This window comes from Ahaetulla prasina, chromosome 1, assembly GCF_028640845.1.
Source record: "Ahaetulla prasina isolate Xishuangbanna chromosome 1, ASM2864084v1, whole genome shotgun sequence".
In the NCBI taxonomy this organism is placed as follows: domain Eukaryota; kingdom Metazoa; phylum Chordata; class Lepidosauria; order Squamata; family Colubridae; genus Ahaetulla; species Ahaetulla prasina.
In genome coordinates, this window is record NC_080539.1 from 113,912,362 (window position 1) to 113,984,450 (window position 72,089).

The 72,089-nt window shown below is 40.3% G+C and overlaps 3 protein-coding genes across 4 annotated transcripts in view; all 3 read left to right on the plus strand.

Moving 5' to 3' along the window:
- Nucleotides 1-828: 828 nt before the first annotated feature.
- LOC131193288 (amine sulfotransferase-like) lies at nucleotides 829-25,519 on the plus strand. 2 transcript variants are annotated; one of them, XM_058173318.1, is made up of 8 exons: nucleotides 829-1,085; nucleotides 2,294-2,344; nucleotides 15,968-16,199; nucleotides 16,550-16,758; nucleotides 21,760-21,886; nucleotides 22,963-23,057; nucleotides 24,395-24,575; nucleotides 25,197-25,519. In XM_058173318.1, the coding sequence occupies exons 3-8, from the start codon at nucleotides 16,061-16,063 to the stop codon at nucleotides 25,355-25,357; spliced, it is 912 nt and encodes a 303-aa protein (XP_058029301.1). In that variant the 5' UTR covers nucleotides 829-1,085; nucleotides 2,294-2,344; nucleotides 15,968-16,060; the 3' UTR covers nucleotides 25,358-25,519. The 2 variants fall into 2 exon arrangements, with proteins under 2 accessions (XP_058029301.1, XP_058029293.1); XM_058173310.1 differs by lacking the exon at nucleotides 2,294-2,344 and having other exon boundaries at nucleotides 830-1,085.
- Nucleotides 25,520-32,726: 7,207 nt separating this feature from the next.
- Nucleotides 32,727-50,137, plus strand: LOC131193300 (amine sulfotransferase-like). The gene is made up of 6 exons (XM_058173328.1): nucleotides 32,727-33,403; nucleotides 39,809-40,017; nucleotides 42,698-42,824; nucleotides 45,236-45,330; nucleotides 48,089-48,269; nucleotides 49,949-50,137. The coding sequence occupies exons 1-6, from the start codon at nucleotides 33,259-33,261 to the stop codon at nucleotides 50,125-50,127; spliced, it is 936 nt and encodes a 311-aa protein (XP_058029311.1). The 5' UTR covers nucleotides 32,727-33,258; the 3' UTR covers nucleotides 50,128-50,137.
- A 17,660-nt stretch (nucleotides 50,138-67,797) lies between these two features.
- LOC131193312 (amine sulfotransferase-like) overlaps nucleotides 67,798-72,089 on the plus strand; it is a 15,594-nt gene continuing 11,302 nt past the window's right edge. Inside the window, exons 1-3 of the mRNA XM_058173354.1 lie at nucleotides 67,798-67,939; nucleotides 70,414-70,622; nucleotides 71,333-71,459. Coding sequence (XP_058029337.1) covers nucleotides 67,798-67,939; nucleotides 70,414-70,622; nucleotides 71,333-71,459 — 478 coding nt within the window. The remainder of the gene's footprint in view (nucleotides 67,940-70,413; nucleotides 70,623-71,332; nucleotides 71,460-72,089) is intronic.

The window sequence follows — 72,089 nt, forward strand, 5'->3', positions numbered from 1 at the left end:
CGAAACGAAGGTTGGAGACTGGACGATAATTACCTAAAACAGCTGGGTCCAGGGAAGGCTTCTTGAGGAGGGGCCTCACCACCGCCTCTTTCAAGGCGGCCGGAAAGACCCCCTCCACCAAAGAAGCATTCGTAATCTCCTGGAGCCAGCCTCGTGTCACCTCCTGAGTGGCCAACACCAACCAGGAGGGGCACGGGTCCAGTAAACACGTGGTGGCGTTCAACCTACCCAGCAACCTGTCCATGTCCTCAGGAGCCACAGGGTCAAACAAAAATTGTATATTTTTGTATACTTTTGTTTTATCTTGGCTGTACACCGCCCTGAGTCCTTCGGGAGAAGGGCGGTATAAAAACTGAATAAATAATAATAATAATAATAATAATAATAATAATAATAATAATAATAATAATAATAATAATAATAATAATAATAATAATAATAATAATAATAATAATAATAATAATAATAATAAAAAAAATGAGCAGTTCAGAGAATGGGCAAATACTACCTCTGGCTGGCCCCCGAGTGGGGTGGGAATGGAGATTTTTCAATATCCTTCCCCCAGAAGTAGGGTGGGAATGGGGATTTTGCAGTATCCTTCGCCTGGAGTAGGGTGGGAATGGAGACTTCCCCTGCCAGGCCCACCAAGCCAGGCCCACAGAACCAGTAGTAAAAATTTTTGAATTTCACCAAATTGAATTCTGATATGTCTGGATCTGCCCTGGGCATGCCTTTCACAAACATGAACCTGCATGTATCCATAAGCCTCATGGTGCTTTTCCCAACATTAGCAGTTCCTGGTTGTGCTTGGAAGGGGCGGAGTAAAAATTTGTAAAGGAAGGGGGGGGCTGAGAGAATGAAGAAAGCAAAGAAAAATCTTCCGGGGGTTGTTTGTTTGGAGAGCTGAACGGAGAAACTGCCAAAACACATGTAGCAAACAGCCGTGCCAAAAACTGGGTCATAAAAAGAAAAAAACTTTCTAAAGTTTTGTTGTTATTGTTCCGCTCCCCCCCTCCCTTCCATTTAAACTAAATCCCTGGAAGATTCTTTTCTTCTACTCTTCAGCCTGCCAGTCGCTCATCAAGGTAAGTCACTTCACAGATTTTGTCACCCTCTTTCTAGGTGCACATGGTAAATTTAGCAAATTGAGTTTGTTCAAGGAGACGGAGATTGGAGGGCACAGGCGAAGAGTTTAGCTTCATTTTGCCAAAGCACCGGTGGGGGGAAGGGGGACAGGAAGAGAAAGATCAACAAGTTTGTCCCTTCCAGCATTTTTTATATTGCTTTCTTGTGGGGGGGGGAGTGGGTTTGTGCAAGGAGGGTGAGGTTAAAACAAGGGGAAAGTTTTGGAAAGCTTGTCTGGCAGTTGCCACCTTTGCATGCAGGGAATTCAGTTTCCCGAAACATAAGAAGAGCTAGGGGAGGCCTGCAGTCTCCTTACTGCCAGCTAGCCCACAAGCAAGGTTCAAAACATTAGGGCTTCTCACGGCCAACTATGTAGGCTTGTTTGGGAGCCTCTTCAGGATCAGAAGGGGATGCTTAGGCTCTAATCCAGCTAAGCACTTCCCTCCTGCAGAGCTGGTTTTGGCTTTACAAAGCTTGGTGCTGCTTGTCCTGTTTGGACCCAACTGGATGGGCCTCTACCTCCCAGAGCCTCCTTAGGCCAGTTTGTGCTCTATTTAACCACCCTCATGTTTATTTAATGATTATTGTTTAATAACACCTGAGAAAGACAGATGTAGTCGAGTTAAATCAGGTGGTGACTCAATGTATAACTCAATGACTTTTGACCATAATTCCAAGCTCAATTGTGATTGTATATTGAGGACTACCTGTATACATTCTTATTATTGGCCATTTGTGCAATACTTTTACAACTTTCTTATACTGATCTGTGGGTTAGTGTGAGCAGGAGTGTGGTTGTATAAAATTTCTCAAATGGGATTATCATTCGTCTTATAGAGCAAGGAGAAAGGGTTGTGGTTGTTGTTTTTACTTACTATTTGTTTTATATGGCCACCCATCTCAAACATATGTCTCCGGCCAGCTAGCAATACTTAAAAAGAGTATAACAAAATTAAAGATAATTATATAGCAGCCAGGGCCTCTGGTGGCTCAGACTGTTAAGACAGTCTGTTATTACCTTGATGAACGTATCTTTTCTTTTATGTACACTGAGAGCATATGCACCAAGACAAATTCCTTGTGTGTCCAATCACACTTGGCCAATAAAAATTCTATTCTATTCTATTCTATTCTATTCTATTAACACAGCTGCTTGCAATTACTGCAGGTTCAAGTCCCACCAGGCCTAAGGTTGACTCAGCCTTCCATCCTTTATAAGGTAGGTAAAATGAGGACCCAGATTGTTGGGGGCAATAAGTTGACTTTGTATATAATATACAAATGGATGAAGACTATTGCTTAACATAGTGTAAGCAGCCCTGAGTCTTTGGAGAAGGGCGGATATAAATGCAAATAATAAAAAAAAAATCATCCAGCAGCAATAAACACAGCCGTGATAGAGACTCAGATCAGGGTCCATGCCCAACTACAAAATCAAGTTTTCAAGGATTCACAAAAGGCCAGCAAGATCAGGGCAAACTGATATCTGGGGGAATGACGCTTCAGAGTATTGAGACAGAAAAACCTTTCCTCTTGGGCCCTGCCACATAACACCCCCTAATGGTCAGGATCTAAAAAAATGCATCTCCTGCCAGATCTAGTAGGACAGGGAGAGATGACTAGGGAGAGATAGTCCTGCAAATAACTTTGTCCCCAAGCCATGAATGGTTTTAAAAGTAACCATTAGATCCTTGAATTGAAACCAGAAGCACATTGGCAACCAGTGCAGTTTACGTATACGTATACGCCAAGTGACAGGCATTCATAAACTATAAATGTCTATGGAGGTTCTCAGTCATCCAGGTCATGGCTGTCCCAAAGGTTTTTCAAAAGGCAACCAGACATTCTTTGTTTTTCATTGAAGATATTTCGCTTCTCATCCAAGAAGCTCTTCCAAAAGTGAAGAAGCTTCTTGGATAAGAAGCGAAATGTCTTCAAGGCAAAATAAAGTCCAGTTGCCTTTTGAAAAAGCACCTTTGAGACAGCTATAAACCATAACTTTCACTGATGAGGCTCCTGCAGCTAAAATATACACAAATCTGGTTAAGATTTAACAGCAATTCTGAAGGGATAAAATGTATAGTAGCCTATGGGCTCTAAGTAATCTGAAGTCAAAAAGCAGATAAAGTTGAAATCAACTTGGCTGCCTAAGAAGGAAATTGTTCCAGGCCAAGATTAACAGAGTTGGAAGGGACCTTGTAGGTAATCTAGTCCACACACCCCATCAAGCAGGAGAACCTACATCATTTCTGACAGATGGCAGTTCAGTCTCTTCTTGAAATTCTCCAGTGATGAAGCTCCCATAACTTCTGAAGGCAAGCTGTTCCATTGGTTGATTGTTCTCACTTCAGAAAATTTCTCCTTATTTCCAGGTTAAATCTCTCATTTGGTTTCATTACTGGTCTCATTATTCCTTGTCTGGCTTCAAGTGCTTTGGAAAATAGTTTGACCCCTTCCTCTCTGTAGCAGCCCCTCAAATATTGGAACACTGCTATCATGTCTCACCTGGTCCTTCTCTTCATTAGACTTGCCATGCCCAATTTCTGCAATCATTCATTGTATGTTTTAGCCTCCAGTCTCTGCACTTTTTCTAGAATCTCAACATCTTTTTTGTGTAGTGACCAAAACTGGATGCAGTATTCTAGGTGTGGTCTTACTAAGGCTTTAAAGAGTGGTATTAGTAGCTCACGTGATCTTGATTGTATCCCTCTATTAATGCAATTTAGGATTGCATTGGCTTTTTTAGCTGCCGCTGCACCCTGTTGGCTCATATTTAATTGGTTGTCCACTAAGACTCCAAGATCCCTCTCACAGGTTTTACCCAGTCTATAAGTGTACTTTTGGTTTTTCTTGCCTAAGTGTTGCAACAGATGCTGCAACAGAGAAGGCTGTTTCCCACATTCTTACATAATTCTTCTCCCAGCCTTGTGTCATTGACACCAAGCAAACTTTGTTCCATTTTATCACGATGAACGAAAATAAAAAAGGTATTTTTCAAGAAAGGCATATCCTCAAATAATAGCTGTCTAAAAATTTTAAGGTTTTAAATGTTATTTCCCAACCTTAAGTCTCATTTAAGTTCCTTTACAAGGATCTTTTGGTTGAGTTTTGATGCCATGTTTTGAATTTTCTGTAATTTCTGTAATAATTTCATCATTAAGTGCAGACTCATGCAAAGAACATTGCTGTATTTCTAATGAGAGGTTGTTACAACACAGCTACCAGAGAAGGCCCAGTCAGACATCCCAGGGAACATAACAGTAACAGAGTTGGAAGGGACCTTGGAGGTCATCTAGTCCAACCCCCTGCTCATGCAGGAGACCTGTACTAGGGATTTTAACCGCTGAACTGCCAACCTTTCTGATCAACAAGCTCAGTGTCTTAGCCACTGAGCCATCTAGAGATGAATCTATACCATGGGGTGGCGGGGGAGGCACTGATATCAACCCAAGAACCCAAGATCTACTCAGTTCCTAGATCTGTGAGTTAATCTATAATTCCTTGATCTTGAGAAGATCCGTGAAGCTGATCTACTGCAACCGTTTCGAGTCTCTTTCTCAAGAAGTGTGTGTCTGTGCAGTAGGATTGTATTTCATCAAGTCTCTTCTCATCCAGGGATGTTCTCATGTGCTGTTCCAAGGGGTAATGCTGTAAAATGATTTTGGAAGAGTCAAATCAAACAACTCCTGGATACTACGAGAACTATTGATAAAACCTCTGATACTGAAAACACACACAGTAGTGAAGACTCCCTCAAGTTATTCTGTAGATATACCCATGAAGCCACGATATGGAAATAATGTGTCATCATTTTATGAACTCTTAAATTGTCTAACACAGTCAGAATGTTTGGGCAATCATTTTATCTGAACTGATGAAACTTGCAGTGAAATGCAAATATTTCCCAATATCTATTTGAATAAGTGAGCAATTGAGTAACTTTGCATAAAATTAGGATTTACAATATTCCTAAAGCTTGACAATTAACTGAGTGTAGATAATTTACCTGCAGAAAACAATTAGACAACTTGGGGATAGCCAAGCTGTCATCAGTATCTACAGAAATGAAAATCATGTAATTCAAAGACTACGATGGTACATTTCACCGTTAAATTATTCCTTGTATAATATTTTTTCTCACTCAATTACATACTACATATTATACCTTTCCAAAACCAACAGCTTTCATTTTCTGTGCATGCATAAATGTCTGTATAAAACTGAATCTTCCTTTGAAAAATGTATAGAATATTGCCTTAATACCTTGAGGATCTGAGGGGTCTAGCAGCATTAGCCTGTTAATTTATCAAATTAGTAGAGGCTTTTGCAAGTGAGCCTTGGATTTGCTTCAGTCGGAGCTACTCCATGTTAATTACTCTGTGCCTTTGCTGAAATTAGTCATTTAGCAGTGGCTTTACTATCTGTTAGCAAAGAGCTAAGGGGGCTGACCACAAATGCTTCTTATGTAATAAGTGTCAGTCTAGCTGGCATGACGTGGCTGAAGAATTTTATAAGTGGGCCTCTTACTAAAACAAGGAAAGTTGGCATTTAGCTTAAGCTGCTGTCAAGAGGCAAAATCCAGAGGTAGAAAGTTAATCATTAGCATGTTACCTAATTAAACGTTTATTTTCATTCATTCATTCATTCATTCATTCAGAGTTTCATTCTTCTGCGCATGCGCGTTATGGCGGCTTCCTGAAAATCTCGTGGAGCTGGCGGCTGGAAATCCTTGGCACGATGCCGTTCAGCCGCTCGCCCAGCTGCCTGGCTTCGGGCTCCGGTCTTACCATCTTCTCGGCCACCGGGAGCGAGGTCCTTGGGCCTCTTTGAACTCCCGGTTGCCGAGTACGGAGTTTGTTTTCCGGCAGCGAAAGGCGGCGGCGGCGGCCATGTTGGGGGGGGCTGAACAGCGGCTGGAAGTCCTCGGCTACGATATCCTTTAGCCGCTCGCCCAGCTGCTTGTCTTCGGGCCCCGGTCTTGTCATTCTCTCGGCTACCGAGTGAGGTCTCTGAGCCTCATTGAACTCTCGGCTGCGAGCACGGAGCCGAGTTTGCCCTTAGGCAGCGACGGCGGCGGCCATGTTGGGGGCCTGCGGAGACGCCCGGCATGAATCAGCAGTTTTCGGGCCGTTGTGGCCACAGATATCAACTGGACACCAACAAAGGACACAAACAATGGCTGAGGCGCCCGAACACCGACGGAGGACGTTAATGGTGGTATGCTGGACACCGGGTGCTCGGGTTGCTATTAAGTTTTGGTGCTGGACGGGACTCGTATGGGCATGAACAACGCCCCCTCCCCCCCCCTCCGCCCCCCCCCCATGGGCATGGACTGGAACATCGTTTTCTCCCCTACTCTGACTTTTGCTATGCCCTGCCAACATTCCGCAATCGTCATCAGCGGTTCACCTCTCTTTGAGCTATTTTATTCCATCAGTGTCGGAGAGGTGGTTGGCTTGGACAAATTGGACAATTTGTTACAGCAGCAGAGCGGCATGTGGGGCCATTTTGGGTCCAGAGGATAATCTGCCGACGTAGGGGTGGAGACATGGACGGCGTACATCTTGACGGCTAAGGATGGACATTTTGCCACGATTTTTGGGCCTATTTCTCCATGAGATATTCATTTGCCGATCTACTACGACTGCGAGGTTCCCCGCCTCATAGGAATGGCCTCAAGCTATCGAGGCTTACCTTAACGAAGGTCTTGGGACCCAGAGAGGTGGCATCTGACTAAGAAGAATTTGTGGGGTTTTAAATAGTTTTTAAATAAGGGTTTTTAAGGGGAGGTTTCGACGGGTGGGGGAGGACCCGTCGGGAGGATCCAGCCCCTGTGCTAGTTCGCGACATTCGCCATCTTGTCTGAAGGCAGGGGAGGGCGTTCCAGGTTTAGAGGCTGTTCGATCTGTACGGTAAGTGGGAGAGGCAGATATGGCGGGGAGGGGCCGTGTCGAGTTATGGGGCACGTGCTCAAGTTTGAGAGCGATCACGTGCTCCGGCCTCAGTCCCTACCCGTTCCTCGGGTGGCCATGATCCTCAGAGCTTGGACCTTGGCTGATGTTATGTAATGCCCGGTCCGTGGTTAATAAGGCTCCCTGATTTGTGACCTTATTCAGGGAGGTCCGCGGACCTCATGGGCATTACGGAGACCTGGTTGGGCCCTGAGGGGGTCCCCTTGTTGAGATGTGCCTCCAGGCTTCCGAGCATTTCATCAGCCGAGAGTCCAAGGTAGGGGTGGGGGTGGCGGTTGTTATTAAGGAAGATCTAGAGCCGAGGAGACCACTGTTCCTCAGATTGCTGGCTGCGAATCCTCTGTGTGCGCTGGGGCTATAGGAATCAGTTGGGCTTGGTGATCGCGTACCTGGCTCCTTGCTGCGTGACCACAGCCCTGCCCGAGCTGTTGGAGGTACTGGCTGCTGTGGCGGTTGAGACCCCAAACTTATAGTTATGGGGATTTCAACTGCCATCGGTTGGCCTGTCATCAACGGCAGCTCGGGAGTTCCAGGCTTCCATGACGGCCTTGGACCTGATTCGAGTAAATGATGGCCCTACGCACACAGGGGGAGGCATGCTAGATATGATTTTTATCTCTGGACAGTGGTTAAATGATCTGGTATTAGATGATTTAGTAACAGAACCAATGTCATGGTCGGATCATTTTCTCCTTCGCCTAGACTTCCGAACCGCTATTCACCACCGCAGGGAGACGGAACCTATACGGTGGTTCCGTCCCAGGCGCCTGATGGACCCTGAGAGGTTCCAGACGGAGCTTGGGCCATTTCCTGAGGATCTGGCCCACGGCACGACTGAGGAACTGGTCGTGGCCTGGGAGCAGGCCGGGGCCCTGGACCGTGTCGCGCCTTTGCGGCCTCTGACCCGGCGTAGGTCTCGTCCGGCCCCTTGGTTCTCCGAGGGGCTGAGGGAGATGAAACGCCGGAGAAGACGCCTAGAGAGCACCTGGAGGTCTAGTCGCTCCGAAGCTGATCGGACACTAGTTAGGACCTATACTAGGACCTACCTAGTGGCAATGAGGGAAGCGAGGCGCTCCTACGCCTCTACCCTCATTGCGTCGGCAGATAACCGCCCGGCCGCCCTGTTTCGGGTGACCCGCTCTCTCCTACATCAGGAGGTGCGGGATGACCCTTTGCAGGGACGAGCTGAGGAGTTTAGTGGTTATCTATACGATAAAATCGTTCAGCTGAGGGACGGTCTAGACCGAATTTGGGATGATCCAAGCGAGGGAGAGGAGGCACGTCTTGTTGAGCACATTTGGGATGAGTTTGACCCTGTGGCTCCGAGGACGTGGACAGGTTGTTGGGGAGGCTCCACGGCACGACATGTTTACTGGACCCGTGCCCTTCCTGGCTGGTACTGGCCACTCAGGCGGTGACACGAGGCTGGCTCCAGAGGATTATCAACGCTTCTTTGTTGGATGGGGTTTTCCCTGCCGCCTTGAAAGAGGCGGTGGTGAGACCCCTCCTTAAGAAGCCCTCCCTGTACCCAGCTATTTTGGGTAATTATCGTCCAGTCTCCAACCTTTGCTTTGTTGCGAAGGTTGTAGAGAGTGCCGTGGCGCGACAGCTGCCCCAACACCTGGATGAAGATGTCTATCTAGACCTGTTCCAGTCCGGCTTCCGACCCGGATACAGCACGGAGACAGCTTTGGTCGCATTGGTGGATGATCTCTGGAGGGCCAGGGACAGGGATATTCCTCTGCCCTGGTCCTATTAGACCTCTCAGCGGCGTTCGATACCATCGATCATGGTATCCTGCTGCGCGGTTGGAGGATTGGGAGTGGGAGGCACCGTATATCGGTGGTTCTCCTCCTATCTCTCCGACCGTCGCAGACGGTGTTGACAGGGGGCAGAGGTCGACCGCGAGGGCCTCACTTGTGGGGTCCTCAGGGGTCGATTCTCTCGCCTGCTGTTCAACATCTACATGAAGCCGCTGGGTGAGATCATCAGTGGTTTCGGGGTGAGATACCATCAGTACGCTGATGACACTCAGCTGTACCTTTCCACCCCGGACCACCCCAATGAAGCTGTTGAAGTGCTGTCCCGGTGTTTGGAGGCTGTACGGGTCTGGATGGGGAGAAACAGGCTCAAACTTAATCCTCCAAGACGGAGTGGCTGTGGATGCCGGCACCCGATTCAGTCAGCTGCAGCCGCGCTGGCTGTTGGTGGCGAGTTACTGGCCCCAAAGGATAGGGTGCGCAACTTGGGTGTCCTCCTGGATGATCGGCTGTCGTTTGAAGATCATTTGACGGCCGTCTCAGGAGGGCCTTCCACCAGGTTCGCCTGGTCCGCAGTTGCGCCTTCCTTGATCGGGATGCCTTATGCACGGTCACTCATGCGCTCGTTACCTCTCGCTTGGATTACTGTAATGCTCTCTACATGGGGCTCCCCTGAAGTGCGCTCGGAGGCTTCAGTTAGTCAGAATGCAGCTGCGCGGGTGATAGAGGAGCTACACGTAGCTCCCATGTAACACCGCTCCTCGCAGACTGCACTGGCTGCCTGTGGCCTTCCGGGTGCACTTTAAGGTGTTGGTTACGACCTTTAAAGCGCTCCATGGCTTAGGACCTGGGTACTTACGGGACCGCCTGCTGTTACCATATGCCTCCCACCGACCCACGCTCCCACAGAGAGGACTTCTCAGGTGCCGTCCGCCAAACAATGTCGGCTGGCGGCCCCAGGAAGGGCCTTCTCTGTGGGGCTCCACACTCTGGAACGAAGCTTCCCCGGCTTACGCCAAATTCCTGACCTTGGACATTTCGCGAACTCAAGACTCACCTTTTTATCCGCGCGGGGCTGGCTTAAATTGGGATTTTAAATTTTAAATTTATTAATTTTAAATGGGGTTTTAGTAGAGTAAATTTTAATCATTGGGCTAATTTAAATAAGTTTTTTTTTTTTTTTTTTTTTTAATTGAAAGAGTTTTAAAAAAAACAAAAACATTTTCCCCCTTTTTTCCCCCTCCCTCCCAAAAAAAAAAACAAAACAAAACACCCCCCTCCCTCCCCCACCCCCGGCTTCCCGGGTCAATCACAAGGTAAAGTCCAATCCAAATAACCACATCCAAAGCTTTTCATCTCCCAACCCCTCCCATTACATAAAATAACTTTCTAATTATTCAAAGGCAATCTGATATTTCTTAATCTGATATCTGTTTTGTAGATAATCAATCCATTTTTCCATTCAATTAAATATCTTTCCTGCGTATTGTCTTTTAAAACGCTGAGATTTTAGCCATCTCAGCCAAATTAATAACTTTCAATATCCATTCTTCTATTGTAGGTATCTCTTCTTTCTTCCAGTATTGTCCAATCAACAGTCTTGCTGCTGTTATTAAGTTCAAAATCAGTTTAGTCTCAATCCCTGTACAATCCATTATAATTCCCAAAAGGAAAAATTGTGGCAGGAACTTTATCTTCTTCTTCAGTACATTTTGAATAATCCACCAAATTCTTATCCAAAAGACCTTAATTTTCTTGCAAGTCCACCAAATATGAAAATATGTAGCATCATCACAATCACACCTCCAACATTTCGCTTGGATATTAGGATACATACATGATAATTTTTTGGGATCTAAATGCCATCTATAAAACATCTTATAAAAATTTTCCCTTAAATTCTGTGCTTGTGTAAACTTAACATTTCTAACCCAAATTTTCTCCCATGTTTCCAACATTATTGGTTCCTGAATATTCTGTGCCCATTTTATCATACAATCCTTTACCAAATCCTTTTCGAATCTATTTCAAGCAACACATTATACAATCTCTTTATATGCTCCTGGGTCTGATTTCTAATTTGCTTTATTAAATTTTCCTCCTTTGCATTATACCAATTTTTTGATCTTCTTTCCATCTAGCACTTATTTGCCCATATTGAAACCAAGTATAATTCCTCCCTTCTTCATTTAATACCTGTAATGATTTTAATTGCAATCTACCTCCTTCAGCATACAAAAGTTCTTTATATGTAATCATTTCCTGTTTCTGTTCTATATTTATATTCTCTATTGCATGTCTAGGGCTCGCCCATATAGGAATCTTATAATCTAATTTATAGGAATATTTATTCCAGACCAAAAGAGCACTTCTCAACACATGATTCTTAAAAGCCCTATCCACTTTTTTCCATAAAATAAGTACGCATGCCATCCATATAACAAGTCATAACCTTCTATATTCAAAATTCTTTCCTCTGTTAAGTTAAACCAGTCACTTATTACTGAGAGGTTACTGCTTCATAATATAGTTTAAAATTAGGCATTCTTAAACCACCTCTTTCCCGTGAATCCTGTATTATTTTCATTTTAACCTCGCCTTTTACCCTGCCATATAAATTTATTAATCCCACTCTGCCAATCTTCCAAATTTTTATCCTTTTTAATTATAGGTATCATCTGGAACAGAAACAAAATCTAGGTAACACATTCATTTTAATAGCATAATCCTTCCCAATAGGGATAACTGCAATTTCTTCCAGCCATTCATATCATTCTGAACTTTTGCCATAGCAAGTCATAATTATTCTTATAAAGTTTCTTGTTCGATGAGCTAATATAGACCCTAAATATTTAACCTTTTTACTACCTCAAATCCTGTCATTTCCTCTAGTTTTTGTTTCTGTTGTATAGACATATTTTTAATTATCACTTTTGTTTTTTCTGATTTATTTTAAATCCTGATACCTTTCCATATTTATCAATTACTTCCAACAAAATCTACTTGAATTTATAGGATTCATTAACGTAACCACTACATCATCTGCAAAAGCTCTAACTTTGTACTCATATTGTCTAATCTTAATTCCTCTATTTTCATTAATTCTCGTATTTTATCTAATAATGGTTCCAGAGTCAAAACAAACAATAATGGTGATAAGGGACATCCCTGTCTTGTTCCTTTCGCAATCTTAATAACTTCTGTCAAACTACCATTTACTATAATCTGTGCTGTTTGCTCTCCATAAATCGCTTTAATTATTCTAATAAAACAGTCTCCAAATTGCATTTTCTCTATTAATTTAAATAAAAAATCCCAATGCAATCGATCAAAGGCTTTCTCTGCATCCAAAAAAATAAGTGCCGCTGAAGTATTCTTCTTTTCCAAATATTCCAATATATTAATAATCTGTCTAACATTATTCCTCATCTGCCTCCCTTTTATAAAACCAGATTGATCAGTATGAATTCTTTGTTGTAAAACTAACATTAATCTATTTGCTATTATTTTTACAAAAATCTTATAATCATTATTTAAAAGTGAAATCGGCCTATAGTTACCAGGTTTAGAGCAGTCTTGCTCCTCTTTGTATCAGTGAAATAAAAGATGTTTTCCATGACGGGGTATTCCACTCCTAATTGTATCTGATTAAATAATTCTTTAAGTGGGCCTAATATTTCATCCTGTGTTTTTATAATAAGTTGCTGTAAGACCATCTGTACCAGGGTTTTCCCATTTTAATTGTTTAATTGCCTCCACTATTTCTCCAGTAGCTATCGGCGGTTCAGCTCCTCCTCTGTTCTAATGTTAGAATATTAACCTTATAATCTTTCAAATAATCATAAATGTCCCTATTCAATATTTTGTCTTTTGCATATAGTGCAATATAAAATTCTGAGAATGCCTTTTTAATTTTATCCTATTGATATATCTCTTTACCTTTATATTCTATTTTTTGTATGACACGTGCTTTCTGTTTCTTCCTTAAGTTATATGCCAACCATCTCCCAGGTTTATTTGCATTACAAAAGGTATTATGTTTAGCATATTGTATATTCGTTGCCACCTGGTCTGCCATTAACATATTAAATTGACTCTGTAATATTTTTATAGCCTCTTTAAGTTTGTGATCTTGTGGGTTTTGAATTAATAACTGTTGCTTCCTTTGAATTTCTTCTTCCAAATATCTCGCTGCTTTTGTTTATTATTCCTTTGCCTGTTGTCCAAATAAATCAATATCCTCTAATAAACGCTTTGCTCGCTTCCCACACAGTTCCTATAGGTGTCCCTTTGTACATATTAAAATCAAAAAATTCTTTTAACTGTTTCTTACAATAAGTTACATTATCCTCATATCTAAACAGATTTTCATTCAACCTCCATGTTCTACCACCTTTTTTCCCTTGTAATAATTCCATCCATACTGGGCTATGGTCAGTTAAACACCTCGAAAATATCTTCGCTTTCTTCACTCTAGAAAGCAAGTCATTAGAAATTAAAATAAAATCAATGCGTGAAAAAGATTGATGCCTATCAGAAAAAAAAGTAAAATCTCTCTCATCTGGATTCCGTAACCTCCATATATCTCTAAACTCAAAGTCTTCCATCATTTCAAAAAAAGATTTTGGTAATTTTGCATGTATAGGTATCTTCTTGGAGGAGGTGCTCTTATCCTTCTTGTATCAATTACTCCATTCCAATCTCCTAATAATATAAACGTACTATAATCCCAGAGGGTCAACCTCTCATGTAACATTTTGTAATACTTTTCTTGTTGCTGATTAGCTGCATAAATTCCTATCAACAAATAGTTTTTTGCATCTATCACCAGTTCAATAGCAATAAATCTTCCTTGAATATCTGCCTCAATTAGTTTAGCTGGTATATCCTTCCTGATATATACAACAATTCCATGCTTCTTTTCCAAAGCTGATGCAACAAAATGGTTACCCAATTTTGAATTAATTAAATATTTTTGGTCTGATAATTTTATATGTGTCTCTTGCAAACAAATCACATCATTTTTAAATTGTTTCAAGTAGTGAAATATTTTCCTTCTTTTCTGAGCTGAATTCAAGCCATTAACATTCCATGACAAGATTCTATTTGCCATTACTGGCCTCCTGAAGCTTTGAAGCAGACAACGGAAGCTCCTCCTCCGGTATCTTCCGTCTAGCTCCTCCCACAGCTTCCATAATGGGATCCTGACTTTTACTTTGAGACTGTTGCTCTTCTTTACGCTTAAGGGCTCCTCTTGTCACCCTTTGCTCTTGTGGTTCCTCTAATACTGGCAGCAATAAAGGCTCTTGGGTCACCACGCCTTCTTGAGTCTCTTGAAGTTTTTCTATCACTTCTATTTCGACTTTCAAAACTGTAGAAAGAAAATCCTTTGCCTTTAAAACAGTGTCAATTCTATATCTCCTTCCTTGATAGAATAGTGTCAGTCCAACTGGCACCTCCCATCTGAATTGAATCTGATGTTTTTTAAGTTCTTGTGTAAAAAAAGCAAATTGCTTCCTGTCTCTTAACATCTTTGAAGGAATCTCTTTCAACACCTTCAACTCCTGTTCTCCAATTTTTAAAGTTGTCTGATATGAAACTTGCAGAATTTGATTTCTCATAGTCCTTTTCACAAAATAAACCACAATGTCCCGAGGAAGCTTTCTCTGTCTTGCAATCCAAGAATTAACTCTATATATTTTATCAATTTGGTAAGCTACCTCTTGGGGGTCCGCTTCAATAAATTCAGCCAATGCTTCTGATATAATTTTTCTTAAGTCTTCTCCACGCTCTTCTCGCATACCACGAATTCTAAGAGCTCCTTCCATAAGTTTATATTGTAATATCACAACCTGATCTTCATTTTGATCCACTTTTTTCTGAACACCTTTCATTTCATCTTCTAAATACTTATTTGACTGAGAGATCTGTTGCATTTCCACTTCCAATCCTTCAATTTTTTTACTCAGTCCTTGAACTGCCATAAGAATATCTTCTCTTATTTTTGCATTAAAATTCTCCATCATCTCTTTTTGCCTATCTTCAGAAAGTTTTAATTGTTCTTTCAATATTTCCTCAAGACTTGGTTCAGATCCTTCTTCCAGAAGGCTTTAAAGGTTTAGCTGCCATTCTGTCTTCAAAAGAATCAGGAATTCAAACTTAATAACTCTCCTTCCCTCCTTTCAGTATAAAAACTCCGTTTGTAACAATCCACAAGTAACGCTGCTTCATCGTACTAAAAAATTTTACTTTCACTTTTAGACGCCATTTTAAAAGTCAATTAATCAAAGACAAAGAAAGGTTTCAAATTTCAAAAAGGGAGTCGGTACTTGCCGTGCTGATTCTACATCAAAGTTCGAACGCTTGTGAAATTCCCGTCTGCTTGGAATATCAATCAATTTAATAAGTTCTCTAGAGCAGAAGCAACATTCCTCTCCTTTTCCCTGATAAAAACAGGGGCGTGCTGAAGTTGGAAGGAGTGGAATTCGGTGGGGTCATAAATCCAGGAAAATTCGCTCTTAAGAGCAAACCCCCTGTCAGACCTGCCACTCTTCCACAATTCTGATAATCTCTTTCACCCAGAGATTATGCTAAGCTCAGTGAACTTAAAAAATAAGTTTTTTAAATGGGATTTTAAATTTGTATATTGTATTGCTGGTTTTTATTATGCCTGTACACCGCCCTGAGTCCTTCGGGAGAAGGGCGGTATAAAAATTAAATAAAATAAATAAAATAAATAAATAAATAAATAAATTTTGAGATGGATTTAGCAACATATGTTAAATATTGAAAAGTCACTCAACCCAATTTTTAAATGCAATGGTAAAGTTTGACCACATAGAATAATACTGCTCAAGTTTTTTAATTATACTTAAAGAGTTCCCATTGATACATAGAATAGAAACTATTAATCTAACTATTAGATTAATCTAAATTGTAGTCCAGCTATGAACAATAAGATTTGCATTTCATACTTGGTAAGTCCATAATCCTTCATAGACTGCTTGTGGGAATGTAAGGACTCCAGACTTATTCCCCTCTTGACTCTGTCCCCAGGTTCTGCCTCTTCTACAGAAACTGATATATTTTGTTTTTCTTTTTTCTTTTCAGGAAGCATGATTTTTAAAAAGAATTAATACATGCTTGACCATAAACGTGAGAACAATTGTCAATTGCTCTATTATTATATGAACAGGTCATATAATGGAACAAATAAATAAGTTCCTGTATAAACACAAAGGATGCTATTTTACAGAAGGGGTGTCACCTGAAAGTATAGATTCACTGGAAAGTTTTGAAATCCGAGATGATGATATATTTATAATCACATATCCTAAATCTGGTAAGTTTAGAGATGTCTTCCGAGGAAAACTTAATCTTGTATTCGGTTATAATATTTTGGTTGCTGCAACTTTGCTATGCTGTAACCAGATTTTAACATTTGGCATTTTTTAGAAGTTGTAGGAAATGTAGAAAATAAAGCTGCTAAATATTCATTTTGACCATTTTTATTTTATTTTACTTTGCAGAGCTAGCTTTCTCTCATATATCTATGAAATATTTTAGAAGAAGTTTTTATATTTCTCTGAAATGTTTACTATCCTTTATGATAGGAAAGTATACTTTGCATAATTTCAGCATTGTCCAAGTAATAATCAATCTGCATGAATCACTTTAGTTGTTTATTTCCAGGCACAATATGGACTCAAAATATTGTGAGCTTGATTCTTCATGAAGGTCATCGAGATGGAACTGAAAATACTACCCTGCTTGACAGAGCTCCATGGCTAGAGTGTAATATTTCCCACATAGATTTTCCCAATCGCCCATCACCTCGTCTCTTTACTTCCCATCTGCCCTACTATTTGGTACCCAAAGGATTACAAAATAAAAGAGCAAAGGTAGGACCTATTTTGCTACACTGTATGTATCCTGAGATGGACTGGGGAGCTGTCTTGTCTTCTTTTAGCTCTAAATCTGAATGTTTTATTGACAAATATGCAAGGGCAAAGACACAGATACTATATTTTATTTATTTATTTATTTATTTTGTCACAACTTTATATACAAGCACATATAATGAAAGAAAACAATAGGACAGGAATGGTAGGCACTTTTGTGCACTTATGCACGCCCCTTATAGTCCTCTTAGGAATGGGGTGAGGTCAATGGTAAACAGTTTTTGGTTAAAGCTTTTGGGAGTTTGAGAAGAGACCACAGAGTCAGGTAGTGTGTTCCAAGCGTTAATAACTCTGTTACAAAAGTCATATTTTCTGCAATCAAGACTGAAGCGGTTAACATTAAGTTTGAATCTATTGTTTGCTCTTGTATTATTGCGATTGAAGCTGAAGTAGTCTTTAACAGAAAGGACATTGCAATAGATGATTCTGTGTGTTAAACAAGTCATGTCGGAGTCGGCGGAATTCTAAGTTTTCTAATCCCAGGATTTCAAATCTGGAGGTATAAGGTATTCTGTTGTTTACAGAAGAGCGGAGAACTCGTCTTGTAAAATATTTCTGGACTCGTTCAATTGTATTAATGTCAGAGATGTAGTATGGGTTCTAGACAGGTGAGCTGTATTCAAGAATTGGTCTTGCAAATGTTTTGTATGCTCTGGTTAGTTATGTAGTGTTTTTGGAAAAGAAGCTACGCAAAATTAGGTTTACAACTTTTAGAGCCTTTTTTGCTATGTAGTTGCAATGGGCTTTGGCACTTAGATCATTTGATATGAAAACTCCAAGGTCTTTTATTAGAGGGTGGGGGTCATCAATAAGGTAATGTCCATCAAGCTTGTACTTAGTGTTTAGGTTCTTTTTTCCAATATGTAAGACAGAGCATTTGCTGGTTGAGATTTGGAGTTGCCAAGTTTTTGACCACTCGGATACAAAGTCAAGGTCTTTTTGAAGGGTAATAGTATTGATGGTGGTGTTAAATAGTTTAACATCATCAGCAAAGAGAACACAATAACTTGAGATATGGTCGCAGAGATCATTTATGTATATAGTATGAAGAGTGTTGGTCCGAGAACACTGCCTTGAGGAACGCCACTTTTGACAGGAACAGGATTTGATAGAGCATTGCCAATTTTGACCACTTGTTGTCTGTTTGATAGGAAAGCAGTTATCCAATTGTGAAGAGGTCCTGAAATGCCGTAGGATTTTAGTTTTAGGAGAAGTTTATCGTGTACTACTGAGTCAAAAGCTTTGCAGAAGTCTATGTAGATTGCATCTATTGCTTTGCCTTGATCAAGATTAGTAGTCCATATGTTTTTGCAGTGGAGAAGTTGTAAGTTACATGATAATTTTTTCCTGAAACCAAATTGTTTATTAGAGAGTAGGTTGTTTGTTTCAAGGTGTAGGATAATGGATTGGTTGATGATAGATTCCATTATTTTGCAGGTGACGGAGCATAGAGAGATTGGTCTATAGTTTTCAACTAGGCTAGGATCTCCTTTTTTGAAGATAGGGATGACTGTGGCTAGAGACCAAAGTTTGGGAAGGGAACCAGTCGTGAAAGCTTTATCAAAGATTATGCTTAGGGGTTCTGCTATATTAATTGAAAGTTTTTTTAAGAACACATGCACATAGTCCATCAGGCCCAATAGATAAAGATGGTTTAAGGTTGCGAAAAGCTTTTTCAACATTTATCTTCTGTGAAGTCTATATGTGTTAAGTCGTTGTAATCATTGTTGGTACGATTGGGGAATGTCGGATATGTGCCATCACTGTTAACGAAGACTGAGCCAAAGAATGTGTTAAAGAGGTTTGCTTTAACTGTTTCATCGTTACATTCTTTGCCGTTAGATTCTTTTAGTGGTGGGATGGATCTTGATTTTTTAAGTTTATTGTTCACAAAATTATAAAAAGCACGATTGGAATTTGTACGCAGAAGGTCTTCTGGCTTTGAATGGTAAATGGTATATTCAGTTTTTATTTGGTTGCAAATATTTCTGTAGCTGTTTTTGAAGTTTGCTACATGGCCCTTTTTGTTTTTTCTCCAGAGGGATTTTTTTGGGGATTGAAGTTTTTTTATTGATATGGGTAATTTTTATTTATTTATTTTGGTGGTGATTTGTGTTACGTATAGTTTGATGATTCTATTGATTTCAAGTAGGAAAACTCTGTAGTGGTCTTCGGCAGTGATACAGGTTGAGAATAGATTTTGCCAGTCAAGAGATGAGAAGTCGTTGTTTATGAGGTCATAGGTGGCTTTTTTGAAATTGTAGTTTGGAGTACTATTATTATGACTATTTATGTGAGGGCGTATATTGAGACAAAAGTCTATCATGCAGTGGTCACTGTTGGAAAAGGGTTCTTTTATTTGTAGTCCATAAATTGAGTTTGTGTTATTGCAAAAGATGAGGTCAAGGCAGTTGTTGCGTCTTGTATTGTTAGTTACTACTTGTTCAAGACCTAGGTCTGTAACGGCGTTGTATAGAGTAGTATGGATTGGTTCAGTTGTACATTCATTTGTTATCCAGTTAATAAAAGGTAGATTTAGGTCACCCAGGAAAATGAGAGGATATGGGCAAGAGGTGGCCCATGTTAGCAGTGTGGTTAACATATTTGCGTGAGCGATGTTGTAGTCAGGGGCTCTGTACATGTGTCTACACTGTATTTGGTGTGTGCGAACAAGGTTTGAAGTACAAGAGAAAATACCTCAAACAAAACAGGGAACCCAGAATATTCGCCTGGTGGAAATAGGCTAAGAAGCAAACTAAAGATCCATAGAGAGAGATCTTTAATCTTATCTTTTCCAAAATGATAACCTCCAAATGGATTGTAACTTTTATGCTGCATGGCTAGCTCTGGAGGGTACCAAGTTGAGGAATGTTACCTTTTGTTTTCAAATCTGAACATTCTACTCTCTGTCACTGTAGTCACATCTAGATCGACTACCATAACATCTTTACATGGGGATTCCCTTAAAGGCATTCAGAAGCTTCAACTGGTACAAAATCCAACAGCATGGGCAGTTGTGTGTGATTCAAGAATTGTGCACATTACACCTGCTTTATGAACTGTTACCAGTGTGGCTACCAGCTTCCTTCTGGATCCAATTCAAGTGCTGGTTGGAAACTCTGAAGTCCTCCATGAGTTGAGAACAGGTTATTTGAAGGCCCTCTGATTCCCATTTACATCAACCCATCCCATCAAATCCAGCAGATGAAACATGGGGTGTTTTTTTGGGGGGAGGGGTCTTGTCACCTAGAGTTTTGTAGTACAGGACCTACGAGGAAAACTTTTTCTGATGTGGTCCCTGTCCAATGGACATTATTCCTGCCAAGGTGAGTCTGGCCCCAACCCTGATGGGGTTCTGGAAGATCCTGAAAACATGGTTTTGCCAATAAGCTTTGAGATCCCATGATAGAATGGAGCCTGTTAGATGACTGTACTATTACTATTACTACTATTACCGTGTTTCCCCGAAAATAAGACCCTATCTTATATTTTTTTGAACCTTGAAATAAGTGCTTGGCCTTATTGCCATGCGCTGAAAAGCCCGATTGGGCTTATTATCAGGGGATGTCTTATTTTGGGGGAAACAGGGTACTACTATTACTACTACTGCTGTTACTACTACTACTACTACTATTACTACTACTACTACTACTACTACTATTACTATTTATCCTTATTTATTAAACATGAAATTCAGTCAACTGAACATTCAAAAAGGCATCACAAATACCATTGACTGATACTAATGGTTGATATGGGTTGCTGCCAGCGTCCTAGGTATCAACCAAGTAACTTCTTAAGATGTACGATGTTCCAAGTAGCACAGTTTTTTGCAGTTCCACTGGTGTTATTGCAGGAAGCTGCAGTTTGTTGATGTATCTTATAAAATTCTTGGACATGGTACCAAGTGCCCCGATGACAATGGGTATCACTGTTACATGTTTCATCCATAGCTGTGTAGTTTCAATGGCCCGATCGTGATATGTCATGGTTTTTTCCAGTTGTTTTTCTTCGACTCCGGCGTCTCCTGGTAAAGTGATATCAATAAATTGTATCCTTCAGCACTCGACAACCATGATATTTGGCATGTTGTGTTCCAAATGACGATCTGTCTGTATTTGAAAGTCCCATAAGATCTTCACCGTCTCATTTTCGACAACTTTTTCCACTTTATGGTCCCATGACTTTTCAGATACAGATAGGGCGTATTTTTTACATAATGACCAGTGGATTAATTTAGCAACTCAGTCATGTCTAGCTTTGTAACCAGTTTGCGTGATTTTGCTGCACTCACATATTAAGTTTGAAACAGTTTCAACTTTGTCATTGCAAAGTTGGCAGTTTGGATTTTCAGTGGATTTTGTATTTTCGCTTTCATGGCATTCGTTTATAGTGCTTGTTCTTGAGCAGCAAGTATTAAACCTTCCGTTTGTTTCTTGATGGTTATTATTATTATTACATTATTATTATTATTATTATTATTATTATTATTATTATTATTATTATTATTATTATTATTATCATCCCATCTTGCCACAAGGCAAATACTGAATGTAGTAAAAGGAGAAAGAGGGAAGGGAAAAACATCTCCACAATGTTCCTGTAGCCTTCAGGGGGAGGATATTGGGAGGTCCATGTACGCTGGCCTCTCCCATCTGCCCTCTTGTCTGCCATTTATTTAATTGTGTACATTACCAAGTGTCACTTTAAGATGGGCATCTACACAAACAGCTAGGTGACAATTAACATATTGTGAAATAAAAATAGAAATGGAGTTCTGACCTCAAGAAGATCCCCTAAGGTCTACCAAGCTTCAAGGAAGGCTTTCATCCATCTCACTTTCTTCCTGTGGTGTGAAGCTGAAAGCCATCCCTGTATTCACTCCACTTGGAGGATCTGACGATAACATTTTGACTAGATATAATCATTTTTCTTCTACAGATTATTTATGTGCTTAGAAATCCAAAGGATGTATTGGTTTCTACCTATCATTTTACCAAAATTACACCTGTAAGGGAAACACCAAAAGATTTTGATACATTCTTGGAGTGGTTTTTGACTGGCAAAGGTAAGAAGAACTTGATCATGACATGTTTTGTCAATTTTTGTCTTGGATAAGAGATTATGAATACAATTCAATCCACTTCCTACGAAAAGCAAACATCCCACCCTGTCCCTTAACATAAGATAAGTATAATGATTCTCTATATTTAAGCAATAATTTGTGTAAACCTTTATGAAAATGGTTTATAATAGGATGAATGGGTAGAGATGAATGAAGGATTCCTAGGACAACACATGATGTAAAAGGGGTTGGGAGAGGCAAGAGAAGGCAGCTTATTAAGGGAAAGTGAGGAGAAAATACCAATATTAAATGGAGGGTCCATTTAATAAGGAGGAGAAAACTGAGCGAGGTAAGTTGTTTGGTGGCTTAAAATCAGGGTGTGATTGTGTTGGGCATGGATGGACAAAATCTAAAATTAACAAAAGTTAATGTATTCATTTGAAAAGTAGAGAGTTTCATTTCTCTCCTATCTGTGCCTAGTAGTTTGTGGCTTGACCATGTAGAAGGCTGGTACGCTTATAAGGGTGATTTCAATATTCTCTTCCTTTCTTATGAAGAAATGAAAAAGTTAAGATGTGTCCATTTTGTGTAGTGCAATATGAGCAACCTACTTAAGGTACAAAATATAAGGTAGCTAAAGAACCAAACACTCTCTAACATGAAATCACATGGGGAACATTTAAGAGTTGGACACAGAAGAGAGCTAATGGGAGTAAGTCTGATATTTGCAAATGTATAAAAAATTAATTCAGATCCAAATAAAGAAAAGCAAAAGAAACAAAACAATATAGCAGCATCTTGACAAAACTCTCCCCTTAACTAGTGAAGGTATGCAACCACATTAGTTACGGCTCCCATTCCTTCTCTCTCCTCTCCGCATTCAGTGTTATTAAGGTGGCCCCTCAGTTGAGCTTTGATCTGTAGGCCCATCAGGTCATAAGGATAAATGGAAGAAATTCAAGCATTCAAAATGTATCCCTGAGACGGATTGTTAGCTGGAACATTGCAATGCCCAGCTAAACAATTGAACCAAGTGACGTTGACTCATATTTATGCCAAATTCATTTCTCTCCTATCAGTGCCCAGCAATTTGTGGCTAGACCATGTAGAAGGCTGGTACACTCATAAGGGTGATTTCAATATTCTCTTCCTTTCTTATGAAGAAATGAAAAAGGTAAGGTGCGTAAATGTGTAGTACAATATAAACCACCTTGAAGCACAGGAGGCTTTAGAAAGGTAGGAATGTGTAGAATAACTTATTCAGGAAAGGACCAAACATGTCATTACAGAACCACTCTTAGTTATCTCAGTGAACTGAAGGACTTCAAATTTCTGAAAAAAAAGTAAATGTAACCTCTTCCAAAGAAAGAAGGCGGATCCAGGAAACTAGTCTGTTGTTACCTTGACATAAGATTAATGAACAATATGCACTTTTTTTTAATTTTGTCACAACAATATACACAAGCATCAACATAAAATAACTACATATCATATAAGCATATATATGAGCAAAATTATGCAATAACTATATTAATTTGATAAATGAAAGGAAACCATAGGACAGGAACAGTAGGCACTTTTGTGCTCTTATGCACGCCCCTTATAGTCCTCTTAGGAATGGGGTGAGGTCAATAGTAGACAGTTTTTGGTTAAAGCTTTTGGGATTTTGAGAAGAGACCACAGAGTCAGGTAGTGTGTTCCAAGTGTTAATAATTCTGTTGCAGAAGTCATATTTTCTGCAATCAAGATTGAAACAGTTAACATTAAGTTTAAATCTATAGTTTGCTCTTGTATTATTGCGATTGAAGCTGAAGTAGTCTTCAACAGGAAGGACATTGCAATAGATGATTCTATGTGTTAAGCACAGGTCTTGTCCAGGTATGCTAAATTCAAAGAGCCAACATGTATCTGTTGGAAACCAAAGTTGCAAAAAAAAAGGTTGATCTCTTTGATAGAGTTACTGACTGGTAAGGGAATCCAATATGGGAATCTGCACCTATAATTCAGCAAAATATTAGCCAAAGTGTCTCATAATATTCTACTGTTTTGGCTCAAAAGAGATTGACTCAACTCAACTGCATTTTCAAGAGTGGTCAAAGCATTTATTTAGCCTAGCTAGAATTGGCCAGCCTTTGATGCTGCCAAGATCGTTAAGAATGTAAGAGCCTGAATCTCAAGACAATTGTGCATATACAGTAAATATACTGAGATCCAAGATTATTTCTCAGCCACTTGCCTCTTAGAAACCTTTAGCAGCAGTCCTAAGGAAGCACTTCTGTGTTTAATCCATTGATATTGCTTCCTATGTGCATGTGGAGTTTTCATTAAAAAAAAACAAACACAAATGACTTTAGGGTAAGAAACACAAATTATCAGGGTAATTTTTTTCAGTAAGAAAAGAAAGAATTAAAAAGACAGTGGGAGTGAGTGACAGCAGAGATATGCGAGATATGTTTCCATCTTTTCTCCATTGTTGTGGATGACCTAATACAAAGCTGTATCGTATTGCAGGATCTGAGAAGTTCTGTACTGAAAATATGCAACTTCTTAGGAAAAAAACTAAGTGGAAAAGAGGTGGATGATGTGGTGGATAAAGCTACATTTGATAACATGAAAGCAGATTCTAGAGCAAACTACACATTCATGCCTCCTGACATTGTAGACTGCAGAAAAGGAGATTTTCTTCGCAAAGGTAAATTCATACTCTGGTTTTCAGATACCAGGCTTCATTTTAAACCAGGATTACTGCCTTCATTTGAAAGACACCTCCTTCGGCCATTTGTAAAATAAGTTTTTTAAATTATGGTTTTATGTGTATCCTGTTGTTGTTTTTATCATGGCTGTAAACCGCCCTGAGTCCTTCGGGAGAAGGGCGGTATAAAAATTTAATAAATAATAATAAAATAATAATAATAAGTGATATAAATGTGTCCCAACAACCCCTCTATCTGCTGCTGTCCATAATGTTGTGCTAGTCTCATCACCAGCCTACATCTGAGGCAGCCATAGGACTTTCTTAGCTATATCAATGTTAAGTAGTGTTCTTGTCACTCTGGCATATTTTTGGCATGGATATAATCTGACTGTCTCAATGATCAGCCTGCAGAGACTAATGATCCTTTAGGAATGGGATTGTTCCAGCTCACACTGGCCACTTTAGGGTGAGGGAGACATAAACTCTTTACTCTCTACCCTGGACACTGTCCTCCTCCAGTCTCAGTACTGCCTCCTTTAAGCCTGCAGGATTAAAGGATGATATAAATAGCCTCTAGTTTAATTCAGTACAAAAACATTTTTAACCATTGTTTCCCAGGCACTATTGGGGACTGGAAGAACCTCATGACTGTTGCCCAGAATGAAAGGTTTGACCGTGTCTTTAAGGAGAGGATGGAAAAGCTGCCCTTCAAGTTCTGCTGGGATATTCAAGAGGATCCTGAGCCTATTTCCAGCTCAGTGGAGGAAAATAATGGGTGATATACACTTTCAAATGGAATTGAATTAGAGATGACCTTCCAAGAATGATCTTTCTGTAACCTTGTAATGTTTGATTCTCAACTTTAAGTAGGTGATCGAACAAAGCATCATTAAATTCTCTGCTATTAATAAAATAGAAACTGCAGAACGCAATTAAAAATACTTCTCTTTGAAATTCTTATTACTGTTTGTATTTTTTTTTATTCTAGAAATGAGGGGAAACAGACAAAAGTTCCAGCATTTGATGTCAAGCTAGGTTCAAACATACTTAGCATGTTTTACAATTTGCCTAGTGCCAGTAGCAGTTCAGGGTTTTTCCTCATTGTCTTGAGCCAGAAGTAGAACTATACCAGTATAAATTAAATTTCTCTAAAGGCCTGCCTTGCCTTGACCACCTGGATCATAACACACTGAAGAGGTGATGGATAGTTCTTGAACAAGCAGAATTTGAATTAAATAATAATTCCATTTGTACTGGACAAACATCTTTGCAATATATGATTGAGCTAGTTGTTCCTACACCAATAGACCGCCTTAACATGTAGAAAATTTAGCCATATGGCAAGCTACCCCTTCAAGCAACATCGGATAGTGCAAGGGCAGAACTTGTAATGCCAGAAGAGGAAGTGGTACCAGCTGGAGGGCAAGCGACAATACCTCTAAACATAGGGATCACAGTTCCCCATGGTGTTTATGGTGAATTGCTCTTAGATCTTGTTTAGCCCTTAAAGGAATACAAGTGTTAGGAGGGTGGTAGGTGCTAATCAAGGGGAAGTATCATGCTAATCAAGGGGAAGTAAAGCCGTTGCACAATATTAGTATATGCAGGATGTAGTCCTTCCAGGAGGACACTATAGAGCTCAGCTAATTTATGAAAAATTAAATTTACCAGTTGTCTAGGGAACAGTAGGTCCAAGCCAGCTTACAAGCAGAAGGGACAAAGGGTTTGGATCAACAGATAATGATCTGTTTCCAAGACAAAAGTGCTGGACAATGTATCCTAATCAACCAAATAAAACTGGAGAGAGTTTTAAGTAAATGCCAAGGAGCTACAGTATTTGTTGATTTTTGCTGGCCAATAATACTTCTTGGTTGTATTCAAGTTAAAACATAAATAATAATATGTTTTTATTTCTGCAGGTAATATATATTGGGAAAAACATCTGGGAGGATACACCTACTTGAAAATTACTATGATGAAACAAATTGCTTTTATTTTTTAAACATAGCCAGCAGAGGGAGCTCACAATCCTGGATGTAGATATCATGTGAGGGTAATATTCCACTGTGGGTGGGAAAGCTCTTGGAGGCTTGTAGCCTAGCTCATTGGTGTCAAACTCGCTGCATCATGTTGCCTAATTTCTCCAGGGAAAAGTTGCATCGGCAAGGAATGATTCTTTCATAGAATTCTGTCCTTTCACAGAAACAATGACTCCCAAATATCTAAGGCAAATGCAAGAATATAACTAGACATTGAACTTGGATTATATCAAGTCAGAAATTGAATTTTTCTATAGCAATCAAACTATTTTTTTCTAGCAATCAAAGTAATTTTATATTAAAATAGTCTATTAAATAGAGTGTTACTTAGAAGCAAAAATGGATCATACAAAATTATTGGCAGATTACTACTAACTGGAACCCTAATGAAGGAAGGATAAGGGAAGACAGTATACTGTATATAACCATACATACACTTTTTTAATGTTAATTTAATTACAGCTCATCAAAATACATGCTAAATATCCTTCTACAATTATTTTATTAAGAGAAGGATCTCATTTAGTAGTTGAAGTCTCACAAAAACATATTAAATATTACTACCGATAACGTATGTTTATTTGAATCCCAATCTAATATGTGGGCAATACCTATCTATAATTTTTGGAAACAAACCCGATACACATGATCTCTCACAGAAGCAATATTAGATGGAATTGGTACTGGCACACATAGGGTTTATTAATTCAATAAATATAGATTCTTTAGAAAATAAGCTTAACATTTTTAAATTATCATATTAAGATGATGTAATATTAAGATTACAGACTGTCGGGCATGAACAGCTAGCTCCATATATGAAAAGTTCAATTAGCTACTTCATTGGTCATATCTATTTTATAGGAATCTCCCCAAATTTGCAGTTTCCACCTAAGCCAAACTAGATAAGATCTGATGGCAGTGCCTTCTTGAGGAGGGAATGGAGATTTTACAGTATCCTTCCCCTGGAGTCGGGTGGGAATGGAGATTGTCCAGTATCCTTCTTCTACCACACCCACCAAACCACACCCACAGAATTGGTAGTAAAAAAATTTGAAACCCACCACTGCTAGGTCAGGTATGTTGTATAATAGTACTACTACTACTACTAGTAGTACTAGTAGTAGTAGTAGTAGTAGTAGTAAAAATAGCTTTTTATTGATTGATCTTACAACAAAATAAAATAATAAAATAGATAAATAAAATAAATAATAAAATAAAATAAAAAATAGCAAAGTAAAAAATAAAATAATAAAATAAAATACAATAACATAATAAATTGAACTAAACTAAAATGAAATGAAATTTAATAGAAGTGAAATACAGAGTCTTCTTCCAGAAAAAAGAAATACAATAATAAAATACACATGTGTTAAATATAAAGAATCAAGATTCAAACAATTACATTGCCTTTGCATCCCCTTGACGTGATACCATGATCTCTTTGATCTAATGGGTTTATAACATCTATAAATACATTTCTAAGGAAAGAATCACTATAATACGTGTCAAATAAGACTTCTTTTCTGATGTCAGTCTGGTCATCATTAACAAAGCCACAACACTTGGTAGTTTTGAGTGAAGGGGAAGTGTGAAACGGGTACCCCTTCCCACCCTATTTGATGAGAAAAAAGAAAAAAAGACAACTCCTGCCATTCTTTTTTCTCCTTTCCACCTTTATGGCTTATGCAATGTCCTTCATTATTCATCCCCTGCATGATATTGATCCAGATTGTGTTTGAGCTAGATGTGGCATTATCAAGTTATCAAACTGTCTACTATTGACCTCACCCCATTCCTAAGAGGTCCGTAAGGGGCGGGCATAAGAGCACAAACGTGCCTACCATTCCTGTCCTATTGTTTTCTTTCATTATATCCAATCAATATAGTTATTACATACTTATGCTTATATATATATGCTTATATATTATATAGTTACTGTCATGCTTATGCTTATATATGCTGTTGTGACAAAATAAATAAATAAATAAAATAAAATAAAGTTAATTCTGAATTGTGAAATGGTTGTTTGTGAAGTGACTGTGCAATATAGGTTTGCTTTCTGATGTGCATAAGAGCACAAAAGTGCCTACCGTTCCTGTCCTATTATTCCCTTTCATTATATCAAATTAATATAGTTATTGCATACTTTTACTTATATATATGTTTTTCTTTTATGATGTGTTGTTTTTTTATGTCGATGTTTATGTATCCTGTTGTGACAAAAAACAAAAAAACAGTCTAGAGTTCAAACCCTTAAAAAAAAAAGAAAAAAAGCCAGTCATCCGTGCATCCTTTCACAGTCAACAGATAAAAGCCTGCTTCTAAATTTCAGGAGTGTCATTTTCCTTCTGATGTGTTCAGTGCTTTATTTCTGAAAGAAATATTAAATAATTGGAAAGAAAGAGCCATAAAGGTAATGCTAAAATATTTATTCCTAGCATTAGGACCAATTATAGTGGTTTATTAGAAAATGTTTGATTAAGATGTTAAATTAATGATTTTAAGCTTCATTGTAAAATAGTTCTGTGACATTTTACTATTAATAGGTATAGTACATACATCATTTTTTTTTAAAGTCATGTGGATGCAAGGATCAAAAAATTCATACATTTGTTTAGGAGTAAACCAGTTTGACTTCATATATTAACCAGACTATTAAACAGATCAGTGTTATTAAAATGTATGATAAATAAGATTGTCTAATAAAATCATTAGAATATCAGCTAGCTATGTACATTTGTAATTACTATAAACTAGGAATCAGAAGGAGCCGAGTAGCAACTCACAAAAGCTCATGCCTCTTAATAAAAAGTGTTAATCTGGAAAGATGCTATCAGACTCCTGATTTGTTACTCTCCCAGACTTAACACAGTTCTCCTCATTCAATGTACACAAAGAGTATTTATTCACTTCTCATTTAGTAACAGACTTCCTTTCCAACAACCAGGTCTGCAATGGAATTGTTGCTGAGTGAACACATGATAGAAAGAGAGAGAGAGATTTTTCTTATGCTGTTATACCAAGGCTTATTTGTTTATTTTATATTTCACATGTCGGAGCCACCCATCTCCCTTAGAGAGGGATTCTGGTTGATATATAATAAAGCAATAGTGAAATCCAAATTTTTTTACTACGCTTGGTGGACGTGGTGTGGCTTGGTAGGCGTGGCTTGGTGGCATGGCAGGGGAAGGATACTGCAAAATCCTCATTCCCTCCCCACTCTTGAGGGAAGGATATTGCAAAATCTCCATTCCCACCCCACTCTGGGGCCAGCCAGAGGTGGTATTTGCTGTTCTCCAAACTACTCAAAATTTCTGCTACCAGTACTCTGAACTGTTCAAAATTTCCACTACCGGTTCTCCAGACCCTGTCAGAACCTGCTGGATTTCACCCCTGCAATAAAGCATGAAAATATAAAACAGTATAGAAAAATTAAAATGTTAAAGTTAAATTGCAGAATTAATCTTTTTTTAAATTATAATATTTTTCAAGAATAATGCGCCTTGTTGAAATTATTTGACAAAGGCTAAGGGAGGGCTCTCATGGCACCACCTCACCCCATGACTGTATGCTCCATTGGGCTCCCTGTGCAAACTCACAGAGCCATATTTTAATCCCTTTTCAGAAAGGAGAGTGGGGGCAACGTCACCCCCAAGGGAAGAATATTCCACAGGGTGGAGGCTAAGATTACTTTCATTGTGGTGTGCTTTGTTTTGAGCACACGAAATCATAAGTGCATGCATTGATTGGAAAATGATTTTGTAATGACCATTTATTTGCAAATAATAATAATATAATAATATTTTAATTTTTATACTGCCCTTCTCCCGAAGGACTCAGGGCGGTTAATAGCCAGCTAAAATACAATATGACATACAATAAAACCAATTTAAAAAACTTATTCGATGTGGCCCAATTAAAATTATAATTATAAAAGACATGATATAAAACCCCGTTTAAAAATCCAATTTAAAACCCATGTTATGCCAGTCCTGCTCGGAAGAAAAGATACATCTTCAGCTCGCGGCGAAAGGCCCGGAGGTCAGGAAGTTGACAGAGTCCAGGGGGAAGCTCATTCCAGAGGGTAGGTGCCCCCACAGAGAAGGCTCTCCCCCTGGGGGTCGCCAGCCGACATTGTTTGGCTGACGGCACCCTGAGGAGACCCTCTCTATGGGAGCGCACCAGTCGGTGGGAGGCATATGGTAACAGAAGGCGGTCCCGTAAATATCCAGGTCCTATGCCATGGAGCGCTTTGAAGGTGATAACCAGCACCTTGAAGTGCACCCGGAAGATGACAGGTAGCCAGTGCAGCTTGCGCAGGAAAGGTGTTATATGAGAGCCATGAGTGGCTCCCTCTATCACCCGCGCAGCTGCATTCTGGACCAACTGGAGCCTCCGGTTGCACCTCAAGGGGAGCCCCATGTATAGAGCATTGCAGTAGTCTAGGCGAGAAGTGACGAGGGCATGAGTGACCGTGCATAGGGAATCCCAGTCTAGAAAGGGGCGCAACTGGTGAACCAGGCGAACTTGGTGGAAAGCTCTCCTGGAGACGGTTGCCAAATGATCTTCAAAAGACAACCGTCCATCCAGGAGGACGCCTAGATTGCGCACCCTCTCCATTGGGGCCAATGATTTGCCCCCAACAGTCAGTAGCGGTTGCAGCTGACTGTACCGGGATGCCGGCATCCACAGCTAAAGTCAGCTAAAAGCACCTGAAGGCAGGACAAGAAGCTTTGGATAGAAACTAATCAAGAAGAGAAGCAACTCTAAAGAGAGTTACAACAATTAATCAGTAGAACAACTTGCCCCCAGAAGTTGTCGATGCTCCAACACTGGAGTTATTAAAGAAGAGATTGGACAGCCATTTGTGTGAAATGGCTTGAGCAGGGCATTGGACTAGAAGACCTCCAAGGTCGCTTCCAACTCTGTTATTCGATTAAGACTTACCCCTTATTCCCTGCAGAAAGCAAGATAAACTAAGTGCAGATCTTCAATTGAACAAGATGATGAAACTGGGTCTAGCGATCGGCCTCTTTTAAAAAAGGTCATGTCTTACCTAAATGAAAAATCTCTACATAGATGGACCCATTAAAAACACAAGACAACTTTGAGTCAATTATGTGGACCTTGATGTTCTCTAAGCTTGATTGTTTCTTGCAGACATTTCATTACCCAACTAGGTAACACCCTGAGTGCAAGAAAGGAATGGACTTTGCCCACTTTATATAGAAGTGGCTTGCCCTGCCAGTGTTGGTAGGAGTGTTCTTGGTCAGGGGTCTCCAACCTTGGCAACTTTAAGACTTGTGAACTTCAACTCCTCAGCTTTGCTGGCTGAGGTATTCTGGGAGTTGAAGTCTACAAGTCTTAAAATTGCCAAGGTTGGAGACCCCTGTTCTTGATAATTTCTCTATTAGGCTGTTGTTTACTATGTGACTATCTAAGTTAGTGGTTCCTTGATTAGGGTATTATTTATTGTTTGATTGCTAATTATATAGTGAACTCTATTCACTATATAATTAGCTGTTCACTATATAAATATCACTGCATGTATTGTATTCACATACATGTATTGCCACAATCACTCCACAGTTTCCACAATATACCTTACAACAGTGGTGGGTTTCAAAAATTTTTACTACTGGTTCTATGGGCGTGGCATGGCTTGGTGGATGTGGCAGGGGAAAAATACTGTAAAATCTCCATTCCCACCCCACTCCAGGGGAAGCTTACTGCAAAATCCCCATTTCCTTCTGATCAGCTGGGACCTGGGAGGCAGAGAATAGATGGGGGTGGGGCCAATCAGAAATTTCACTATTGGTTCTCTGAACTACTCAGAATTTCTACTACTGGTTCTCCAGAACTGGCCAGAATCTGCTGAAACCCACCTCTGCATTACAGACGGAAAAGTTTAATAACTTAATCAATGAGGAGAAGGTAGAATTGAAAGGCTGAAAATGAAATCCCAAATGTTCTAGAAACTCACAGCAGAAATAGGATTATTATTTTTTTTAAAAAAATCATCATTATGATAAGAATTTTCTTTGTTTTTCCTTGAAAACATTTTGCTTCTCATCCAAGAAGCTTCTTGGATGAGAAGCATTTGCCTTTTATTAAATAGCACTTTTGGGACAATCATGAACCGAATGATTTAGAAATTCCATGGACATAACAATAAGAACAATAAACATTAGGTTTTCTAAATTGCATGATCTCCTAAAACACTTTAACATCAGTCTCCATTAAATTCTGTGGAATACTTTAAAATCCCTCTTTCCTTTCCATCAAAGAATGGTCATACCAACATATATATTTGTTACTTTTTCTCAAATTAAGTTCAAAAAGTTTCTCCATGTCCTGGGTATATGTAACAGCTATAAAAATTCCAACTTTCTTGTTTTCCTTTAAAGACCTTAAATGTAACTTTTTGAGTTCAGGTTTTAACAGTTGTAGAAAAAAAATTAGACTTCTTCCAGGTTGTTTCCTCTTGGGATCATCGCTGAAGAAGGTTGCCAAATGTGAATTATTGAAACAATAATTCCAATAATTGTAACGTGAGAGATCTTGACCCTCTGTTTATGCTGCTAGCATTAAGGAAGGAAAAAAACCTCTAATTTCTCTTTTATTGCAGCCCTGTTATTATGGAAAAAGCAAAATATGCAACATTATTCAACTATAAAGGGTATAATTTATCAAAAGACTTAATGAAACATGATTTCCTTGAAACAGTAGAAGATTTTGAAATCAGGGATAGCGATATATTCATAGACACTTATCCGAAGTCTGGTAAGAATTCTGTAATATGACATTAGCAATGTATATTTAAATTTCATACTGTAACTAAACTTTCTCTTTCGGAAGTTTCATTCTGCCCCTCTGTATGAAAGTAATATAGAAAGTTAGCACCCATCCCTCTCCTAGAAAAATGAAATATTCTAGGAAATGTTAAAAAAGGCAGAATATTATATTTTCCCTAAAGGAGAAACATGTTTCTAAAGACATAAACTCAGAGCCTCAGCTCCCTGCCCCACCACCAAGCAGATATTTTGTGCTAACCTATCTACAAGACAAAAGGCTGGGCCAGCTTATCTACAAAACAAAAGACCTTCACCCTCAGGACATGATAGGATTAGCCCTCATTCAAGATCCAAACCAGGACAAAGCTATTAAGCCATAAAAGGAATTGCCCAATACCCTTTCAGAACACAACCCTCTTCATTACATTTATTTTATTTATTATTTATTTTATTTGATTTTTATACCGCCCTTCTCCCGAAGGACTCAGGGCAGTGTACAGGCAACAATAAAATACAAACACCACAATATACAATTTAAAATATGAGTTAAAAAACTTATTATAATTAGCCTAGAACCTTAAAATTTATAAAACCCAACCCCATTTAAAATTAGTAGAAAATTTAAAATCGATAAAATTTATGTAGTTTAAAATTTAAAATTTAAAATTTAAAATTTAGGCCAGCCCCGCGCGAATAAAAAGGTATGTCTTCAGTTCGCGGCGGAAAGTCCGAAGGTCAGGTATTTGACGTAAGCCTGGGGGAAGCTCATTCCAAAGTGTGGGAGCCCCCACAGAGAAGGCCCTTCCTCTGGGGGCCGCCAGCCGACATTGTTTGGCGGACGGCACCCTGAGAAGTCCCTCTCTGTGAGAGCGTATGGGTCGGTGGGAGGCATATGGTAACAGCAGGCGGTCCCGTAAGTACCCAGGCCCTAAGCCATGGAGCGCTTTAAAGGTCGTAACCAACACCTTAAGGTGCACTCGGAAGGCCACAGGTAGCCAGTGCAGTCTGCGCAGGAGCGGTGTTACGTGGGAGCTACGCGAAGCTCCCTCTATCACCCGCGCAGCTGCATTCTGGACTAACTGAAGCCTCCGAGTGCACTTCAAGAGGAGCCCCATGTAGAGAGCATTACAATAATCCAAGCGAGAGGTAACGAGCGCGTGAGTGACTGTGCACAAGGCATCCCGATCAAGGAAGGGGCGCAACTGCCGAACCAGGCGGACCTGGTGGAAGGCCCTCCTGGAGACGGCCGTCAAATGATCTTCAAACGACAGCCGGTCATCCAGGAGGACACCTAAGTTGCGCACCCTGTCCTTTGGGGCCAATAACTCGCCTCCAACAGTCAACTGCGGCTGCAGTTGACTGAATCGGGATGCCGGCATCCACAGCCACTCCGTCTTGGAGGGATTAAGCTTGAGCCTGTTTCTCCCCATCCAGACCCGTACGGCTTCCAAACACCGGGACAGCACTTCAACAACTTCATTGGGGTGGCCCGGGGTGGAAAAGTACAGCTGGGTGTCATCAGCGTACTGTTGGTATCTCACCCCGAAGCCACTGATGATCTCACCCAACGGCTTCATATAGATGTTGAACAGCAGGGGCGAGAGAATCGACCCCTGCGGGACCCCACAAGTGAGGCACCTCGCGGCCGACCTCTGCCCCCCTGTCAACACCGTCTGCGACCGGTCGGAGAGATAGGAGGAGAACCACCGATACACGGTGCCTCCCACTCCCAATCCCCCCAACCGGCGCAGCAAGATACCATGGTCGATGGTATCAAAAGCCGCTGAGAGATCTAATAGGACCAGGGCAGAGGAGTACCCCCTGTCCCTGGCCCGCCAGAGATCATCCACCAATGCGACCAAAGCTGTTTCCGTGCTGTATCCGGGTCGAAAGCCGGACTGGAACGGGTCTAGATAGACGGCTTCATCCAGGTATTGGGGTAGCTGTCGCGCCACAGCACTCTCTACAACCTTCGCAACGAAGCGAAGGTTGGAGACTGGACGATAGTTACCCAAAATAGCTGGGTCCAGGGAGGGCTTCTTGAGGAGGGGTCTCACCACCGCCTCTTTCAAGGCGGCAGGGAAAACCCCTTCCAACAAAGAAGCGTTGATAATCCTCTGGAGCCAGCCTCGTGTCACCTCCTGAGTGGCCAGTACCAGCCAGGAAGGACACGGGTCCAGTAAACATGTCGTGGCGTGAAGCCTCCCCAACAACCTGTCCACGTCCTCGGGAGCCACAGGGTCAAACTCATCCCAAACCGGTTCCACAAGACGTGTCTCTCTCTCGCTTGATCATCCCAATTTCGGTCCAGACCATCCCGGAGCTGAGCGATTTTATCGTATAGATAACCACTAAACTCCTCGGCACGCCCCTGCAAGGGTCATCCCGCACCTCCTGATGAAGGAGGAGGCGGGTCACCAAACAGGGCGGCCGGGCGGTTATCTGCCGACGCAATGAGGGTGGAGGCGAGGAACGCCGCCTCCCTCATTGCCACCAGGTAGGTCCTAGAATAGGACCTAACTAGTGTCCGATCAGCTTCGGAACGACTGGACCTCCAGGTGCTCTCTAGGCGTCTTCTCCGGCATTTCATCTCCCTCAGCCCCTCAGAGAACCAAGGGGCCGGACGAGATCTGCGCCGGGTCAGAGGCTGCAAAGGCGCGACACGGTCCAGGGCCCCAGCCGCGGCCTGTTCCCAGGCCGCGACTAGTTCCTCAGTCGTGCCGCGGGCCAGATCCTCAGGGAATGGCCCAAGCTCCATCAGGAACCTCTCAGGGTCCATCAGGCGCCTGGGACGGAACCAACGTATAGGCTCCGTCTCCCTGCGGTGGTGAGTGGCGGTCCGGAAGTCTAGGCGAAGGAGAAAATGATCAGACCATGACATAGGTTCTGTTACTAAATCACCTAACTCCAGATCATTTAGCCACTGTCCAGAGATATAAATCAGGTCCAGCGTGCCTCCCCCCATGTGTGTAGGGCCATCATTTACTCGAGTCAGGTCCAAGGCCATCATGGAAGCCTGGAACTCCCGAGCTGCAATTGATAACAAGCCAGCTGATGGTAGGTTGAAATCCCCCATGACTATAAGTCTGGGGGTCTCAACTGCCACCGCGGCAAGTACCTCCAACAGCTCGGGCAGGGCTGTGGTCACGTAGCAAGGAGCCAGGTACGCGATCAACAAGCCCAACTGATTCCTATGGCCCCACCTCACATAGAGGGATTCACAGCCGGCAATCTGAGGAACAGTGACCTCCCTCGGCTCTAGATCTTCCTTAATGACAACCGCCACCCCCCCACCCCTACCTTGGACCCTCGGCTGATGAAATGCTCGGAAACCTGGAGGGCAAAGCTCAACAAGGGGAACCCCCCCCTCTGGGCCCAACCAGGTCTCCGTAATGCCCATAAGGTCCGCGGACTCCCCTTGAATAAGATCGCAGATCAGGGGAGCCTTATTAGCATCATCACCCAGCAAGATTGAACCAAGCCTGGGGCTCAAGACAACCTACAAAGTTACCCCTGCATGGCCCCATGGGAGTCTGATAACCAATCAAGATACCTGGCCTTACACAGAAACAGGAAGCTCTAAGGCAAAGCCCAAGAGAGGGTATATACCGTATTTTTCGTAATATAAGACGCACCGGAGTATAAGACACACCTTAATTTGGGGGGGGGGAGACAAGAAAAAAAGAATTTTGCCTCTGCCTATCAGCATCAGGATCAGCCATGCCCAGACTTCCACTTGATTTTGATAATGAGCAGTACAGTTATCTGTTTAAAACAAACCCTATAACTCTATATGCGTTTAACTGGAATGAGTGGGGTGGGGGATGATTTTCTTTCTTTCTTTTTTTAGAATTTAAATTTTATTAATTAGGCAGTACAGTGATAAATTACAAATATATCTTAGCATTGCAAACATCTTTAGTCCATTATCCATTGTCAGGTCAGAATCCTAAAGTCAAATGCAACCTCAGCATACAAACTGCACAGATCAAATAATGCCTTTACAGCGGTCACATAGCTCTTGCCAATGGGGTCTCTTGAGGTCAATGTGCCTTTTTTTCTGGGGACAGCTGATATGAGACAGCTGCACCTTTAGCTGCGCTCACTTGTAAGTGTCCAAATAATCCAGCGAAGACACCGGAGGAGTCGCGGAGGGGGCCACGAGCACCCCTTGGTAGGATTTGAGATGCCGCTGGACTTGCTTTGTTTTCAGCTCGGCTGGTTCTGCTTGGGAGGTAGCCTCGAGGCCATATTGTGGCTTGGGGTAAAGCTGGTTTGATAAACGCTTTGCCGCCACCGCCTAAGCCCTTGCTATGTCCAGGAGCCGAGCCGAGCTGAGCCGAGTGGGAGCTGTAAAATATCCCTCCTACCGCTGCCCATTGGCCCGATTCCCAAAGGCAAATTTCAGAACCGCGTTTCAGGCAGGGGCCAGTTCCCCTGAAATGGGCAGCGGGGAACTGGGAACCCTTTTGGATTCGAGGAGGGGATCGCAGCCCTGCCACCTGAAAATGCTCCTTGGGAAAGAGGTGAGTCTGCTGAGAAGGAGGACGAGGGTGCATGGCTCTGCAATGTGCAATGGGAAGGAGCACTTTCAGGTGGCAGCACTGCGATCCCCTCCTCGAATCCAAAAGGGATCCCAGTTTCCCGCTGCCCATTGCAAGGGAACTGGCCGCCACCTAAAACGCGGCTCTGAAATTTGCCTTCAGGAATCAGGCCAATGGGCAGAGGTGGGAGGGATGTTTCATGGCTCCCACTTGGCTCGGCTTGGCTCGGCTCAGCTCGGCTCAGCTCCTGGCCATAGAGAGGGCTTAGGCGGTGGCTGCAGCAGTGGCTCCTCACGTTGGTGGGGAGCAAAGTCATCGCAACCATTGCCTGGCCTGAGCTGCCTGCTGGGCGGCCAGAGGGGTGACTGGCCACGAACTGTGGAGGCCCGCCTTCTTCACCGAAGCCGCCAGGCAGATTTCCCCTCCCCCACGAAGTGTCCCGAAGAGGTTTGTTCGTCTTCAGGACAGGCTGTGCCCCGGCCCAGATCCCCGCCACCTGGAACTGCCAGAAAATGTGGGTGGGCAGGGCTACATTCGGCATATAAAATGCACCCAGCTTTTCACCCTCTTTTGGGGGGTAAAAAGGTGCGTCTTATATACTGAAAAATACGGGGGATATATATATATATGTATATGTATATGTATATAAAATGTTGCCAAAATACCCTCAACCTTACATGGGAAAAGACCCGAATACGCCAAGACCTACATATATATAAATATAAATATAAATATATATATATATATAAATATATACACTTGTAGGTCTTGGCATTTTCGGGTCTTTTCCTATGTAAGGTTGAGAGTATCCTGGCGACCTTTTGACGAGATCTCACTCATCATCTTCAGGCTGGTGCCTTTGGCTTCGTGCTTCTGGAGCAAAGAGTGATCGGAGCTGCCGTTTCTCTATAAATACTGGTGGGGAGGTGGGAAGTGTTGCTGTGAGCGGGTTGGTTGGCTGTGTGGTTGCATCTTGATTGGTAGATGGAGTGGGTGTTTGCAGATTGGTCGGCTGTTTCGTAGCATCCTGTGTGGGTGTGGTCCTGGTCTTTTGTTCTGAGCTTTGGTGTTGTGGCCTCTGAAGTTCTGTGATGTGATGTCTTGACCAGATGGCTGTGATGCAGCATCCTGGGCCCTGGTTTGGCTCTGAGTCCGAGGTCCTGTCATGTGTTCCTGGTGTGTGTCAGCCTGCTTTGTGTGGGGATCGGAGGGGGGCCAAAAATGCCAAGACCTACACACCTATACCCGTGAAAACCTACGAAAACAAATATATATATATTCCATGTGCTCAATTGCCTAGGAAAGTGATGGCTAACCTTTTCAGCACTAAGTGCTGAAACTGAAGCGTGCACACACTGGAGCACTGGAACCCAGAAGAGAGCAGCTGGCTGGTGCACATGTGCATGGTGGCTAGCTGCTCTTCCGGGTTCCATTGCGCGCATGGGTGCCAGACAGCTGGTCCGGCCCACATGTGGACTGACCAGCTGCTCTGTTCCAGGTTCCAGTGCATGCATAGATGCTGCCCAGCTGGTCTTCTGGCACACATGCGTGTGCCGGAACCTGGAAGAGAGCAGCTGGCCAGCATCCATGTGCGTGACAGAACCCAGAAGAGCAGCTGGCGATGGCACGCATGCTAACAGAGAGGACTCTGCGTGCCACCTCCGGCACGTGTGCCGTAGATTCGCCATCACGGGCCTAGGATCTCAAACCATGTGGTCCTGCCTAACATTAAACCATCTTTAACCAAATGCACATTATTTCTTCTTTTAGTGATACAACTTTGGTGATATAAGTAATGTGAAACCCAGATAATTCCTTCAAGTTTAAAACAAGTTGATTTTCATTTTTAGGAACTGTCTGGACCCAGAATATTGTATGCTTGATTTTGTATGAAGGCCATCGGAATGGAACAGAAAATATTTGCATAACACATCGGTGTGCATTCCTAGAATACAAGTTATACAATTTGAATATCACTCAGATGCCATCACCTCGTGTCATCATATCCCATCTGCCATATTACCTAGTTCCCAAGAAACTGAGGGCCAAAAAGGGAAAAGTAGGTCAAACCTGTTACTCTATTCTGAGTTTTCTATTCTATAAAAAAATAGAAAAATAGTTTTCTATTCTATAAAAACGAGTTAGCTGAAACATACAATGATTGTATAAGTATATGTGTATACTTACGTATATATGTGTTTATATTCATATAGGAGAAAAGCAGGAATGAACATTAGAGTACAGATTATAGGAGGAAAAGCACTGTAATTCAGCTGTATTAACCTTTATCTATGTGAGTAAAAGGGCCAGGAGTGCACACAAATTCTTAAAAGGCAAAACTTCTACATTTTACAGTGAAGCATAAATTGTTTGAGGGTCATGCCCATTTTTTTCTCAAGGTACTGACTCATTAAAGATTTAATTATTTGAAATTATGGCCCTGCCTGAATTATTTGGAAATGAAATTTTACAAGTGATTTTGCATCCTTGTTTTTAATGATAACCTACACAGAAAATGGCCCAATCTACAATTAGAGCAGGAAAAAAAATCCACTTTCCTATAAATGAAATGATAAACCAAAATCAAGCAGGAAGAAATACAGACATAGGTGGTATAGGAATAGAGTCCACAACCAGATGTGGACCTTTAGTAGGTCCACAACCTACTAAAGGAACATTGAATGCAAGAGAAATTCCTGGCATAAACTGAAGTGGGAATGAAAACAGAAGCAAAGTAATAGCTTTCAGGAACTGGAATTATGGCTACCCAATGAGAAGTCTAAGAAAGAAGTATCCCTGTCACTGGGTCCAAGAGAAAAGGCCAGAGCTCAAGGAAAGGCAAGTGGAAGGCGTCAAAACTTTTGGGAGTTTTTCAGAAGTGATCAGGCTACTAGAGCCTTCATAGAGTCCCTTGTGTTGCCCTCAAATGTAGTTTCTTGATCAAGCTGTATGTTTGATCAAGCTGTATGAAATCCAAGCTCTGATAAGACCACACGTGTAATATTTCATCCAGTTTTGGACCCCACAATATCGAAAAAAGTTGTTGCGATCTAGAAAGAGTGCAAGAAGAGCTATAGAGATTATTAGTGGGCTGGATGTTAAAGCATATGAAGAACTCTTGCAGGAATTCAGCTGTGTCCAGTCTAGTGAAGAGAAGAACTAGGGGTGACATGATAGCAGTATTCCAATATTCAAGGGGCTGCCACAGAGAAGACCTATTCTCCAAAGCACCTGAAGATAGGACAAGAAGCAATGGATAGCAACTGATCAAGGAGAGAAGTAACCTAGAACTAAGGAGAAGTTTCCTGACAAATAAGAACAATTAATTATCAGAATGGCTTGCTTCCAGAAGTTGTGGGTGCTCCATCCATGAAGGTTTTTTTAAAAAAGAGATTGGACAGCCGTTTGTCTGAAATGGTACAGGGTCTCTTGCTTGAACAGGGGGTTGGACTAGAAGATCTCCAAGCAGGGGTGGGTTCTACTTACCTTTGCTACCTGTTCGCAACGGGACCGCGTGGGGTTCTGCTCATGCGGAGATCACCCATGATGACAAAGCCTCCTTCTGGTTTTACTACTCGTTCTATAGAATGAGACTGAACTGGGAGCAACCCACCACTGCCTCCATGGTCCCTTCCAACTCTGTTATTCTGTTAAGACTGTTTCTCTTATTCTCTTCAGAAAGCGAGATAAAGTGCAGATCTTCAACTGAACAAGATGATGAAACGGGATCTAGCGATTTGCCTTTTTTTTAAAAAAAAAAGTTGTTTTTTACCTAAATGAAAAATCTCTACATAGACTCACCCATTAAAAGCATTATCTCAAAGACAACTTTGAGATAATTCTGGGTCCTTGGTGTTCTCTAAACTTGGTTGTTTTCTTGCAGACATTTCATCACCCAACTAGATAACATCCTGAGTGCTAGAAGGGAGTGGGCTTTGCTCACTTTATATAGAAGTAGCTTGCCCGATCAGTGTTGGGAGGAGTGTTCTGGGTAGTTTCTTGATTAGGCTGTTGTTTACTGGTAGGTCCTTGATTAAGCTATTATTTGATGGCTAATATAGCCAATTACTCAATTAGTATATGCAGGGGTGGGTTGCTGGGGTTTTGCACAGGTTCGGGAAAACCTCTAGCTAAGATTCTGTGCAGTTTGGAGAACCCCAAATCCCACTCCTGGCTGGCCCTGCCGACCCCTCCCCTCCCCTGTAACCCGTTTTGGATGCAGGTAAATGCAGGGCATGCAAGGAGGCTTGAGGAGGGCAAAAAACGGGCCTACCTGTAGTTCAGGAAGGCCAGAAACAGGCCCATTTCTGGCCTCCAGAGGGCCTCCGAAGCCTGGGGAGGCTGTTTTCACCCTCCCAGAGGCTCAAGGAAAACTCCAGAGCTGGGGAGGGCAAACCCCCCCCCCTCATTGTAGTGCAGGAGGTCAACTAGGCCATGCCCACCATGGCCACACGCAACCAGCAACCGGGCAGAGAACCCCTTGCTAAAATTTTTGAAGCCCACCCCGACTATATCTCAATGTACTCTAATTCATGACATGGAAGTGAGAATAAAATGTGGGCCAGGGAAATATACTTTATATCAAGAAAAGGGAAACAATTAAATAGTTTTATAAGAGCAAAAGGGAAAGATTTATATAATTTTAGAAGAACATTTTTCAATGTACTTTAGAATGCATCCTCAGTTTATTAAAAATGAATGTATTTATTACAGATTACATATAATATATATTCTTGCAGGTTATTTACGTGTACCGAAATCCAAAAGACATTTTTGTGTCCTTTTTTCATTATATCAAGTCATTCAAAGCAGAAGATAATTCATGGAATTTGGAGGAAGAAATGCAAAGATTTTTGTCTGGAAATGGTAAGATGGAAATAAAATCTTTAATTATCACAACACTGTCAAAAGGGGCTGGTTTGCTAGTGTGTCCCCTTGGAGTTATTAACAACAACACTCACTTTGAAGCATTTCAGCAATAGGAGAGAACTTTAGACCTAATGAATCCAAAGTGTCTTCACCCTCCAATGAAACTCCAGGCTAAATCTGATTTTGCACAGTTGCTCCTTATTGGTTGTGTGTGTGGGAGAATTAAACACTCCCACCTCTCTCTATTAAAATAAGATCCATGTCAGCCAACATAGCAATAAGGATCTAACGGGATTCACTAGCGGAAATGCATTAAACAGTAATGGTGTGAATCTGGCCAGAGATAACAGTTGATTTGGATGAGTGAAAACAATCCCAACTGAGTCATTCTTCAACTCAGGGCTATCATTGATTGTAACTGTCTTCACTGCCGTATATTTCAGTCAGCCTCTCCTGAACACAAATGAGACTTGATTTTAGCAAACCTTCCTTGCTCTGAATTCTGCACTTGGGCCTTTTTGATTATATTTATCAGCAAATCGTGGGGAAGAAAGACGACCTTGCTTTTTTTTTTTTAGGTCTGAAAACTAAAACAGGCAGTCCCTTCTGGTGTGGTTGCAGCCAAAAGCAGCCACCCCAATCCCAGACTGAAAAACTGAGCCTTTCCTTAAGTTGCTATCGTGAAAGCAAAAAAGAGTTTCCTTTCCACATCAGACAAAACCTTCTGAAAAGTGGAGTATATTCCATTCTGTCCGATGGTAGTCATTTTGAACCTTAGCTACAAAGCAAACAGTGAGGTATTTTCCATGTGGACAAAGCTAGCAGTTGCCAAGTTTGGTACTACAGCAGAAACTTCACTTCCCATATCTATGTGAGGAGCAAACATTCAGCTGTCCCCAAGTCAGTTACAAGGAAGCACTGTTACAGTGAATTTTTGCAGGTCAGATATGATGGCGTAGAAAAGGCCAACTACCTGACAATGCTACCATTACTATGCCGGGACTCTTCAACTTCTGACTGTGATGGAACCTGCCTATTATGATCAAAAGTCATTATCGTCAGTAAACGAAGTACACCCCTGATCACCTTGCTTAACAATCCCCATCCCTGCTCTCCCTGGGTGTTAAGCAACCAGGCTGGCAATTAAGCAGAGCATGGGGTGTCTCTGGGATGGGGGAGACCCTGGGAAGCTTGGTGCAGGTCCAGCAGTGGTAGGTTGCTACCGGTTCACCCTGGATCAGGGTAACTAAGCAACGAACTAGCGGTGGTGGCGGGAGGCTCTGTCCACCCACCTGGACATCTTCTGTGCATGCACAGAAGTGTTGCATGTGCCTGTGACCATGCACATATCCACGAGCAACCTGGTAGTGATGGGATTTGAATCCCACTACTGAGGCCTAGGCATGTGCTGCAACACTTTTACTCATGGCCTGTCCTGGCCTCCAAGGCCTGCCCCACTCTCAGAGGCACCCCATGCTCTGCTTCCTAAACCACAGCATCCCATAGGTCCAACAATTCATGGCAGCTACTCCCAGAATTGCAGCCATTTGTGGAATGAAGCAGCACAACCTCCACTGTAGAGGGACAGGCTGAGGGACACTGTAGAGGGGCAGAACAACTGGTTCTTGTTCCCCAATGTGATCCCTGGAGCTCCAGCGATCACACTGGGGAAGGAGAGCAGGCCACTCTTCTTCCCCAGTGTGATCGCTGGAGCCCTGCAGCCTCCTGGAGGCCATTGGGTTTGCTGTGGAAGCAGAGACCATTTTGGGAGTTGCTGCAATGAATTGGGGGCTGCTCCGAAATGATGCCCACTTCCTGGACACAGCCATATGGTTTTCACTATGTAGGAAGGCCACATAATGGAGTAGCTGGTTCCAGAAGATCTACAGCACCAAAATGGCAACTGACTCATCAGTGATGGAGGTAGGAAAGAGGCTCACAGGGACCCAGTGTGACAGTATGGGAAGAATATAGGAGGGGAGGCCATTACAGCATCCCTTGGAAAGGCAGGCGGATTGCCAAGAGCCCAAATTTTGTTCACACAATCATGGGGGCATGGCAGCAGCCATAAATTCAGATAGGAGTTACAAGCCCCTTCATTCAGTGCTGTCATAATTTCAAACAGTCCCTGTACAAACAGTTGATGGCCCCCTATATGCCTTAAAATGCAAAACAGATTGTTGATATCCTTACCAGTTTTTTTTCCCATTTCCAAAGAGTTCTTATTCTAATTGTATAATGCATGCTGTTTATAAAGAAGTGATCCTCAAAATCATTATGAATTACTGACATTGGCTTTGTGTATATAACGTTTAAAAAAAGAAATATTTTCCTTATAGCCCATGTGAGGAATCGGAATTAACTTAAGCACAACCACCCTTATTTCCATTCTCTGCTTGAGCCAACAGTTGGTAGCAGTTTGGTCTTCGATCATGTGAAAGGCTGGTATACACATCAGAATGAATTCAATATTCTCTTCCTGTGCTATGAGGAAATGATTCAGGTGAGACTATTCATTCTTTCCCCCACCTATTCTTTTGTCAAGGTCAATAGGATTCAGGGGATAGGCCTAGACAAATAGAGATGCAGCCAGTGGTGGGATTCAGCCAGTTCGCACCTTTTCAGGAAAACCCGTTGTTAACTTTCTAAGCAATTCGAGAGAACCAGTTGTTGGAAGAAATCTTATTTTGTTTTTTTCCACTTTACGGGGCTAATCCTGTAAGGAAGCCAGGAAGGAAACATTCTGTGTTGTTTCTAGCCTCATCTTTATTGCCCTGCTTACAGAAACTGCCTCTCTGGTTAACCCTTATTACATTTTAACAGCTAAGGTGAAGTGCCCTCGACGTGAGTGAGGGTTGACTTGGTCACACCCACACGGTCACATGACCACCAAGCCACATTAGAGCAAAGAACCGGAAATAATTGTAAATTATTTGAATCCCACTACTGGATGCAGTTGCAGGGAGTGTTCGCTTTTATCTATGGTTGAACATTTGTGAATGTTCTCAACAATCTAACTTTTACATTTTCAAGGGCACAGAGTTCATGCCTGTTTTTCTTTTTCACGCAACATAAACTATTCCAGTGGGTTTGCCAAGAACTTGAATATCAAAGTCCTGCTAGCTCTCTGCTTATGCAGCTAAACAGAGATTCTAGAAGTAATTCAGTCAGGGTTTTTTTTTTCCCTGAAAGAAGTATGTAGAGAAGGGACAAGAGGGGCAAAAGAGTTTGTTCCAAAGCTTTTGGACAGATCAAGTTCCTAAAGAGGAGACCATTCTTCTATCCCTGGCTGGGGGGGGGGTGTCATGTGAGTGACTGGGCGTGGCCAACTCGATGTCACTCAAGGCAAGGTGGGGTGGCACAGATGGGCTGATGCTGCAGAGACAGGGCGATTTCCTATGTACCATTCCAAGCCCCTTCCCACCTTCCTTGGGCTGACAAAATAAAAGCCCACCTAAAGCTCACAACTGCCTGCCGAGCCTGCCTGGCGCATGCAGGCAAAACGAGGATGGAGGGGAAGAGAAGGGCCGATGGAAACACCCCATTTTCCACCTGCATTGGGCTGTCTGAACTACGCTGAATCAGGATGGGGAGGTGGCAGGGGGAAAGCAAAAAGCTCACTCAGTCCATACATCTTACCAGCACGATGGAGAATCTCTCTGGAAGATTTGGCGCTTGAGAGGTAGATTGTGCATCCTGAAGTCCATCTGCTGCTTCTCCAAGCCTGGCTCTGGCTGCAGCTGACGATTGGCCAATTTTCTTCCAGCGCTCATGTGAGGAACCCAAGAGCTTAGTGGCAGCATATTGCATGCTTTTCATTCCAAGCAGCCCAGGCTGGAAAACGCATGGCTGGGATGCGCGGTCCTCCTTAACAAGCTCCAAACCATTGCTGCTCCTCCAAGTTTGGGTTCCCTGCACAAGCACTGGAAGAAAGGGAGAGCACATGGAGCGTCTCCCCGAGCGCCGGAGGCATGCCCAGCATTAAGGACCGGAAGAAGTTCTGCGGCCGCAAGATGTTGCTTGATCTTGTGGCCACTTTTTGTGCTGGTGGTGCCTCGGGCGCTCGGGGAGATGCCCCATGTGCTTTCTGAGTTGGTGGCTGCTTCTTTTCCCCGCTGCTTTTGCTGGTGGATTGCACAGCACAGCAAAATTTAGCAGCCATGTGCCACCGCTTTGGGTCCTGTAAATCCCATCCAGAAATCATTGCCGTGGAGAGAAATAGCATTTAACCCGGATGCTTCTCTCCGCTACAGCTCAATTTGTTAAAAGGAATTGAGATTTGATCATGAGAAATATAACCTTAAGTTGAATGGAACTGTAAATAGGTGATAAAACAAGAAGAGTTAGCATTAAGATTTAATAAATGCTGAATAAATGTGGATTAAATACAAATGAGAGTAACCTATAAAAGAGAAGCACATTTATTGAAATGATTTCGTCATATTAATCAGGATCAATCACATAACAAATATTTGAAGAAACAGAGAAAATGATAGTTAGATGAACCTGATAAGACTGGAAAGATATAGTTCACAGTATTGATTTAGCTTAAATTTAACCACAGTTCTATTTCTTTCTCTCCTGGTTACCTTATTCCTTTTGTGTCCTTTGCATAATGTTGCTTGTTTCCAAAGATAAAATCATGATGGAAATAGCTGTATACCAATTGGTTGATTAGTTGGTTTATATGGTGTCCAGCTCACTATAACTTTCTAGATATAAAACACGTAAGATATAAAACACAATACAGATCTGAAAATACATTAATAAGATCTATAATTGTTGATCTGAAAATATATATATATAGATATCTTTATTCATCTGTTAAGAAAACTATGAAGAAAACATTAGGATAATACTGACCCTATTAGGATGGAGAAAATGCAGTAGGGTATCATATAACATGTCCCATTACATCAATACAGGTGTGTGTGTATGTGTTTACATCTATGTATGTATGTGGATGTAGTTATTTACAATACATACATACATACATACATACACATATAACTTGTTTCATCTGAAATTGATATAGATGTAGTGGGAAGTGTCTATTATCAAGAATCTCCATCCAATTCATTTCCACCAGTGTTTTATCTGCATAAAGAAATAAATGACACTTTTTAAATCTTTAATAGTATTCTATATAATGCTTTCACCTGGAAATCAATTCCATTCTGTTCAGCAGAGCTTATTCCAAATTAAGGGTATACAAGGGTATACTGTAGAAATATTCCAAAAGCAAATAATTCTTCTTCCAGGATCTCAGACGCACAGTCCTTAAAATATGCAAATTTATTGGAAAAGAGCTGAGCAGCCAGGAAGTGGACAAAGTTGTGGAGATGTCTACATTCAAGAACATGAAAGCTGATACTAGGGCAAATTTTGTGAAAATATATGAAGAGCATTTTGGACTATCAAACATAAAGCATATACGCAAAGGTAATACTGTCAGAACAAAAACAGACTTTGGTATTTGGGACAAAAACACTTCAGAAACCACTTCTTTTTCTCTTGGGTCCTCAAGACATTGACTTCTTGTCCCAGCATATACCTGAGGTAGCTCTATGTCATCCTCAGCTTCTCCACTGTTGAATGAACATTTCCATTCCTTCAGCAGGCAAAATCTACGTTAGTTTACTATGAGGAGAGTCGAATTCTGCACTCACGTTATTCCTGGGGGTAAGATCAGTTCAATTCCCATTGATCACTAGAAAGGACTTGGCCTCGATTCTCTAGGACAGGGTTCATCAATCTTAAACACTTGGACCCGTTTCCTACAAGAAAAAAAAAACACACCGGGAGCCACAAAACCTGGGTGGGCGAGGCCAACCTGATGTCACTCACTCCCACCAGTCACATCACTCCCCCAGCCACACCTACCCAGCCACAAAACCATTCTCTATTCACTCCCATTGGTCACTAGAAAGGACATGGCCTCAATTCTCTAGGACTTGCCAGGGCCATTCTGGCTTGGACAGTGAAGAATCCAGTTCTTTCTAATGAAGCTTTTCCCCCGGATCATCCAGAACTTGAGATGTAGCTTTTAAAGGGGGCTGAACCAGGCTGAGAGGTTGTGTTGTAGGAGAGAAAGAAAGAGGGAGAGAAATGAGAGATGATGAGAGAGAGTGAGAGATGATGAGAGAGAGAGACAGCTGATGCCTCTGCAACTTCAGCACTAGCTGCCTCTTCACTGCTGTGCCCCTTTGGGAGGATTTCCTGCTCCTTCAGAAATGCAGCTTTTTATTTATTAGGTTCTGATCCCACCTTTATTACTTCCAGATCCAATAAGAACCCATTTTGTGATCCCTTGTGCAAGAACGGATTGTTTTTGTTAAGCAAAGAACCACTTATTTATTTTTTATTCATGCTTATGTTATACATCAACTTACAACAGTTCATTCAGTGACTGTTCAAAGTTACAATGGCGTTGAAAAAAGTGACTTATGATTGGTTTTCACATTTACTTACGACTGTTGCAGCATGCCCAGGGTCACAGGATCAAAATTCAGGTCCATGGCAACTGACTCGTATTTATGATGGTTGGAGAGTCCCAGGGTCGTGTGATTCCCCCTTTGCAACCTTCTGACAAGCAAAGTCAATGGGGAATTCAGAATCACTTAACAACCGTTTTACTAACTTAACAAATGTAATGATTCAGCTTAACGACTGTGCCAAAAAAAGTTGTAAAAGGGGGCGAACTCACTTAACAGACGTTTCACTTAGCAACATAAAGGTTGGGCTCAGTTGTGGTTGTAACTCAAGGACTACCTGTACATCCTCTTTCTGCTGAAAAAAATTGTCCAAAGTAATGTATTACTATAAAAACCTGAGTTGCGACTATGGCTGAATCCAAAACTCATTCTTTTACTTACTGCCTGATGAATTAAGGTGCTATGAGAGAATAAAGGTAGCCGTTGGATCTTGTGGGGATACAGACAGTGGTTCCAAAATTGTACCAGGTACACAGAACCAAAAAGATGATCAGCACTGGCAGTAATGGGACCTTCATGGTGGGCAGGTCTGTGAGGATTCAACATCAGTGCTGGGGATCTTTTCAGGAGAAAACACTACAGGCTAGGACCAAGAACTGATTCTTCAATCTGCTCCTTTTTCATCAGGAACTGTTGGAGACTGGAAGAATTTTATGACAGTATCGCAAAGTGAAAGGTTTGACAATATTTTTCAAGCACAAATGAAGGATATATCTCTCAAATTCATCTGGGATATAAAAGAAATACAATCTACTCGGCATGGGAAACTTCAGGAACCACTCCAGGAGGACAAAGAGCAGAAATGATGAACACAACTGTAATATATATATATATATATATATATATATATATATATATATATATATATATATATATATATATATATATATATATATATATACATACATACATACATACACACACACACACACACATATGTAGTTTAAGCTTTCACAATACACCTATGTATTTTCTGTATGTACTTATGTGTATTGTGTGCATAACTGCTTTCTGCTTGAAGTTGCTTCCTGCTTAGTGGAGCAACCTTAGTGGTTTTTGGTAATCCCATCTTTTTCAAAAATGTTGAAAATACCCTATAATTTATACCACAAATGGGTCAAGATATACCAGAATGATTTCATAAATATTTTTCAATAGAAACAAATGCTTTGGAGGCTGGGAGAAATGTCTTTTGTAACGAGTAGAGGAGAAATATATGCTAATCAATTATTTTTTAACAGTTGCTTTGATAATGGGAAAACTCTTTTGGAACAGCACCTTTATATATCTTGGATATATTAATTTTGTATTGGTTGATTTTATAAAAAAGATGACGTTAGGAACAGAAATTACTTAGCACATTTGGTTACTTACATGCTACATCCAACAACTTTAAGTAATACTTTCTGATATAGCTCATGATGTAGAGGCCAAGTCAGAAGGTACAGCTGATCAGGTTTCGCTATAGCTTTAGTTTAATAATAAGTTTAATTATTTTGCAGTTGATATCATATGGAGCTTATTTTTCTCCTAAGTTCTTCCTTCTCTTTCCATATAGTTTCTTGCCAAACATTATCATTCTTCTTCTTCATTTATTTGATCTACCTCACTAATAAAATTATTCAAAAATTAGTTGATCAGATATATTTCATTAGGTTTTTTTAGTCTGCTGCAATTCTGCAACTCTCAGTGGTTTACAAATATTAAAACACTCCTATTCAATCATTGAACAATAAGCCATCCACAAGCAAGCCAAGATTAGTCCACCAGGCAATGGCCAATAGTCCATACAACAAACGCAAAGCTGCTCCAGCAAGTAAGTCCACTAAACCGACTCAAAGTCACCAGGCAGAACTAAAAGTACCTCCATGAGAACTCACTGGTCAGGAGAAATTCAAAAGTCCAGCAGGAAGCACTAAGTAACACACAGCTATAAATCATACACATTGTTGCCAGCAACACCTCCCTCTGTCTGCCATACTAAATAGCTTCCTGGTGCAGCCCATCAAGAGGAGTTGAGCTTTCTCCTGAGTAATCTGCCAGACCTCCGTTTCTCTATCCTGCTCTGAGATCTACCATGGAAGGCAGCTTTTCCCCATCCTCTTCACTTACCTACAAGCTGTCCCCAGCAGAAGCCTATAATTCTCTTTCTCCTGGCAGTTCAAGGTCAGTAATTAACCCCGTTCCCGACGTGCTGGGAATAAGCTCATCCTCCCTTGAGCAGGTCTCCGAGGAAGAGTCAGAGGAATCGTCCAAGGGAGACATCACAACTCCCCACGGTAAGACAGTAATATAAAACATATGGTTATATAGACTTATGGTTAGCAATTTTGGGCAGCCCAAATAAATTTGCAGCAGTTGACTTCCCACTATTCAAGTTACTATCAACACTTAATCTGCAACAGATTCTATAAACTAACCTGAAATTCCAACAGCAAATATGAGGTTATAATTGAAGCTATGATCCAGTTGGAAAGCAAGGTAAACATTAGCTCTAGATTATCTCTTTGACCTGATTATCAGACTATGAACTCATCACTCATGATATAAACCAGATGTAAGTTTTATTAACAGAATAAAACACATCTGACTTGATTCACACATCATGTTTAAACTATAAACTACAGCTTGCAGATAAAACAGGTTAAAATGTCAACCTCATAGTTAAATCAACCTACAAATCAAACATGCTCCATGTGAATTCAATCCAGGCATCCATGCTAAATTCAGTTTGCAAGATACTTATAATTTCTCCCAAGTAGACATCCCATGCTTTAATGCACATTGGGTTATCCTCTGAAGATTTGGCTTTTGGCACTATTAAACCTGCTTACAAGGTAAAGATCAGATCTGGGATCTTCCAGACAATTTATGGGAAGCCATGTTTAAGGTTGAGAGGTTATGAAACATGGAGTCACAACTATCAGACCAGATCCAGCAAGAAATCCAGGCCACTAAAGTCATTTGGGGACTGAGTGCCAGAGATTAATCTAGACCAGGGGTCTCCAACCTTGGCAACTTTAAGACTTGTGGACTTCAATTCCCAGAATCCCTCAGCCAGCAAAGAGACCCCTGATCTAGACCATCCTCTCCATTAAGGGTGGGGGAGTTCTATTCAGAATTCAAAATCAATTCAGTTCTTAGATCTGTGAGTTGATCCTTCATTCTTTGATTTTGACAAGGTCTATGAAGCTGATTACCCAGCACATAAGGACTCAAATCCAAGAAGGCATTTGGCAAAATCATAAGAAAAATACACAGATCCCCAGTAATCCAGTGAAATATTTAATGATCAAGCCAATGGTTTTCAGCCACATAGTAAGATTTGTTTTGTTTTTGCTCACTTTGTTCTCTTTCAAGTGGATTTAAAATTCAGACATTAAATCAAACAAGACACATGAGCAGCTGTTTGCTGTCACTGAGTTACCACATTGTTAAAACAGAAGTTATAGTCAAGGTATCAATGTATGTAATCATGTTTTTTTCCATTCTTCATGTTCATTACTGAAACAGATACCAAAGAGAGGAAATGTTTCATTTTAAAAAGGGAAAGAAACAATAATGTATAATTAATTAAAGCACATTGCACTTTTAAAAACTCTTATCTTTGAAAATCGTTTTCAATACGTATCCAAACTCATAACCTCTTGCAAGCTTCTTTCCAGAGAAGTTTAGATTGGTTTCTATTGATCAGGCACAGTGTGTGATGCTGCAAAGAACCACAAAACCTTTGAGTAGATTTAAAATTTGAGTAGATTTAATATTTAAAAAGTCACTTATTTATATTATTTTTATCCCTTACATTCAAATCATAACATCTTGCAAGCTGAGATATACTTTTATGTGTAATAAATTGGTACAGATGTTATTTCCTCCTTGCTCATAAGTTATCTCCTCCCCACTTCTTTGTCCTGTGGTGGTGAGTTCTTCCCACATCCAGGGGGCAGGGGACCACTTGTTATGCATTCAGACAACCAGGCATGGCTTGGCACCGACCCCTCAGCGCCAATCCATCAACACTGGTCCAGTGGTGCCAAGTGATCCACACCAATCTGTTGGTGCTGACCCATCCACACTGAGCTGCTTGCTAGTTGTCCTACACCTGAGATGACACAGTAAAATCCAGTTGAATCCAATCCTACATTTGATAATACCTCATGCGGACAATCTTGCCAAACTAAAGATATAATGTTCTGGACTTCCGGTGGTGCCGCATGCATTGGAGACGGTCCTTTCGGACTGTCGGCCCCGTGATCTCATTAAAGTCGTTCAGCACTCATCAGCTGTCTGACAGCTTGGAAACCTTTCCCTCGGGAGAAGAGGGAAAGGTGAGCTGCCAGGCGGAGGTAGAGCTCCCCGAGAGCCCCAGAAAAAATTCTAGGGGCAAAAAGGGTGAGAGCTCCCTGTTTAAGCCTGGTGAAAGCTCCGGATCCGGGATGCTCTGCATTAATTTATTAATGCAGAACAAAATGCTGCGACCATCTCTGCTATCAAGATGAAGATCAACCTTTTTTTTTATTGAAAAAGTTTTTACAAAAATTTTCACCCCCCCTTTTTTCCACCTCCCCCCACTCCATCCCTCCCCTCCCTCCAAAACCACCCCTCCCCCCCGACTTCCCAGAACAAACACAAGGTATAGTTCAAAAGAAAAAAAACAATCATACGCTAAATTTTCCCTAACACAAATCATAATCCTCCCCTTCTCAAATCCTAATTTCCCCCATACAAATCAGAGATAAATGCAGGGGTGAAATCTAAAAATTTTCCTTACCAGTTCTGTGAGCGTGGCCTAATTGGTGGGTGTGGCTTGGTGACCAGGTGGGTGTGGCTTGGTGACAAGATGACTGGTGGGCGTGGCCAAGTCAACCACTTCTTTGCCCTTTTTGGAGCTACAACACCACACCACAGACTCACCCACAACTTAGAAACAGCTGTGCCTGACCCAAAATGCCCCCTGCAATAAGCAGGAGCAGCTCACAGCCCCAAAAAGCCAAAAAGAGAAAAAAAAAACACTTTTACACTTTACACACAACGCAACACCACACCACAGACTCACCCACAACTTAGAAACAGCTGTGCCTGACCCAAAATGGCCCCTGCAACAAGCAGGAGCAGCTCACAGCCCCAAAAAGCCAAAAAAAAGAAAAAAGCACTTTTACACTTTACACACATCACAACACTGCCACACACACACACACAATGCCACATACAGCTTTGTGAGATAGTGTGTATTTGTGAAACACTACAGAAACACACCAAATTTCAGAAAACTCTCACAAATATTTATTTTATTTTATTTTTAGATAAAAGCAGCTAAATTTAAAACTTCCTAAACTACAAATAAAAAAAACCCCTCCTTAATTAACTATATTTTTAAAGCTCCCCCCCGAAAAAGAAAAAAACTTACCCAGTTGAAGGGACAGAACAGGCAGAATCAGTAGCTCACAGATGAAAAAATCCTGCTAGCAGATGCAATCGATCACAGGGATTGCAGGAAACGAAGGAGGCAGATGTTGCAAGCAGAGGCTGGGGATTTCGTCTCTTCAGAGAAGGTAAGCAAGCTAGAGGCTGGGGGAGGAAAGGTGGGTGGTTAGCCAGGCCAGGCAGGCAAGCAAGGGGACCAGGGGACCGTGGGAGTGTAGCACATGGCCCGCAAATTTTCCCTGGCGGCTGTGCGAACTACGCAAGCCCGGGGATGGAGAGAGGCGGCACGCTAGGCCGCAACCAGTGATCCTTACCTTTTTCGGCAAGTAAAAGTCAGCAAGGCATCCAGGCAAGGCGAGGAGTCCAGGCAAGGCAAGCTGGAGGCTGGGGGGGGGAAAGGTGGGTGGTTAGCCAGGCCAGGCAGGCAAGCAAGGGGACCAGGAGACCGTGGGGGTAGCACATGGCCCGCAAATCATCCCCGGTGGCTGTGCGAACTACACGAGCCTGGGGATGGGGGGGGGGTGGCACGCTAGGCCTCAACCGGCGATCCTTACCTTTTTTGGCGAGGTGTCCAGGCGAGGCATCCAGGCGAGGTGGCGAGATCCGAGGCGAGGTCCAAGTGGCCAGCAAACGTCTGAGTGAAGTAGCTAGGCCGCGTAGAAAGGGGACCTTATATAGGCCGGGGGTGGAGTAGGTGGGCTGGAAGCGCCGAGTGGCGGGGAAAAAGCAGGAAAAAAGCAAGTGATTGGGAAGAAAAGCGACAAACAGGCAAGCAGGCGACTGGGCGATTGGGGTGGAATGAGCGGGGGGGATGAGCTGGGGGGATGAGCGGAGGGGCGGGGCCACAGATTTTTGCTACCGGATCAACGAACCAGAACCAATTTCTGCTACCTACTCATGCGATCCGGTCCGATCCGGTAGCATTTCATCCCGGATAAATACATCCTAATCATTCAAAGGCAGTCTGATATCTCTTAATCTGATATCTATTTTGCGTATATTCAATCCATTTTTTCCATTCAATTAGATATTTTTCTTGTGTAGTGTCTTTCAAAAAGGCTGAGATTTTAGCCATCTCAGCCAAATTAGCAACTTTCAATATCCTTTCTTCTATTGTAGGTAGCTCTTTTTTCTTCCAGTATTGTCCTATCAATAGTCTTGCCTCTGTTATTAAGTTTAAAATCAGCTTAGTCTCAATTACTGTACAGTCCATAATAATTCCCAATAAGAAAAATTGCGGTAGGAACTTTATCTTCTTTTTCAAAACATTTTGTATAATCCACCAAATCCTTATCCAAAGGCCTTAATCTTCTTACAAGTCCACCAAATATGAAAATATGTAGCATCATCACAATTACATCTCCAACATTTCGCTTGCATATCTGGATACATACATAATAATTTCTTAGGGTCTAAATGCCACCTATAAAACATTTTATAAAAATTTTCCCTTAAATTCTGTGCTTGCGTAAACTTAACATTTCTAACCCAAATTTTCCCAAGTTTCCAGAAATATTGGTTCCTGAATATTTTGTGCCCATTTTATCATACAATCCTTTACTACATCCCTTTCAGAGTCTATTTCTATCAACACATTATACAATCTCTTTATATGCGCCTGGGTTTGATTTCTAATTTGTTTTACCAAGTTTTCTTCATTCTGCATGATACCAATTTTCTGATCTTCTTTCCACCTAGCTCGTAATTGCCCATATTGGAACCAAGTATAATTTCTCCCTTCTTCTTTTAATGTATGCAAGGATTTTAATTGTAAATTACCTCTCTCAAAATATAAAAGATCTTTATAAGTAATAATTTCCTGTTTCTGTTCTATATTTATATTTTCTATTGCATGCCTGGGATTTGCCCAAATAGGAATTTTATAATTCAACTTGTAATAGTATTTTTTCCAGACATGCAGAAGAGCAATTCTTAACACGTGTATCTTAAAGGCTCTATCCACTTTTTTATTATACAATAAATATGCATGCCATCCATATAATAAATCATAACCTTCTATATTTAAAATCCTTTCCTCCGTTAAATTAAACCAATCACTTATTACCAAAAGAGCAGCTGCTTCATAAGATAATTTAAAATTGGGCATTTTTAAACCTCCTCTTTCCCATATGTCTTGAATTATTTTCATTTTAACTCTCCCTTTTTTACCTTCCCATATAAATTTATTAATTCCAATCTGCCATTCTTCCAAATTTTTATCTTTCTTAATTATTGGTATCATCTGAAACAAAAATAAAAATCTAGGTAAAACATTCATTTTAATAGCTGCTATTCTCCCCAGTAACGATAATTGTAATTTTTTCCAACTGGGCATTTTCTTCTGAACTTTTTGCCATAATACCTCAAAGTTATTCTTATACAATTTTGCATTTGATGAAGTAATATAAACCCCTAGGTATTTAACTTTTTTTACAATTTCAAATTCTGTTGTTTCCTCTAATTTTTCTTTCTGTTGTCTAGTCATATTTTTGTTATCACTTTTGTTTTATTCTGATTTACTTTAAATCCTGAAACTTTTCCATATTGATCAATTATTTGCAACAAACATACACTTGAATTTATAGGATTTGACAGTATAATCACCAAATCATCTGCAAACGATCTCACTTTATACTCATGTTGTCTAATTTTAATTCCCTCTATCTCCTTTACCTCTCTTATTTTATCCAGTAATGGCTCCAGAGTTAGAATAAACAATAATGATGATAAGGGACACCCCTGTCTTATTCCTTTCGCAATCTTAAAAACTTCTGTCAACTTCTGTCATTAATTATTATCTGGGCTGTTTGCTGTCCATAAATCCTTCTAATTATTCTCATAAAACAATCTCCAAATTGCATTTTATCTACTAATTTAAATAAAAATTCCCGGTGCAGTCGATCAAAGGCTTTCTCTGCATTCAAAAAAATAAATGCTGCTGAAATCTGATTGTTCTTTTCTAGATATTCCAATAAGTTTACAATCTGTCTAACATTATTCCTCATCTGCCTCCTCTTTATAAATCCCGATTGATCAGTATGAATTCTTTGTTGCAGAACTAGCATTAATCTATTCGCTATTATTTTAGCAAAAATCTTATAATCATTACTCAAAAGTGAAATCGGCCTATAATTCCCAGGTTTAGAACAATTCTGTTCTTCTTTTGGTATCAATGAGATAAAAGTAGTTCTCCATGATGGGGGTATTTCCCCTCCTAATTGTATCTGATTAAATAATTCCATAAGTGGACCTACTATCTCATTCTGTAAATTTTTATAATAAATTGCTGTAAGTCCATCCGTACCAGGGTTTTTTCTCATTTTTAATTGTTTTATTGTCAAAATAATTTCTTCAGAAGTTATAGGCCGATTCAGTTCTTCTCTTTGTTCTAAGGTTAAACCTTTAGCCTTATACTCTTTCAAATATTTATCAATATCCATATTCAAGATTGTATCTTTAGCACATAAATATGTATAATATTCTAAAAAAGCTTTTTTAATTTTATCCTGTTGATATCTCTCTTTACCTTTATATTCTATTTTTTCTATAATACGTGGTTTTTGTTTTTTCCTTAACATATATGCGAACCACCTACCAGGTCGATTTGCATTACAAAAAGTATTATGTTTAGCATACTGTATATTTGTTGCCACCTGGTCTGTCATTATCATATTAAATTGACTCTGTAGTATCTTTATTGCATCTTTAAATTTTTGATCATGTGGACTATGTATTAATAATTGTTGTTTCTTTTGAATTTCCTCTTCTAAATACCTATGCTGTTTTTGTTTTTTAACTCCTCTGTTTATTATTGATATATATTAAAACTCCTCTCATAAAGGCCTTACTCGAGTCCCAAACCATTTCTATCGATGTTCCCATATTCAAATTATCATCAAAAAATTCTTTCATTTGTTTTTTACATTGATTTACAATATCTTCATATCTAAACAAATTTTCATTTATTCTCCATGTTCTTCTGCCACCTTTTTCTTGTTGCAATTCCAACCATACTGGACTATGGTCAGATAAGCACCTTGAAAATATCTTCATTTTCTTCACCCTAGAAAGCAAATCATTGGTAGTTAATATAAAATCAATACGTGAAAAAGATTGATGCCTATCAGAAAAAAAAGTATAATCTCTATCTTCAAGATTCCACATTCTCCATACATCTCTCAACTCAAAATCTTCCATCATCTCAAAAAAAGATTTGGGTACCTTTGCGTGTGTAGGGATTTTCTTAGAGAGAATTCTCTTATCCTTTCGGGTATCTATTACACCATTCCAATCCCCTAGTATAATAAACGATTTATAATCCCAAATGGTCAGTTTGTCATGCAGGATTCTGTAGAATTTTTCTTGTTGCTGGTTAGGTGCATATATACCAATCAAAAGTGTTTTTTTTCCCTTCTAATACAAGTTCAATAGCAATATATATCCCTTGGGTATCTGCTTCAATTAATTTAGCTGGTATATCTTTTCTTAAATATACTACTATACCATTTTTCTTATCCAAGGTTGAAGCAACAAAATGTTTACCTAATTTTACAAGCTTCTTATAAAAATAAAACTCAAATATTAGGACAAGATGTATTAGTGTTAAAAGAAATTCCCTCAAAAATTTTAAGAAATAGAAAAGAGTTTGCTTTTTTGGTGGATGAATTTAGAAATCGTCAGATACGGTTTAGATGGGATGTTCCAGCTGGACTAACAGTAAATTATGCAGGAGAGAAATATCGACTTAATACGGTGTTTAAAGCAAGAGATTTTTATACTAACGTATTGAACGTATTGAACGTATTGAACTCCACCACTGCTAGAAGTTAAAATGGGAAGAGAAGTGGATGTGGTTAAAAAGTGTGAGAAGGTAGCAAAGCAAATACAATCTAAAGTAGAGGCTGTGACTAAGGAAGAAAGGTTGAAAGCAGCAGGGAAAGAGCAAAGAATGATTGTAATTACTAAATTTGTTTGTAAATTTGATTGTAATTACTAATTACTAAATGTAAAGAACAAGGAGTAAAGAAGCAACAATTTCAAACGAAAAGAGTTTCTTTTTATGGGAAAGGGTAAATCACAAGCAAATTTTTTGGATATAAAAAGTAGAAAGGATAATTTATAATTGGCTTTAGTAAGTAGTTAATTAGATAATTATAAAACTCAGGAAAAAAATTCTTATATAAAATGCTTTATATATGGTATTTGGAAATTAAATTGGGGTGTATATGTCTTAATCTGTAATTTAAATGTGGGAGATATATTATATTGATGTTATTTTATTATATATGGTGGATTTAGTTATGTTGGACAAAAACTGATGTTGGGTCATATAATGTGTTGGGAAAAAATTTAAAAAAAGAAATGGAATTGGTTAAGACTTGTAGGACAAAATGGTTATAAAATATTTGGTAACTCATTGATATGGAAATATGGGGGAGGAAAAAATTGGGTTAAATGTTAATTGTATATAAGTTAAAAAGTTAAGAGAGAAAATTTTATAAAATTTTAAAGTTTGGTTGATTATATATAAAAAAAAATCTAGAAGAAGATAATGTTTATTTAGTAATTGATGTTATTGGGTATGGATGCTAAAAGTACTGAACTGTTGGAAGCGGTGGAAATTTCAGTTACCTGAATGAATACCCACAAGAAAATATACTGGAATGAATAAGATGGACTGACTACAATTAGAACAATTATTTGATGAAGAAATATCAAATATCTTATGAATGAACATTTCCTTTTTTTTCTTTATTATGGAGAAGGAGAGTTGAGGTTATAGGGGAGGGATGGGAATTTATGGATAATTAGTGTATTTTAGCTTATGATTGTTAGATCTTATACCCTGTATTTTGCTCTGGGAAGTCCGGGGGTGTGTGAAGATGGGGGGGGGGGGAGGGAGTGGGATGTATTGAAAAAATTCTTTGTAAAACTCTTTAATATATATAAAAAAATAAATATAATGTTCTAACCTTCTACATATGTTATCCTGAAGGATTCTAGGGTGTGGCTAGAATGAACCTCTCCCTCCTCCTACCTTCCTCATCCAACCCAGAACTGCATTGTCTTTTAATTCATGCCTCCCTCAGGGAAAGCTGTGTGTTACCAAAATTCTCCCCCACTGCTCCTCCAGGTGCACATTCAAACACACACAACACTTTCAATATCTTGCTCAAGTATGATGCATGTGTAAAGGTAAAAGTAAAGATTCCCCTCACACATATGTGCTAGTCATTGCTGACTCTAGGGAGCAGTGCTCATCTTTGTTACAAAGCCAAAGAGCCACCACTGTCCCAAGACGTCTCTATGGTCATGTGGCTGGCATGACTAAACACCAAAGGCACACGGAACGCTGTTACCTTCCCACCAAAGGTGGTCCCTATTTTTCTACTTGCATGTGTAATAGGAGAATAATTCTCAAGTACTTTCTAGGGGTGTCTCATTTCCTTTTCCAGACAGTACTGCTGTAAAACACTTTTGAAAAAGCAAAATAAAACATCCTCTGACTAGTATAAGAGCTACTGATAAAATCGCTGATACTGAACACACAAACAGACAAGCTCTGGTAAGACTGCCTCAAGTTACATCCATGAAGCTGGCAACAATATGGAAATGGTTTGCCATAACATTGTGATCTTTTATCTGAAGTAATGAATTTTGGGGTTATAGTTAAATATTTGCCAGCATCTACTTGAATAAGTTAGCAATTCAGAGTATTATGAAATCTGGAACAAATTTTATTATTGGCTGGAAAGGAGGAGAAATGCTGGGATGTAGGACCATTGACTAGTAAAATGCTTTGAAGCTTTTATGCTAATTTGTCATGATAGATACGACTGAATTAGATATTAAAATAATCTGTATGGATGAAAGAATATACGTATCTGAAATGTGATAATTAGTGTAAATATCTATAGGGATAAGGAAGTTTATTAATTATGTGACAAAATTTGATGAAAATATTTAAATCGGAGATGTCACACTATGTCCATTGTTTTTAATTTGTATTATAAATAAAAAACTTTTTAAAAAAATAAAATAAAAAATAAATAAATAGAATTTACAACATTCCTAAAACTTTACAAATTTTAACCCAATATGTAGAATTTGGTTGTTTCTGCTAAAAACTATTACCAACCTTGGTGATATCCAAATAATTATCAGTATCTATCAAGTAATGCAGTTCAATCAAAGACTGTGGCAGGAACCATTTTTCGCAGTGGTTAAAATGCAGTATTGCAAGCTAACTCTGCTCACTACCAGGAGTTTAATTCTGACCAGCTCAAGGTTGACTCAGCCTTCCATCTTTTTGAGGTTGATAAAAAGAGGACATAGATTGTTGGGGGCAATATCCTGATTCTATAAATTATTTAGAGAGTGCAGTAAAGCACTATGAAACAGTATATACGTCTAAGTGCTATTGCACCACATAATTATTGCTTATATAGCCTGAAATATATATTTCCTCATTCAATTACACAATACATAGTATACCTCTCCAAAATCTATGGCTACAAGTCTATATAAAATTAAAAAATGCCTTTGCTTTCATTTTACATTTCCAGCAAAATAAAGTTGACATTCAATCCTTTCTCCACTTATATCCAATAAAATTAAAAACATTTTTTAGTATTGAATATATTCTTAAGATGATAAAAAACATTCCAAATATGAAAATCAATAACCATTAATTTGCTAACATGGAGTATTTCTTAAACTTGGCAACTCTGAGATGCGTAGAGCACTGGGGAAGTACCAGATGATCAGAAAAGAGCTGATGTCATTCCCATCTTCAAAAAAGAAAAAAAAAATAGATCCAGGAAATTACAGACTTATCAGCCTGATTTCAATACCTGGAAAGATTCTGGAAAAGATAATCAAGTAACAAATCAGCAAGCACCTAAAGGCAAACAAAGTCATAACCAGAAGCCAACATGGGTTTGTCAAAAGTGGATCATGTTATTGCAAATCTTATTGCATTCTTTGACAAAGTGACAAAGTTAGTGGACCAGTGAAATGCTGTGGATATAATTGATTTGGACTTCAGTAAGGCATTTGATAAAGTTGACCAAAAACTACTACTTGATAAGATAGAAAAATGTAGATTAGACAGCATCACCACCAGATAGATTTGTAACTGGCCCATCAACCACACTCCACATGTTAATGGAACTCCATCTACATGGAGGGAAGTATGTAGTGGGTATCCCAGGAGTCTGTCTTAGGCCCAGTAGTCTTCAACATCTTCATCAATGATTTAGACAAGGTGGCAGGAATAGCCAATATTCCAAAAGATATAGGCTCAAGATACATAAGGCTCTTGACAGACTTGAACACTGGGTCCTATTTAACAAAATGAAATTCAGTGCAGAAAAAAGTAAGGTTTTACATTTAGGAAAGAAAAATCATATGTACAGGTATAGAATAGAATGGTACCTGGCTCAACAGTAGTAATTGCAAGAGGGATCTTGGAGGGCAAGTGGGCAATCACTTAAATATGTACCAGCAATGTGCTGCAGCTGTCAAAAAAGCCAACACAGTTCCAGGCTGTTGGATACTTGATTCTATCCTTCTATACTAGAAGGATAGAATCAAGTACATATAAAGTGTTAATACCACTTTACAATGCTTTGGTAAGCCATACCACATTTGGAATATTGCATCCAGTTTTGGTCACTGCAATATAAAAAAGATGTTGAGACTCTAGAAAAAGTGCAGAGAAAAACAACAAAGATGATTAGGGGACTGGAGATAAAGCATTGGAGAATGGTTGCAGGAATTGGGTATGTCTAGTTTAATGAAAAGAAGGCCAAGGGGGTGATGTGATAGCATTGTTCCAATATCTTAAGGGGCTTCTACAAAAAAGAGGGGGTCAAGCACCTGAAGGCAGGACAAGAAGCAATGGGTGGAAAGTAATCAAGGAGAAAAGCAATGTAGAACAAAGGATAAATTTCCTGACAGTTAGAACAATTAATTAGTGAAACAGCTTGGCTCCAGAAGTTGTGAATGCACCAACATTAGAGGTTTTTAAAAAGAGATTGGACAACCACTTGTCTAAAATGGTACAGGGCAGTGTTGGCAAACCTTTTCGGCACTGAGAGTGCTGCATAAATGTGGAGTGGGGGAGCGCCGGAAACCGGAAGAGCAGTTCTTCCAATTTCTGGTGGGCACATGCATGCTGGTCACCTGGTCTTCCATTTTGTGGAGCATGTGCATGTGCAAAGACCAGCTGGCCGGTCAGAACCCAGAAGAGCAACAGGTGATGGCTGGCACATGTGCCATAGGTTCGCCATCTTGGGTATAGGGCAGAGGTGGATTTCAGCAGGTTCTGACCAGTTCTGTTGTGTCTGTGCCCCCCGAGCCGGGCCCCCTGCCAGAAATTGACTTGGAAAGTGAGGGGGAAGGGCCATCAGGACTTACCTCAGGAGCACCGGCTTCCCTGGCTCAGCTCCAGGAGCCAGAGGCAGGCCGGTGGAGGAGATAATGAGGCCTCCATCCCCTGACTTTTTCCCCCCAGGCCATGCCTCCAGACCCAGCTGATGGCAATCAGGCCTGCTGGACCCTAGGTTTTGTAGGCAGGAGAGGCGGGAACAACAGAAGCAGGGGTGGGGCAGGCCTAGGAAGTGCTGTGTCATGGAGCCACACCCCACAGGATATAAAAGCAGCAAGGGCTGCTATGCCTCTTCGTAGCAGGCAAATCAACTGCTTGACTAGAGCTGAAGTACTGTTTGTTGACTCATCGGCATCAAAGGAGATAACAGAGACACTTGGCAGACGCTTGCTAGTTTGCTGCCAGAGCTGATAGTGCCGGTAATTAAGTCATCGCTCGGATGGAGGTGAGGGGGACAGAACAAGTTCTGGACAACCGGTAGCAGAAATTTTGAGTAGTTTGGAGAACCGGTAGTAAAAATTCTGACTGACCCCATCCCCATCTATTTTCTGCCTCCCAGGTCCTAGCTGATTGGGAGGAAATGGGGATTTTGGAATAACCTTTCCCCTGGATTGGGGAGGGAATGGAGATTTTACAATATCCTTCCCCTGCCACGCCTACCAAGCCACGCCCACCAAGCCATGCCATGCCCACTAAGCCACGCCCATAGAACCGGTAGTAAAATATTTTGAAACTCACCACTGGTATAGGGTCTCCTGCTTCAGCAGGCGACTGTTTTAGAAGACCCCCAAAGTCCCTTCCCATTCTGTTATTCTGTAGTTGGGAAACCCAACTGTGAATGTAGCTTCTCTGTTTGCCAGACAGGTTCAAACATAAAATCAACAAGAGGGAGCTAGGCATATGTCAAGTACTCTTGGTGTCTCCCCCAGAAAACTTTGGAGACTGAATGGCGTTGGCCTCACTAAGGTTAGATTTAATAATCTGGTAATTTGTTGTTATTTATTATTCTTTTATTTAGCATTTTTTAATTTTTACTTGATTATCCATTTCATATTAAGATCGGTAAATGACCTAGAATCTTTTAAGTTTTGAGGTAAGGATAAATCCAGCAATTAATTAACCAAGCTACTGAAAATGCTTTTTTTAAAAAAACAACACAAAAAAACACCCTGTACTTTTACTTTTTTATCTCTTGTGAGATTACCAAGATGGGGTGGGAGAGAATAAAGATTGAGTCCTCTTATCATTTGCCTCATGTTATACAATCAGAACATGGTGTCATAGAAGTTTATTTCACTTTTTCCTTTTTGACCTTTTCATCCAGGAAATTAGCAGGGATGAAAGAGCCTCTTCTCTCCATTCGTTAGGGGAAGGAGGGAATCAAGGAGCCTCTTGGAAGATAGAGTGGGCTCTCTATCTTCCAAGATACTCTCTCTTGGAAGCAGGAGCAAGCAGGAGGTAAGGCCAGAGTGAGAAGATGCAGAAAGACTTTTTGAGAGGAGCCTTGAGCCCTTCACCCAGCAAAGTTTCCCATAGACTTATCATAAGTATCCTTGGTGCTCAGGTCTTCACAACTTCAGCAGCTAGATGGGCACGTCCTATAACTGAATGTAACAATCAAAGCATACATCACTATCAACATTTTTACTGCAAACTTTAGAGAACACTTCAGAGATCATACACAAGAAGATACAACCACACCAGTGGTGGGCTGCCTCCAGTTCGGACCGGTTCTATAGAACCGGTAGTAAAACCGGTGGAAGGCTTCGCCCACTGAGCCGAACATCATTAAAAGTGATCCATGCAGGTGCCTGCGCATGTGAGCAGACCAAGCGTGCGCGCGCGGGCACGATGCGAACCGGTAGTAAAGGTAAGTAGAATTTACCCCTGAACCACACACAGAATTCAAGAACTTCAACAAGGCAGTTGAAGAGTAAAGATCTACATTGAAGAATTCAGATTGGTTGCAGAAGACTTAGGCTGGAATCAGCCATCACAAATAGCTCAATTCAGGCATGGTCTAAATGACTGGATTGCAATCAATCCAATCATCCCAAACTGCCAGCTACTTTGCTTCCATCCCTAATGCATGGTCCCCTTGCATCGATCAGGGAAGAGAAGAGCCTATGTAATTCCCAACCACAGAAGATAGATAGAGATACAGAAATTTGCCCTTCTGCTTTTACTGTGGAAGCCCTATGCATCAGCACATGGTCAAGGAATGCCCTTCTAAAGCACCGAAAAAAGGAGAAAGACAACCCAGCCACAGCTCCAGTGAAAGGAGAACTAGGGAAGGAGAACTAGGGAAATGACACTAGCCCCTTTTGTAAGAGCTTGCAAGAGGGCCTATCCAACCACTAAATGAAGCGCACATCCAACCCCAGGAAATTTTCTATATCTCATGGTATTCCCCACATGGGCCTCTTAGATATAGACCAGTGGTGGTGAACCATTTACTCACTGAGTGCCAAACAGATACGTGCTTTGCGCGCTTTGCGTGTGCGTGTGCTATCTGCACTAACATGTGGCTCCTCCCCCATGCGGTACACACAACCGCAACATCTGTGCATGTGCATGGCTTTCACACATGCCCCGCCGTACGCTGCATGTGCAACCACACCAACTGCGCATTGCACAGAGCTTTCACGCAGTTCCTTCACCAGGCGCTGCGCATGCAATCGCACCAACTGACCATGTGCACAAGTTTCACACAGCTCCCCCCGTGTTCTGCATGCAGAATTGCACAGTTTTCACGTGTGCAATGCATGTGTGCAAATGCCATGTATGCATGAAGGCGCTGTGCACCAGTACTCTCGCATGCATGTGCAAATGCGCGCGAATACACAGGAGTGCCCCGAAGACCAGCTGAATTGCGTGCATGCACACCAGAGGCCCGAACAGCAGCTGAGGTGCGTGCGCATGCGCTGCTGCGGGTGAGTTGGGTGATAGCTTGTATGCCCAGAAAGATGGCTCTGCGTGCCACCTCAGGCACACCTGCCATAGATTCGCCATCACAGATATAGATCTCAGTCAGCAATCAAGCAATCAAGTTTTCAAGTAATGCTTTTCTTAGTAAAATAGAGAAGGTTACCTCCATCTCTGCCATTCTTGTTACTTAGGTTATTACATAATCATGTTCTACCATGTTCTTTAGCTCTTTTTTAAAAAATGTAGATACAGTGCTGATACAATGTTCGACTAAAGACCAGTCTTCCTTAAATATTTGAGGAACAGGAACAGGAATATAAAAACATTGAAAAAGTACTGTAAATAAAGTTGGCTTTTAGGCATGACGTGACTGACTGCCAGAGATTATATAAGACAATGTAATGTAAGAAAAGAATTGCAACGAGTATGTTCTTAGTACTGTAATGCAAACTTTCTCTTCTACTTAGAACTCTTAGATGACAAGAAGAGTTGCAAATTTACTCTTTGCAATGGAAACCTTCGTGGGTGAAAATTGAGTTCATGAAACTAATTAACTAAATAATTAGGTAAAATAATTTAATGATATAGGATATATTTCATATATCATATGATATATGATATATTTTCTTCATGTTGCCAAGAATCATGATTTTGAAAGAATTGAATTAATTCAACATTGACTATTAATATAGGAACTATTTTCAATTTCTCTATTATATCAACAGGTAAGGTAATGGAGCCATCAGAGATGGACCTATATCTACACAAAGGATGTTATTTTTTTCGAGTGCTGTCCTCACCTGAAAATATAGATTCACTGGAAAGTTTTGAAATCCGAGATGATGATACATTTATAATCACATATCCTAAATCAGGTAAATTCAAATATGTCTTCCAAGGAAGAGTTGGTTTTATATCCAGTGCTTTTATTCAGTTTTTCAGTACTTTGGTTGCTGCAACTGTATCATGCTGTAAATAGATTTTAACATTGGCATAGAAGATGAAATGAAAGTAAAATAAAGCTGTATTTTATAAATACATTTGTATTTTGACCATTTTTAATTTTACTGTACAAAGCTGACTTTCTCTCATACAACCATCCAATATTTTATAAGGAGCTATTGCTTCCATCCATTGTTTCTTGTCTTGCCTTTGGGTGCTTTGGAAAATGGTTTGACCCCCTCATCTTTGTAGAAGTCCCTCAAATATCGGAACAATGCTATCATGTCACCCCTAGTCCTCCTTTTCATTAGACTAGGCATACCCAATTCCTGTAGCTGTTCTTTGTATGTTTTAGCCTACAGGTCCCTAATCATTTTTGTTTCTCTTCTCTACATTTTTTCCAGAGTCTCAACTCAATGGGAATCTCACTCTGTTAATGCAGCCTAGGATCGCATTGGTATTTTGCTGTTGCCACACATTGTTGGCTCATATTTAAATTATTGTCCACTAGTACTCCAAGATCCCTCTCATAATTACTGGGATTAAGCCACGTTTCACCTAGTCTGTACTTATGCAGTTGGTTTACTTTTATCTATGTTGAATTTCATTTTGTTAGATAAGCCCCGGTATTTAAATCTGTGAAGATCTTTTTGGATCTTTTTTTTTTGTTTTAAACTTTTTATTTTATTTTACATATACATATCAGTGTATGAACAGTGTGGCCCTTGGGTGTCATACATTTTAATACAAATGGAACTAGTAAAATTGATCATAGTTATTGCATTCAACCAACTTATATAGTTCTAATAATAATACACATTTATATTAAATTATAATAGCCTATCATTATTTAATTATTCCATGTTTCAATATATTGCTCAAATACCAGTCACCATATTATTTAATCATACATAATAATGCCGCCATTCAATTTCTAAGCTTTCCTCTTGTTATTGCTTTTATTTTATTATATAATAATGTATACACTAATATTCCCCCTTTGTCTTATTTCTGTCTCTATTCTAACTTGTCACCCTTTTATTAAAAGACATTTTCTTTCTATCCTACCTAACTTCTAATCATGCCACCATTCTAAAAAAGAAGGGAAAGAAAGAAGAAAAGCAAATCAGAACAACAACAAAAAAGAGAAATTCTTTCCTTTCTATCCATCGTCTCTTGTCCGCTTCAATATTTTGGTTGCTATGCTTTTTTTGACTTGCCTCCCATATTCCTCTCTTGGATCTTTATCTCTGTGCATCTACTTCTTGGCTATTCAGTCTAAGTATTTCTCCCATTTCTACCCTCTTCCACTGCCTAGCTTCCAAAATATCTGCCCAGGCTCCTATCTCCCTTTCTCCAATTCACTTTTCAACTCTCTTAAAATATTTTCTCCCTGATTTAATTCATCAATCACTGTTATTTTTATTATATTATCTCCTCCTGGTCTTCTTCTTTTGTTCACTGGTTCTTTGGTTCAATCTTTTCTTCCATTTCTTCTGCTAGCTCCTCCCTTTTCTGGGCATCTTGATCTTTGCTCATCATCCCTCGTATAGTATTTTCCATTTTTTCCATAATCTCCTTAAATCCTTTCTCTATGATGCCCTTTGTGTTTTGGAAAATCATCTATATCATTTACAAAGATATTGAAGGGTATTGGAACCTTGGGGCACTCCACTGGTTACTTCCCTCCAGGTGGATGTAGTTCTGTTGAGGACTATATGTTGAGTACAGTTTGTCAGTCAGTTAAAAACACACCTAGTGGTAGTGCTATCTATCCCACATTTTATTAACTTGCCAAGAAGTAGGCTGTGATCGAGTTTATCAAATGCTTTACTGAAATCTAAGTATACTATGTTCACAGCATTTCGCTCATCTACTAATTTGATCACTTTGTTGAAGAATAAAATAAGGTTTATTTGGCATGAGCTGTTTTCAATGAACCCATGTTGGCTTCTGGTTATAACCCTGTTTGCTTCTAGGTTGTTCACAGATTTGTTGCTTGATTATCTTTTCCAAGATCTTCCCAAGTATTGATGTCAGGCTGGTTGGTCTGTAATTTCCTGAATCTGTTTTTCTTTTTTTCTTTTTTGGAAGATAGGGACCATACCAGTTCTTTTCGAATCCTCAAGTATTTTGCCGGTGATCCAAAAACTTTGAAAGATACATTTCAATGGTTCTGAAATTATGTCTGCCAGTTCCGTCTGTAGTGTTTTCCTTTTCTTGTATGAAGATAGATGTGAAGTATAAATTAAGCAGTTCTGCTTTCTCTCTGCTCCCCATTTCTTCTTTTCTATCTTCTCCAATTAGTAGACTGATTGCTTGACTTTTTTCTTGTTTTTTATGTGTTGAATATTCTCCAAATAATAATGGCCCTGGATGAATTAATTTAATTATTTCTTATTTACAGGCACAGTGTGGACTCAGAACATTGTGAGCTTGATTCTTTATGAAGGTCATCGAGATGGAACTGAAAATATTAGCCTGATTGACCGAGCACCATGGCTGGAATATAATATTTACCATGTAGATTTACCTAGTCGCCCATCACCTCGTGTCATTTCTTCCCATCTGCCCTACTATTTGGTACCCAAAGGATTACGAAATAAACGAGCAAAAGTAGGACATATTTTGGTAACTTGTGGGGTGGAGGGAGGAGCTGTCTGTCTTCTATTCTTTTTTTTAAAAAAACTCTGCATCTGAATGTTTTATTGAGAAATAAATGCAAATGAAGAGATATTACATTGTTCCAATGTGTTTGGTGATTCGCAGGCTGAGTAAAAATAACTCAAATAAAATGAGGAACCCAAAATCTCATGCTTGGCTGAAATAACACTGAACTGAAGATCCCTACAGAAATATTTAATCCTTCATGTTACTTTTTCCAAAATGATAGTTTTGAGCTTGGCTGAAATAGAACCGAACTGAAGATCCATACAGAAATATTTAATCCTTCATGTTACTTTTTCCAAAATGATAGTTTTGAGCTTCGAGGTTCTGTGATAAAGTGATTGTATGAGAGTTAATTGATGTACTCTCTGTGTGCTAAAATGTGCAGCTAGACAAATATGGTGTGTGTGTGTGTGTGTGTGTGTGTGTGTGTGTGTGAGAGAGAGAGAGAGAGAGAGAGATTGTAGATATATATTTTTCCCATGGGAAGTTAATATATTGTGAAATAAAGTACAAATAGAATTCTGCCCTCCAGAAAGTCCCCTAAGGTCCACCAAGCCTCAAGGTTTTTTGAGCAATCCCACTTTTTTCCTGCTGTATTCACTCTAACTGGAGTCTCTGAGGATCATTTTTGACTAGATATTTTCTTTTTCCTACAGATTATTTATGTGTTTAGAAATCCAAAGGATGTCTTGGTTTCTAGCTATCATTTTTACAAAATTCTAACCATAATGGAAACATCAAAAGAGTTTGATGTTTATTTCAAGAAGTTTTTGGCTGGCAAAGGTAAGAACTTAATCACAATCAGGTTAGGACAAAAGATATGAATTCAATCCACTTCCTGCAAGCGTCAAACAATCCAACCCCGCTCCTTAAAATAAAATAAGAATAGTTATTTTCAATCCTCATTCAATAATTTGCATAAACTATATGCTAACAGTTTATAATGGGATGGATGAGTGGAGAAGACCACAGGATTCCTTAAATAACTCATGATGCAAAAGTGGATGGGAGAGGCAAGAGAAGGCAGCTTATTAAGGAAGAGTGAAAAGAAATATTGGATCCATTTATTGTAGAGAAAAATGGAGAGAAATAACTTTTTGGATTTAAAATCAGGGTGTATTATTATTGTTGTTGTTGCTGTTGCTGTTATTGTTATTGTTATTATTATCATTGTTATATTAGTCAGGAGACTCCAATGCTATTGCAAAATAGTAGTTTGGCTGCCATTCAACCAGCTCTGTTGTGGGACAGAGTCACTTTGGTGTTCCCAAAGTGCACCACAGGAGGTTGAGCTGGCTTTCTTCTTGCATCATCATCCAAGGGCCCCCTCCCTTCACCAGAGCTGCCTTGCACGCGGGCGTCACACCGGGAAGGTTCAGAGCCAAGTCATCTCCCCACCGAAATGGTACCTAT

Excerpts from the sequence above, each read along its gene's own strand:
- LOC131193288 (XM_058173318.1), top strand. The coding sequence starts at position 16,061 with ATGGAACAAATAAATAAGTTCCTGTATAAACACAAAGGATGCTATTTT. Across the intron at positions 16,200-16,549 it reads AATCACATATCCTAAATCTG|GCACAATATGGACTCAAAAT; the intron begins GTAAGTTTAGAG and ends GTTTATTTCCAG. Across the intron at positions 23,058-24,394 it reads CTTATGAAGAAATGAAAAAG|GATCTGAGAAGTTCTGTACT; the intron begins GTAAGGTGCGTA and ends ATCGTATTGCAG.
- LOC131193300 (XM_058173328.1), top strand. The coding sequence starts at position 33,259 with ATGGAAAAAGCAAAATATGCAACATTATTCAACTATAAAGGGTATAAT. Across the intron at positions 33,404-39,808 it reads AGACACTTATCCGAAGTCTG|GAACTGTCTGGACCCAGAAT; the intron begins GTAAGAATTCTG and ends TTTCATTTTTAG. Across the intron at positions 45,331-48,088 it reads GCTATGAGGAAATGATTCAG|GATCTCAGACGCACAGTCCT; the intron begins GTGAGACTATTC and ends TTCTTCTTCCAG.